Genomic DNA, 72,089 nt, shown 5'->3' on the forward strand with positions numbered 1-72,089 from the left:
GACTTCGATGCTGCCAACGTTGTCAACAATCTTGTCTAGATCTGGGCCAAACAGGATCTCCCCATTGTAAGGTAAGCCTCCCAGGCCTTTCTTAGAATCAGCATCCGCCCTCCAGAGCGCAACAACAGAGTATGGCGAGCAGACAAGGCCGCGGCCGAGACTCTGGAGGTTAGTAGACTGGCATCCAGAGCAGCCTCTCCAATATATGCAGCCGCATCTCGAATGTGACCAACCAACGACACCTGATCCCCAGGAGCCTCTGAGGGAAAATAGTCCTCAAGTGCATCGGCCCAACTCTCTATAGCTTTCGCTACCAATGAAATAGCCATGGACGGGCGGGCAACAGCTCCAAGAGAATCTATATATTTCAGGCAAGTTTCCACCTTAATATCTGTAGGACCCTTTAAGGAAGAAATGGAAGGCATAGGTAACGTAGCACTCTAAATTAAACGTGTAACATGGGAATCCACCGAACGGGGGTGATTCCCATTCTGTACAATGAGCCTCAGGAAATGGTTAACATGAGGCCAAACGCCTTTGAGGTTTGTACCTTTTACCAGTCGATTGCCAGGCTGCAGCCATGTGATCAACTAGCTGATCTGACAGAGGGAATTCTGCGGAAGTCACTTTTATTCGTTTAAACAGAGGGTGCTTGGATTGAGGGGCTGGCTCGTCATCTTCTATAACTAAGACTGATCTGTCAGCTAGCACCTAAAGCAGGAATATTAATTTTAGTCCGAGTCGCCACCTCCTCCAGAGGGGAGTCGGGGTTAGAGACATCAGCAACCTCTCCGTCATCAGATGACATCTCAGACTCTGAGAGCTGTGTGGACTGTTGACAACACAGTACGATTAGCTGGCTTTAGGGGTTTCTCACCCTGCAACATGGAGGCTCGTAATGGATGCCAGAACTTGAGAAAAGGCAGCCCAAGGGGGCTCCTGTACGAGTGCTGGGGGGTTTGAGGTGCCTGGTGGATTATAACACCTCACACATAATCCATCTCGAACCAAATCCTCCTCATTTAAACCTGTAGCACATAATCTGCAAGATATCAGAATGGGTGCAGAAGTGTGCTTGTTACCCTTGTCAGACATATGTGTACAGTAATATAACACACAATATGGCACTGGGTATAATGCAACCACGAGTATATAGGATACCAGTAGTAGGGCAATACACTGGTCCTGTCTGATGCTTGGGTAAGCTGCAGGAGCCCACAGCCTAAATATGGCACAGTGCACCACACAACCGTGTGACAAACCTCACAAATATTTCTATAGATGTGAGGTATAGGAACCACCCTAACTACACCTGTATTAGGGCAGAATCATTGAAAGGGTATAGATATATGCTGACAGTAGAAAAAACACAGACAGGCAGCGCTAGCATGTCACATAGAATGCAGAAATAAAACTGCAAATTGGCACTACAATCAACTACACAGACTCAGTGTCTGGTAGGCTATAGCGCTACATACACTAACTCCAAGGAGAGGTATGTAGGGGGACCGGACCTTGACTTATACTGAAAGAAACTGGCCGCCGGAGACCTCAGAGGGGGTGTGGTCGGAGCTCAGAGAAGTGAGACCTCAGAGGAAAGGCGCCCTGAGCTGAGGTGCCGCTTTAATGGGGAAGCTAACCTCCCCTTGCTGATTGTTTAACTCCCTGAAAGCTGGTTCCTGCACCACTTATCCCTGGTGGTCTAGTGGATCGCAGTGGCTGGAGCCTGCATCCACACTCAGCACCTCCGGTCTGTCCCCCTGAGACCGGAGGTATGGCTGCCAAAATGTGGGTCTCCGCAAGCGGTGGACCCGCCTTACCTGTACCCTTAACGTCAGGCTGCAGTCCGGTTCCTTCCACAGGGCCGGCTAGCAGGGACCCCGGATGCCTGCCGAGATCCCCAGCCTGAATTGACGTTGCGGCGCTCGAGGGGTAATGGAGCTGCAGCGCAGACATCCTATGGACAGTCTGCTGCTGCACGCTCTAAGTAGACAAAAAGTAAAGGAAAGAAATCAAAATAAAAAGCTTTAGGGCTGCCTAAGCAACCCCCACATAATGGTGACCGTCTCCGGCCGGGCACCAACAAAACTGAGGTGCCTTTGGCTCGGGGGCGGGGTATAGGGAGAGTGAACCAGTGCATCCTGGCAGCTGAAAACCTTTAACTGCGTGGTGTCCGGATTCCTGATCCACCACCTACACCCCCAAGGTCTCCCTGTGAAGCCTATGGACCTTGAAGAAATTTTCATTTTTAATGCATATATCCCCACTATGTACTATGGAAACTTGCACGGGCAGCGGTTGCGATAACTGCTCTCACTGCACGATATATCTCTGGCATTTTGTAGAAATCTTTGTGTGAAAGTTTCTGCTGCGGGAGAGTACACCTTTTAAGCCTCCATAGGCTAAAGGATGGGTACACACTATACATTACGCTATCCATAGACATGATGCACTGGACGACTGGTGATGTGTAGTTCCATGCTGCATTTAGCAACATGGCATCGTTCATTGCATCATCCTATCTGTTGGGAGCACACAATACATGGGACGACGCGATGAACGGGTTGGGTATGGGATGCCGGCGGTCAGAATCCCGATGCCGGCATCCCAACAGGGTTAGGATACCAACACCCTGAAGATGGTGTAAACTAACGAGGTTGAAGCTTTCTGGAGTTTGGTACATAGGGGTCAGATCGTAGTCCCCATTGATATGGTGACTGTGATCTGCAGCACCTATTACTCTTCTGCGGATTTCTGTGAAATCTCCTGCATTGTGCTGACTACATAGACATAGAGCAAAAAATGATGCAGAAACTGCAGTTTCTACTGTATGTTATTTTATGGAAATAAAAAGCTTGATAAATGGGCCCGAGGCAGACAGCTGTTTTGTATTAATGAAAAGGGCCAAATTGACAGTAACTGCAAAAAGTGTTGTTCAAGCAGCAGTGTAATTTGATAATGGCAACAAATTATTTTTAATAAGTTACAAGCAATATTTTTTTATTTTTTCAGCAGCAGCTTGTCCTTTTTCTTATTTTGCATTCAATATAGTGTTGTGTGGTAACTGGAATCTGATTGCAAATGAAAAGAGCAGCAAAATGTAAAAAGAAAATGTCCGGACTGCGGGCATCTCGGCCGGCTCATGTGGGAACCACCAGCACTGCTGCTCGCTGTAACAGCACATGTACTACGTGACATTGACAGAAGGCGGGTGTAAGGGAACACACCGAGCAGCCGCAGCGCTGTGCACTGAAGGCAGGCAGCGAAACAAACAAACTCTCGGTCAGACCATGGCTATACTGACCAAATGCAATGGCGTTGTCTAATTCGGTGCACTGTTATGTATGTGTACTGACTATCACATTGTTATGCTGTGACTGTGTGACAAATCACCTCACAGCATTGCAAAGCACCGACACAGCAGTATTCGCGAATACACGGTGTACTGTACTAGATGGCCCCCCTGGGCACCAAATGACGAAAGTCTGTTTTTCTTCTCCTGATATTTCGCCTCCCAAAACTTCTAATATGGCGCTTTCTAGCCACGCCCACACCTGTTGAGAGGCCGTAAGAAGCCAACTGCTAGAACATTCCACAGCATAAAGTCACTAGCACGCATGCGCAGAGTGTCAGCGGACGAGGCGGGCTTTAAGGTTTTCTCACTACGTATGCGCAATGGCGTGGGCGTGGCTTGTTGCACATGCGCAGTTAGTGTAGCCTTTCGGCGCCTTTGTCCTTCCGCCATTTTGCTTGTCCAAAGCGCTGATTGGGCTCCGTGCTCCGGTTCTGGAACCAATCAGAGCGGAGAGAAGAACCGAGACCGGGAGAGGTGGTGAGTAGGACCGGAGGAGAGAGCCAATAACACCACGGGGAGGGAGAAACATGACCTCAGCCGCACAGCCAATAACACCCATGTACCAGGCAGTAACATGAATAGCCAATCCGGGAGGACGGAGGCGATAGCACACGGGAAGGAGTCTGATAATCCAATAGCGGGGACGTAGAGCCGGCTCTGATATAACGCAAGCAGCCCGGTACTGCTTCTTGTAACCCGGCATACACTGGCAGCGGCGATGGGGGTTGTGTCTGGAAGCAGATGCAGTAGTCAGCGACTTACGGAGCTTTCGTTAATGGGAGAGGTGCTGCTGCCCGCGGCTATGGGGGCGCCCACTGTTTGCAGCACGGGCGTAAGTGTTTACTGTGCGCAGTACAGCGGTCCATGCTTGTACCAATATGCTGTGTCTCCTAACAAATGGTTCAAATGGGGATTAAACAGACAAATTAGATATATATTTTGCAGAACAGCAGCCCTTGAAGCAGTTTTAATGTTTGTCTAGGTGAGTACAAAGAGGCATTTGCGCCCCGAAACGTTGGCTGTCTATGTGAAATGGTCCATTAAAATTGCTTCAAGTCATCTAGTGCTGCAGATCTGTACTACATCTACATTGTGGGTTCATTTCTCAAGGCACTTGGAGCACAGAGTCATTCTTGTAAGCAGAGTGGCGGTCTTTTGAAAAAAAATAAAAAAAATGATACATATACACAGTCCAAGTTGGGTGGCACTGCAATAAACAGTAAATAATGTTACCGTGTGGCCTCCGTTAGGACTGCCAGCTGGAAGTACAAAAATGCGGATCAGGAGCGGTGGCACTCAGGTCAATAAGTCAGGCGAACAGGCGGGTAATGCACCAAAGTTTCGGAGCCCTTTATTGCTCCGTTTTCAAGGTCAATAACCTACAAATAAAACTTACTTTATACCCACACCACGCGGAGTCCATCAGTCCAGTGTCCGGGGATGGAGGCGCACACCTCTGACCTCAACCACCACTTGAAAATGGAGCAATAAAGGGCTCCAAAACTGCGTTACCTGCCTGTTAATCTGACTTATTGAACCGCTCCTGATACACACACACATATGTGTGTGTGTGTATGTGTATATATATATATATATATATATATAATATAAAAAATGTGTGTATTTGTTTGTTACACTACCAGTGATACATCCCTCAGAACAATTCTGAGGACTTTGGAACGATGATGTTCATACTGCGTCACTATCATTTAATTACAAAATTTTTTATCCTCATGATTTGGAGTGCGGCCTCGTTATTATTTATAAGGATCCAGGACATAAATATATACACACACAAGAAAGGGCGCTACTGACAATATAAGACCTCCTATTTTGATCTTAGATAATTGACTTTAATTATAATAATAAAAAACTCCTTACAAAAAGTCCTAAATTAGTGATATACTCGGGTATCCCACAAGACTTCATTTCTTCTTTACAGCAATATCTCCATGTAACTTCTTACAGTGGAAGAAAACCCTCCAGATCTGAGGATACTCTCGATTAGTGTTATCGGAGACTTTAGCGCTATCAGAGAACGTAGATCAATAGAATAATTCTTTCATCCATATAGTTCTCCTTTTGGGTTTCAGCTGCAAACAAACCCTTACACTTCTGTTATTCACATCAGTAGGAACCCAACAAAATGTGCCAAGTGAGTAACCCCAAAATGGCATATATATTTATTTTCCAGCAGCCGGCACTCTCCACACCGTCCTAAACGCTACGGTGCACACTCAGATAGTAGGCATATATCATGAAGTAGCGGCACTCACTGGACTTTTCATTAGCGCTTGATAAAGGACAATCGCTCCTCAAATTCCTGCAACATTTTGGTTTATTCCTAGTCTTCAGGCAGTTAATACGCTATTAACTGCCTGAAGACTGGGAATAAACCTCGGCCCCTGTTGTATATGTTAAACAAGGCCCATATTAGTGGGGTTTGGCAGCATAGCCCCGATACTTGTTGCCCTTCAGTCTTCTCCACTCATGTTTTTGAATGGCTTTATTTTGCTCTGGTTCTTGGTGTATCGAATGTAGAGGCCTACCTTTGCATCAAGCTGTGTTTTTTTATGTATAATTATGTAGAAACTGCAGTTTCCACATAATGTTATTACATCTGGGGGTTTGGCTTATTACCCTTCCCTATACTAATGGCACAATGCAGGAGATTTAACAGAAATCTCTGGCAAAGTGCTAATTAGCACTGGAGATCGTAGTCCCCATTATTATCAATGGGGACTACAAACTGACCCCTATGTACCAAATACCAAAAAGCGTAGCTCTTCAGAGTTTGGTCCCATTGGGTTACACCATCCTATGGTGGCGTAATCCGGTGTATTCCTCCGGAGGCATTCTCGCAGGAGACGGATCTTCTGCATAATTTTATGTTAAAAAAAATAAAAAATTGCTTGATACATAGGCCTTTTAATCTGTGAAATATTGTTTGGATATCTACATTGTCTTTTTACAGGTACCCAAAGCTAGCACAGCTGCAGATGGAACAATACACAACAAGCAGCAATGGCTCTCCAGAGCAAATTGTGGTGCAAGCTGGGCAGATCCAGCAGCAGCAGGTGAGATTCTGTGCTTATATGTGGGTTATGAAGGGTAGAAGGATTGTTATGTGGTTGGTAGTGCCGTACAGCTTTTTTTTTTTTTTTTTTTAGCATATTAATGCTATTTAACTTGCTTTAGTGATGAACCTGATGCCTTAGTCGTTTCTGGTGCCCTCACATTTTTTTTTTCCTATTAATCTCAAAGAAGAAACTTAGGTGTTTGAAATCTTTTTATCCTATAGTACATAACCTCCTCTCATGGTCAGGCTATCTCTCCTTGTCCCTTTCCTTTTTCTTAGCCGGGTGCGGTCACTGCTGTCCAGTTACAGACCGAGGCTCAGGTGGGAGCAGCCTCTGGGCAGCAAGTACAGACCCTCCAGGTAGTTGTGTCTGGTGGATGCATGTGTTATAAATGCAGCATTTAATGCAGTTTGTCATTGCTTCTGCAGTCATGTGATACAAGCATGGCTCAGTTCTATTATATGAATGCATTGTAATGTTTGTCTCTTGCATGAAATATGTACATGACACATTCAGCACGATATCAAAATATCTTCCTTTTCAATCAATGCATTATACTCTCAATATGGTTTGAGTTGAAGGAGTGATAAAGCCGTAAATGAAAGCATGTTTGTCATATCTTTTATTTTTCTACCACCCCACTTTGTTTGTATTTTTAACTTGATAATACTCTGCTTTGTATGAGTCTCTCATATTTCCAGTGGTAAAAGGTTCAGTGTAAACTGGACCTAATAGAACAGGTTCTGTTACATAGCTGTAGGAGACTTGAGATACCTGATACAGGTTTCTCCTGCACTGCATTGGGACTACCCTCTGCTGGTGGAAGACCTTGTGGTGTCACTGCAAGGATCTCACTAGATTTTCTATTTAAACAAGGAAGCTGCATATGTCATAGAACTTTGAATTGGTAGGATTGGCAGAATCCTGAGCAGTTCAAGGTACAGTGTCATCTGGTTCCTGGAACTCTAATCTTGAATCTCAGTTTGTCATTCATAGCTGGGGCAAACATTGCCTATTATCTCAGAACAACTCTGGTGCCATTTTCTACCTTTTTGTTTTAATTCGATAAGGAGAAATGAGAAGAAGACCGCTGTGCTTCTTTAAATTGCGGACAGTTTGTGAGTAGTTAACAATGGAGAACATAGCTTGTGCAGTAATGATGAGGGACTATTAGGCTGTAAACCTATTCTTGTTGAGCAGTGGTTCTAAGCCTCAACCCTCACGTGTTCTCAACAGATAATGTTTTAAAGATTTCTGTCTAGAAGCAGGTGGGATACTTACTGACCGAGCAATATAGATTAACTCGCCTGTACATTATTAATGACATCCACAAAACATGGCCAGTTATATCCGTTCTATACTGGGTTGATGCAATTGAATGCGCATCAACCGGGGATTTTTGTTAGTGTAAATGGGTCCAGGGACCTGGGGATCCAACTCTGGTAGCTTGCATGGTTGGGCGTTCCTGTGTCACCCTGCAGTGTAAATATTTGATCCGGGTCACGGTGACCCGGATCGTGCCGCGTGCTGCCCCTTTTGCCACGCTTCAATGGTGCTTAGAGATGACATCATCTCCAAGCGTCCACTGCAGTGCAACGCAGGAAAAGCTGGGTCACAGCAGACCCAGCTCCAATGTGACCGGCTTCAGCCGTGCTGCAACGCCGAAAGGGCCGGGTCACTGCACACCCGGCTCCAGAGTGAACGGTGCCGCGGTGTAAAACTGGTCTGATCCGCGTTGGAAACGTGTTCCAAATCCCGGGTCTGACCCGGGACTTTGGTGTAAAATGGTTCTAAGTGGTATTTCAGGACTGGAGTTGAGAGCCCCTGTTGTAGAGTATATCATTTTAAACTACAGTACAGTTTATTTCTCCAAAGTAGTAGAATACAAGATTGTGCATGCTGTTTTATCTCCTGCTTAACAACTACCTATTTCCTCTGCTCAGGTACAGGGTCAGCCGCTCATGGTGCAAGTCAGTGGGGGACAGCTAATTACTTCCACTGGTCAGCCAATCATGGTGCAGGCAATGGGTGGGCAAGGTCAAACTCTTATGCAAGTGCCTGTGTCTGGATCTCAAGGACTTCAGCAGGTAAGAATTCAGTGCTTGTGAGAGGAGACAATCCTATAATGAATCATAGATCAAATAGTTGTCATGTTTGTTTTTCTTTCTTTCATCTTAAACTTTTGACTTGGAATCATGACATGCTTGAGGGAATGTTAGTTTATAGTGCATATATAATATAAATGTTTATTTAACAGATACAGCTGGTGCAGCCAGGGCAAATCCAGATCCAAGGAGGACAAACTGTACAGGTGCAAGCACAACAGGGACAGCCTCAGCAAATAATCATTCAGCAACCACAGACAGCAGTTACTGCAGGGCAGAATCAGGTATGGAGCATGCATATAGAATCAGGTATGGAGCATGTAGAGACACTTGGCTCAGAAATATTCAACCACGGTCTATTGCTTGTTGCTTTAATTTTTTTTGAATCATTTTCCTCTCTCTCTCGCCAAACCCCCCCCTTCCCCTTTAGAGCCAACAGCAGATAACGGTTCAGGGTCAGCAGGTAGCACAGACAGCTGAAGGACAAACTATTGTTTACCAGCCAGTGAATGCAGATGGAACTATTTTGCAGCAAGGTAGGTTCACATTATTCCAATACTTTTCATCAGATTACTTCCATTATAACAATTTTTGCTTTACCAGTTGAATGGCCTGTGACTTATCGATCATTCTTTCCAAATTATGCTTTAGTGATAACATCTTCTTATTATTTGCAAAGTGGGATTTGTGTATTCTATGTGTCCATGGTGAGCACTAGCGGTTCCCTTGGAATTAATTGTGTGCCCTCCCTTTCTTTGTCCCTCTGTTTTCTGTTTGTTATTTCCTAAAGTGACAGTCCCTGTTACAGGAATGATAACCATACCTGCTGCCAGCTTGGCAGGGGCACAGATTGTGCAAGCTGGAGGAAACACCAATACAACAAATAGTAGCCAGGGAACCGTGACGGTAACGCTACCTGTAACAGGAAATGTTATGAACTCGGGAGGCATGGTGATGGTATGTATGAGACTTTGTGACAATTTTCCTTTAGCACTGGTGTTTTGAAACAGCTTATTAAAGATTTCATCCTTTTTCTTAGATGGTTCCTGGTGCAGGCTCTGTTCCTGCTCTGCAAAGAATTCCGTTACCTGGAGCTGAAATGCTGGAAGAGGAGCCACTGTATGTAAACGCCAAGCAGTATCACCGGATTTTAAAGAGGAGACAGGCACGGGCAAAATTGGAAGCAGAGGGCAAAATTCCCAAAGAGCGGAGAGTAAGTGACAGTGACTATTTGTATGTGACGCTGGAGATGTGGGTACAGATGGCTATAGATCTCCCTATGTATAAAATCTCTTAAGTGTGTAAAGCATGACAGGCGATCATAATGTAAGTACAGACATAGATAATGTGCGAGCCACTTCTTAATGTCTGACTGGAATGTGGTGACTATTTTGCTATGCTTTTTTTTTTTTTGGTACAAGATAAGTGTTTCAACTCTATGATGGTTTGGCAGCTCATCCACTGGGTTGTATAACTATTTACTTGGATACTAACTTAAAATTGCATACATCGCAGAAATGCGCGTACCTGGGAAATGCGAGATCCAGTTAAAAATGGCAGGCTTTGTGACTTTTCTACAAAATGGGACCTGGGAGAAGTGCATTTAATAAAGTGGGGAAACCTTCCTGGACCCCCAATAAGTGATAACTGAGATAGTAGGACCATATAAAACCTGTTTGTGGCCATAATGACAGAAGGAGGTTTTTAAAAGGTGTCAAATGGCTGATTTTTCACTTTTTATTAATTATCATTAATAATGGTTGAAAAATAGGGAGCAAGTGTTTTTCAACAAATTAAAGTCTTTCCAGCATTTTGGGGGCACAGAAAGATGTCTGTATAGCAAATTTTTTACAGTGTTTTATACAAGTTTGTAAAGTTAGAATAAACACACTTTTCTCTAATCTGCAAGTTAAAAAAAAAAAAAAAAAAAAACACTCTCCAATCAATACAACACCTCCATATACCTGTTCCAAATCATTCAACCGATTATTGAGCTGAATACTGACAAGTTTTTATTGGCCAAATTATTCTATTTGAACCCCTCCAAGCGCAGGATTAATCATTAGGAGTGGTTTACCAGAGGTTCTGAACTGTCCAGACATTTTTACCTTAAAATACTTCCTTACCCATTCACCTGCTCAGAGGGTGCACACAAAGGGCCCGATTCTATTCTGCGCGAAGTGAATAGCACTGGGAATCAGCTCCTGGAGCTATTCAATACACAGCGCTGCTAAGCCCGACTAAGGATTTCTTCTTGCATCCCCACGGGGATGCGAGCGGAAATCCGACAAAAGTCCAGGCACGAGGCTGTTTTCTGCTCTTCGCACCTGAAAAACAGCATCGCGCCGGGAAGTTAGGTTGGGGAATGCAGGGTGTTTAGTCGCGAGAATGGGTGTTCTCCGACTAAACACAGCGCAGAATAGAATAGCTCCAGGAGCTATCTCCTGGCGCTATTTACATCGCGGGCAATTGAATCGAGCCCAAAGAACACTCATTTCCCCTGGAAAACTACTGCAAGTTTGGAATTAGATTGCAAATGTAATTTGCAGTACAAATTTGCTGTGAGAACATCTCACAGGACCCAACTAATTGAAGTGACTGCATAACATACATTGATCATTCAGTTCATAGTGCATGTTTTACTGAACATTTTTCCTAAAAAGTTAGTTGCACATTTTGTCGTGGCTAATTTATAGAAAGGTTTATGTATTTACAGATTTTTAAAGGATAGATGTGTCCACATACATCTAGCCTCCTTGTGCGTTAAACAGCCCTTCTAGTTGCACCATGCCGTAGCGCAAACGATGCGAATATGATGCACAAGCAGCATCTGAATAAAAAAGAGATGCGGCATGCCTATATTCTGTGTGTGGCTGTATCTGCATGCTAAATGCTACGTAAGTGTCACAGCCGCTGACACTGTAACATAGCATTTTGCATGCAGATATAACCACAGTCACACACAGAATATAGGCATGCCACATATCAATTTATAGTGTTCACTCTAGCTCCGGCGCGAGGCAGGGCGCCGGAGCTAGAGAGGGCACGTCCGAGAAGGGGGCGTGGTCATCGAAAAGGGGGCGTGTCTATAAGGCTATTCTCCGGTGGTGACCGGGTCACCGCACATTTCTTCACCCGTGGGACACTGCGACCCACGGGTGAAGACAGTTCCCGCAGGCTGTTAGGGCAGGGCGCTTTTTGCCCTCCTTCTGGAGGGCAGGGCGCTTTTTGCCTTCAAGAAAGAGGGCAGGACGCCGCGCCCCACTAAAACAGCCTAGCGGGAACGCTAAATTAATCAGCAGAAGCTGCTTGTGCGTTTGCATGGTTTTACGAATAAAACGCATTTTAAGGGAGAAAGTCGCTCTCAAAGACGCTCGGCGATACCGAGACGCACAACGCTCATGCATTGTGTAACCCAACTTGTAACACAGAGTATGTATGTGGACACATTAAAAGAAATACTTCTCAGAAAAAAAAGATGATTTTATTTGTCCTGCCTTTGTGTGTGTGTGTATATATAGCACTTAGGTTTTTTTTTTCCTGTGTGTGTTGTCGTAGAAATATCTGCATGAGTCACGACACCGTCATGCTATGGCCAGAAAGAGAGGTGATGGCGGGCGCTTCTTTTCTCCAAAAGAAAAAGAAGGTCATCACTTACAGGTAAGTGCAGCGTTTGTGTAAATACTTCCAGGTGGTTGAATATTGCTTTTTATATACAGTACACTTTTTAAAAGACCTTAAATGCATCTTGTTCTACTTCTTGATTTAGTCTTCATTTAGAGAGAGTGCATGAAGTAGGGATAATTGTCTCGTAACTGTTAGCTCACTATTCTGGTTAAGCTGCATTCTGCTCCTATTGATTGCAAAACAGGTCTGCTTACCATGAGCACACAACTGTCGTATAACAGCCAAGGGTGCTATACCAAATGTTAACTGCTGCAAATTTGAAGGTGTTTTGCCAGGACATGACTAGGTCAGGTAGAGCACCATTATCTGCTTCCCGAGTGAGTTCAGCAAAGGGGTGATTATGTAACCAATGGAAAATTTGGAGAGCTATAATTTAGTCTCACTATGTTAACAGTATTTCTTCTTCAGGGTCCACAGGGAGACATTGGGGTGTAGGAGGGACCTGGAGGAGCGGACACCCCAACAGCAAAGCTTTTCAGTCCCAGGATGCTCCGTTCCTTCCCCCTATACTTCGCCCACAGCCTGAGGGCACTTCAGTTTCGTTGGTGTTCAACAGGAGCTGGATCACAATTATAACTGGGTTGCATTAAGCAGCCCAAGCTTTTATTTTATGATTTAACTTTTCTGTTTCTTCAGGATCCACAGGGAGATCTTGGGGTGTAGGTGGGCAATGAGGACCAGGCACCATGCAGTTATAGCTTTCAGCTCCCAGGATGCCTCGGTCCATCCCCCTATACCCCGCACCCGAGCCAGAGGCAGCTCTGTTTCATCGGTGCCCGGCCGGAGTCGGGTCACCATTATGCATGCAACACCAGCTGCGGCTGGGGATTTCGGCGGGCATCCCGGGGACCTTGCTAGCCTTCCCCGCGGATTGACCCAGACTGCATCCCGGACACAAGTGGATAGGTAAGGCGGATCACCGCTCATGGTGACCCACGGATTGACAGTCTTGTCTACGGTCTCGGGACAGACCAGAGGTGCTGAGAGGAACACAGGCTTTGTCCACAGTGATCCACTAGACCACCAGGGCACATATGGATCGGGAATCCAGCGTCCCGGTGGTTAATAATCAGCATGGGGAGGTCTGCTTTCCCCATTAAAGTGGCCCCTCAACTCAGGGCGCCATTCCTCTGAGGTCTCTCTTCCCTCAGCTGCTCTCCTCCAACCACGCCCCCTCAGAGGTCTCCGGATGCCATTTTTTCCAGGCTCAGCCACAGCTCTCAGGGAAACGCTGGGTACAGTCCCCCTACTTACCTCACCCTGGATTCAGGTTATGTAGCACTATAACCTACTAGAATCTGTGTAGGTGATTGTAATGCCATTCTGTAGTTATATTGTATCTCTGCATTGTATGTGACTTATTCTAGCGCTGCCTGTGTATATTTCTCTATAACTGTCAGCATATACCTTTCGCTTTTTTTCTTTTACTTTGCCCTAACATACAGGTGTATTCAGGGTTTCCCTGTGCCTCATATCTCTTGTATTTGTGAGGGTTGTCACATACAGTTGGTTACTTCAGTTTGCCATATTTGGGCTGTGCGCTCCTGCAGCTTGCTCAAGCATGAGACAGGATCATTATATTGCATTCCTACTTGTATTCTACATACCTAGTGGTTTCATAATACCCAGTGCCATATTGTGTGCTATACTACTCTGCAACTATGTCTAGCAAGGGCAAGAGTAGCAAGCAAGCATCTGCACCCATACTTCTATCATGCAAACTATGTGCTGCAGGCTTAAGTGAGGAGGATTTGTTACAAGATGGGTTTTGTGCTAGCCGTTATACTCCACCAGCTCAGTCAGACCCCCCCCAGCTCCTGTCCAAGAGCTCCCTGGGCTTCCTTTTCTCAGGTGCTGGCTACTATTGTGGACCGCCTAGCAGTCCCGGCTGGAATTCTCCCTCTGGGGTTAGCACAACAGGCTGTAATTCCCCCTCTGGGGTTGCCACAACAGTTTCAGGCTATACAGGTACCTCCTGTGCCCCCTCCATGGGTAGACTTGCTCTCTAGCTCAGTACAGAGTCTGGTGGCTACCTCTAAAGCCTTTCAAACTATGTTGCAGGGTGAGAAGCCCCTACCCAGTAAGCCTCCTAAGCATCCTGTTATCCTCAGTCCACGCAGCTCTCAGATTCTGAGGAGGCAGAAAGATGCTGATCTCTCTAACAGACTCCCTTTCTGGAGAGTAAGAGAGTCAGAAACTAATATTCCTGCTTTTGTGCGAGTTGTTGGATCCATCTTACTAATAGAAGATGACGACCCAGCCCCTAAATCAAAGCACCCACTGTTTAAACAACAAAGTGGCTTTAGCAGAATTCCCTCTATCGGATCAACTAGCTGAACACATGGCAGCAGCCTGGCAAGAGGCTTCAGGCACAAAATCGTCTGACTCCCTGTTATCCATTTCCTGCGGCTCATTGTTTAAAATGGGAGACTTCCCCCTGCGGTGGATTCCCATGTTATGTGATTAAGAGTGCTACATTGCCTATCCCCCTACAGTATCCTACAGTAACCCTACGGATAAAAAGTTTGAAACGTGCCTTAAATCGATGTACTCTATTTCAGGGGCTGTTTGTCGTCTGACCATGGCTATTGCATGTGTGGCTAAAGCTATAGAGAGCTGGGCTGACGCACTTGAAGGCTTTTTTATTTTTCTTGCCCCCACCTCCTTAGACGAATCTAGGGATTAGATGTCTTTCATCGCTCACATACGAGATGAAGCTTCCTATATTGGAGAAGCGACATGACATTGGATGCCAGTCTCTAGACCTCCTAGAGTCTCAGCCACGGTGGTGTCTCCCCGCCGTACCCTGTGGCTACGCTCATGGAAGGCCGATGTGGATTCTAAGGAGGGCTTACAAGTATTGCCCTACAACAGAGAGATCTTGTTTGGCCCAGACCTTGACGACAAGATTGTAATCACATTTACTGCATTTCTCCTTCATCCACTAGGGGACACGAGGCAAAGGCAGTGTGGTATGGACTGTGCTGAGAGGGAGCTTGGTACTTTAAATTCTAAGAAGTGAGACTCTCCTTCCCCTCTATACCCCTCCAAGCCTCAGTCGTCTTGTGTGCCCGAGGGGAGCTGGATGTGTATACACACACTCCTCAGGTTTCTTAAAATGGTAAGAGCGCTACGGCGCTGAAGATTTTCAATGAGGACACACAGGCAGCAGCTGCACTGCCTGTCTGCAACGATGGAGCTGCCCTAGGACCCGCTCGCAAGTGCGCACACTTTGCTTGGGGTCCCCGACTGCTGACATGCCGTCTCCATTATAGGGGGTTCCAGATACCGCTGCTTGCAGCGCGCATAGCGGCCACCATCAGTCATACCGCCGCCGGCAGCTCCATATTTCCTGGGTCCTCGAATAGCGGGGAAGCCAGGTTAACTTCTAATAGGCGTTGAATGCAGCAGAGGTTGCTCCGATGAGTGGGGCAGCCAAGAGACTCATTTTCAGAATGCCTCAGCTGTGGCTCAACATGTTGAGCACACAGCTATGTCAAAACTACAAGTCTCAAAAAGTGCGCTTATAGTTAATACGTGCCATAGCAGGGGGGCGGAGCTTAACTCAGGAGTCCTGCTCCTTCCTTTCAACGGCCCCAGCGCTTCTCTGGAAGTATGCTGGCGGCCATTACACGGAAGGGACCGTGTCTACTGTGATGAGAAACATTCTGCTGCAAAGAAACTGGTAGCCTAACCTTAACTGTTAGTAAACAGTGCGGTTTAGGCTGGTCAGGAGAACATTAAGACAGTTGTTACTACTTTAGTATCAGTGGTTACTTCCTTCTATGCCTAGCGTTTTCTGGCACCGCTAGGAGCGATATTAGGGCAAGGGTGGCTCTCTCCTGCCTCTCTGTTTCCCAGTTTTCTTCTTTGACCTTTTTCACTACACTTTCCTGTTTGTGTGGGGTCTGTATGTATCATGAGGCTCTAAGGTGTCTCAAACGTTAATTCATGCAATAATGCAGAAAATTGTACACAGGGGTAGTCCTCTAACTCTATTGTGTGACAAAAGTGGTGTGGTTGGCGTTGCTGCCTTGCAGCGCTGGGGTCGCGGGTTGGGTACCCGCTACGGCCCTGGCTGTGGGAGTTTGTGTGTTCTCCTACGGCCCCGGCGTGTCTTCTCTCGCGTTGACCGGGTCACCGCACATTTCCCCACCCGCGGGACACTGCGACCCACGGGTGAAGACGGCACCCGCAGGCTGTGAGGGCAGGGCGCTTTTTGCCCTCCAGAAGGACGGTAGGGCGCCGCGCCCCGCTAAAAACAGCCTAGCGGGAACGCTAATTGCTCTTTCCCGTACCACTAAGCAGTGTCAGATGGGATAGAGCCTTTATTTTCTGTAATCTGCTAATTATTGCAAATGCATATCTGTTCTTATCAGTTTAATATCTGATATGCCCCCTATCTGGGGGCCATATATTAAATGGATTTTTAGAACAGGGAGATGGACGAAGAGCTTGCTCTATCCACTCCACAATTATAGGACACGTGTCCTGTTTTACAGCCTTTCTTTCTAAGGAAACAAAGACAAGTTTTTACGTTCCCTGTTTCAGAGTAGCTGGATTCTCTTCTGATGTCAACTTGGGGACATCCGGATAATTTTCAATGTTATGGTGGTTATTATATTTTTATTCCTTTCCTGCAGATAGCAAAAGAGACCACGTCTTTGAAAGACATATTGGACAGGAGATTAAAGAATACTCTCAGGTCCTTTTATACAGCAGCAGGGGTGATACTGCGTCCTGCGATGGTATTCTGCTGAACTAACAAAGCAATTGAGCTTTGGGCAAGGCTTTGGCTGACTTGAGATAAGCTGCCGGTTGGAGCTTTTTCCGTTTGCAGTGTAAGATGAAGCTGTCTCTTTCCTTGGAGACGCGTCCGAAGACATTTAATTTATCGCCTTAGAAGGCGCTGTGGTTAAGCAACGGCAGGCGGATGCCAAATTGTAGTAAGCTGGGGATGGTCTTTCATGCAGGGAGAGTGTATTGTTTGTAGTGGATATAGATAAATGGATTTCTCAGGATACTGGGGGTAAATCCACTTCTCTTCTGTCTGAGGCTCCTCCCACTAGATGGACCATCGTCTTCCTGTGTTTCTAGAGGACGTGGCGGAGACGCAAAAACAGCTCATCGTGAGGTTTTGTCCACTACCAAGCCTAGTGCATGACTGATTCCTTCTCACCTGGGGGTCCCCAGAGTGGGAGCGGCTCTTTAGGACGTCAAAGAGGTATGACCTCCACCTCTGTTTTTCACCACGGGTTTACTACAACGACAGGAGTGTCGTATTTCAAGAAGCTATTGACCAGCTTCTATTCATGAGGGTGGTGGTCCACGTTTCAAGAATTAGACTGGAAAGGGTTTTTACTCCAGTTTCTTCGTGGTTCCGAAGCCAGTCGGCTTGGTCACTTTCTGAAATTGAGAGATCTCTAAACCTACCTGAGATTTTTAGGGTTCAAGAGGAAGTCCCTTCGATCAGTGATTGCAGCCGAAGCGGAAGGCGATTTCATGGTAACTCCTAGATATCAAGGATGCCTACCCTGACATCCCTATCTGGCCGCCATGCCAGGATTTTCTGATGTTTGACATTCGATACTCAGATTTCCAGTTCCAGGCATTACCCTTTGGCTTATCAGCCCCCAGGGTATTCACAAAGGTCATGGCTGTGATGTGGAGTATCCTTCGGAAACTGGATCACTATTATAGGACAATCTCTTGCTAAAGGTCCATTCCAGGGTCCAATTACTGCAGAATATTACAGCAACTCATAGCCTTCTCATTCCTGAATTTTCCCAAGTCTCATCTGCAACCGACGCAGAGGCTACAGTTTTCTGAGAATGATCAAGACATCTTATGTCAGAGTGTTCCTCCCTCAGGAAAAAGCTACGTCCATTCAGGAGATGGTGAGGATGATTTTTTAGACAGTCTGGTATCGGTGTACATTTGCAATCGCCTCCTGGGGAGAATGGTTGCAGCATTCAGGGCCATCTCTCACGGACACTTTCACTCCAGGACTTTTCAGCCAGTCCTCCACTCTGTGGACAAGATCCCATCTTTTCCTTCACCAACGGGTAAGGTTAAGTCCCAGTACTCAGATATCTCTTCTCTGGTGGTGGGAGTCGATACACCTACTGGAGGGTAAGAGATTCGGAGTGTGGGATTGGACTCTTCTCACCAGAGACGCAAGTCTGAGAGGATGGGAGGCTGTGATGCAGGAACATCACTTCCAAGACCGCTGGACAGCACAGGGAGTGAGTCTGCCGATAAACCTATTGGAATTGCGGGCAGTGTTCTACGCTATCCATACAACAGATAACTTGTTGTGGGGCTGAGCAGCCAGGGTCCAGTCAGACTACACAACGACCATGACGTACATAACCAGACAAGGCAGCACCAGAGGTCGGCCGGTTGTGAAAGCCGTAAGCTGGATTCTATCCTGGTTGGAAAGGTTTGTGATGGCAATCTTTATTCCAGGCGTAGCAGATTGGGAGGCAGTCTACCTCAGCCTGCAGGACATGCATTCAGGGGAATGGGCGCTACATCCGCAGGTTTTTCACCAATGGTGGGGTCAACCTCATGGCATCAAGACAAAATCATCACCTGCCTCTCATGCTGTCGGACAAAATACCCAGAGGCAATGACAGTGGACGCGCTGTCAATGTCGTGGCATTTCCAATTTGTCTGCCTGTTCTTTCCGTTTCCCCTTGTCCCTCGGATTCTATCAAACGGGAGAAGGCCAAGGTTCTATTGGTAGCTCCGGATTGGCTTCGCAGAGCTTGGTATTCCAACCTTCACCTTCTGCGGAACGAAGATCAGTGGCCACTGTCTGAGAGAAGATCTCTTACTACAGAGTCCTCTTTAGTCTATCCTAACTTAAAGTGGCTTCGTTTGACGGTGTGGCTGTTAAAAGGCCATCTTTAGACGTAACGGGATTCCTTACGGGGTAATCCCTACTATGCTTGGAAGGAAGTTATTTCTAAACATTTCCACCGTTTTTGGAAGACTTAGGTTTCAGGGGTTACTCCTACTGAATGCTACATTTCTGCAAGCAAGCTTCTCAGCCATGTCTACGGTTGGGTTCTCTGAAAGTTCACATTTTAGCTCTGTTTTCGTCCAGTAGAAGCTGGCCTCTATTCCGGAGGTACAGAATTTTCTACAAAGGGTTGTTCGGTTACAACCACCCTGTGTTCCTCCTACGACTCCATGTGATTTAGATCTAGTACCTTCTCATCTGTTCATAATTTTGGAGTTTCGTGGAAGGTAACACTTCTTGCACTTGTCTAAGCCAGGAGGGTGTAGGAACTGGGCGCTATATCCTGTCATCCTCCATACTTGCTATTTCAGGAGGATAGAGCAGTACTCCGTACTTACATGGCTTTCTACATCAACCTACCTATTGTTTTACCGGTTTTTCAACAGGATTCACCTTCATCTAGATTTTTGGATGTTAGAGCTCTTCGCATCTCTGGAGAGGACTGTAGCCATATGTGGAACAGACACTCTATCTGTTTTGTAGGATGCTGTTCGTCCTCGCTAGCCGGCCTCCATACAGTCGCTGGCCCGCTGGTTTTTGTCTGACCTTCAAACAGGGATATGGTATCCTCTAGGCTAGGGTGACAGCCTTTTTGGCCAAGTGGTAGTGTGTTGGATTTACATTGCTATGGTCCTAGGTTCGGATCCCACCACAACCTAATGCTATAGGACCTCTGCCTTTTAATTGCAGAGCATTCCTCTCGCTCAGTAGATTCCTCCTGGGCGGCTGCTCGCGGGGTTAAATGGAGTTACTTTGCCGAGCGGCTACTTGGTCTGGCTGGTATTCCATTTTTAATTTTTTTTTTTATATAGATTTGACATGTGACACCGGCCTCTGCAGCGCAGTATGGCCGGTCTGTTTTACAGGGTTCTCAGCGCTTTCCTGCCTGTTATGGGGATTCTGGGTAGTCCCCACTGTCTGTCTCCAGTTTCCCCTAGTGGATGAAGGAGAAAACAGGATTTTGGTACTTACCGACAAATCCCTTTCTCCGATTCCATAGGGGACACTCGACACCCACCCTGCGTTTTCTTCCTGCCAGGGTTAGGGTAATTTTATGTTATGACTGTTAGAGAATGGTTTGATGTCTCTGGTTGTGTTACTGTTTTTCAAACTTTTTTTCTTTGTTGTGGGTGTTTGCTTCGCCACCTCCTCTTCCATTTGTTTTTTCGCAGCTCCCCTCGGCCACAGTTTTCTAAGACTGAGGCTTGGAGGGAGGTATAGAGGGGGAGGAGCTAGTCACAATTCGAATTTAAAGTGCCAAGCTCCCTCTCAGTACAGTCTGTACCCCACTGTCTTTGCCTCCAGTGTCCCCTATGGAATCGGAAAAAGGGATTTATCGGTAAGTACCAAAATCCTGTTTTCTGCCTTCAGCGACAACTATTACAAAGCCTCGGACTACATCTTTTAGATCCTTTCGTCCTCACGGAAAGCCCAAATATCAGTCCTTTCTTAGGCAGTTGGCTTCCACTAGGGCCGCCAAGCCTAGGACCAAGCAGGCCTGGACCACCAGACGCCCTGTTTCAAAATCCGAGGACAAGCCCTCAGCCTGATGGGACGGGCCTCCCCCTGGGAGACCCCAGAGTAGGAGGCTGACTTCAGTTTGCCCAGTTCTGGTTTTAAACCAACACGGATGCTTGGGTAAGAGAAGTGGTCTCTCACGGGTATGTCCTCTCATGTCGAAGACGGCCACCCCACCAATTTTTCTACACAGGCCCTTTTTGAGACCCAAACAAGGCCCTGCAAATCCAGAAAGCCATACAGTCCTTGCTGCAAGCAGGGGTAATTGTGCCAGTCCCGCTATATCAGCCAAGGACCGGTTATTCTACTCTTTCTGGTTCAGAAGCCAAATGGGTCTCATCAGCCTATTCTCAACAACAAATTCCTAAGGGTACCCAGGTTCAGGATGGAAACCCTACGCTCTTATCATCCTAGCTATGGAGCCTGGGGACTTTATAGTATCTGGATAGTCGGGGCGCTTACCTACATGTACCTATAGTGCCCTCTCATCAGTGATATCTCCGGTTTGCAATACTACAGCAACACTTCCAATCTCAGGCTCTGCCCTTTGGACTATCCACAGCTCCACGGGTATTTAATAAAATGATGGCTATCATGGCGGCCCACTTGCGTGGTCAGGGTGTCCGACTGCTGCCATATCTGGACGGCCTCCTGCTCTTAGCAGGATCCCCAAAGGTGCTTCAACGCCATCTGCAGCTAACCATCGCTTTCCTTCAAAAGCATGGATGGTTAATCAACTGGAAAAAGTCCTCACTGAATCCTTCACCAAGAATGGTTCATCTGGAAGCCCTGCTAGATTCTGAGGATCAGAGAATCTTTCTGACCTCAGACAAGATCTCCACACTTCAACTACAAGTGCGCAGATTCCTCCACAGTAGCCAAGTGTCAGTCCACTCAGCAATGCAGGTTCTGGGATCCATGGTATCCACCTTCGACATGGTGGCGTATGTCCCGTTCAACTCCAGGCCTCTGCAAAGGCTAATCCTTTCCAGGTAGAACAGGTTGCCCCATTGGATCAGAGCTCAGATGATGGTGCTCTATCCAGTGTTTCGTCTTTCCCTATCTTGGTGGTACAGACATCTCATTAACCAAGGGGTGCCCCTTTTTGGATACTCCTAACATTGGACGCCAGTCTCCGGGGCTGGGGTGCAGTGACCAGTCGACACTCCTTCCAGGGCCACTGGACTTTGTTCGAATCAACCCTGCCAATCAACATATTGGAAGTTTGAGCTGTGAACAGGGCCCTCATACTGGCCCAGGACATACTTCAAGGAAAACTTGAAGTCGGGCAGCAATGACAGAAGTGTCTCACATTCTGATATGGGCCGAGGGTCACCTTCTGGCCATCTCTGCGGTGTTCATTCCGGGAGTTCTCAGTTGGGAAGCAGACTTCCTCAGCCATCACGACATGCATACCGGGGAATAGTCTCTTCACCCAGAGGTTTTTCAACTCCTAGTGAACAGATGGGGCCTACCAGAGGTGGGCCTCACAAATTGGCGGTGCACGGGTCCAGAACAAGGGATGCCGAGGCAACCTTCGTAGACGCATTGTCAGTGAAGTGGACCTTCCGCTTAGCGTACCTATTCCCTCCAGTCTCCCTTTTTCCTTGAGTTCTTCGTAAGTTCAAACAAGACTGTCCTGCTGGTGGCTCCAGCTTGGCCCAGATGTCAATGATACACAGAGTCTCTCCGTCAACACTTTGTTCCTACTACCTCAACGGCCGGACCTGTTGTCTCAGGGTCCTTGCCTTTACACGGACATGGGTCGTTTGTCTTTGACGGCGTGGCTCTTGAGACATCCCACCTAAGGTCCAAAGGATTATCTAGCTCTGTGGTCCAGATTATACTCAGAGCGCGTAAACCAGCCTCTGCTCGGATCTACCACAGTGTGTGGCATACAAATTTCCAATGGTGTCGTACCAGAAGCTACGACCCTCAAATGTTTAGGATTTCCAGAGTCCTGGCCTTCCTTCAAGCTGGATTGGACCTTGGACTCCGCCTGGCCTCACTTAAAGTGCATGTCTCTGCTCTATCCATTTGGTTACATCGTAGACTTGCTCCACTACCTGATGTCCACACCTTCCTCCAGGGTGTCCTCTGTATACAACCTCCCTTTGTCCCTTCAGTGGCTCCATGGGATTTGTCAGTAGTTCTCTGTGCCCTCCAGTCTCCGTTTGAACCCCTGGAATCTGTGGAACTCAAGTGGCTCACAGCAAAGACTTTTTCCTCTGTCTATAGCATCTGCCAGAAGGGCGTCCGATTTAGGGGTGCTTTCCTGTCGCTCCCCATTTCTGATATTCTATCAGGATAGGGCTGTACTTCGGACTCGCCCTGGTTTCCTTATTAAAGTTACTAGTTTCCACGTTAATGAGGAAATTGTAGTCCTGGCCTTTCAATCACCAGACCCATCGGCAGGTGAGGCCTCCTTGGATGTGGTCCTTGCCCTCAGGAACTACGTGGACCAGATCAGATTCCTTATTTGTGATCCATGGATTTCACAAGAGGGGATGGCCAGCCAACAAACAGACATTGGTTAGATGGCTTTGCATGACTATCTCACAGGCTTACACGCAGGTAGCCCTTCCTGTACCGGCTACTATTACTGCTCATTCTACTCGCTCTGTGGGTCCTTCATTGGGCAGCTTGCCATGGTGCCTCAGCTGAACAGCTTTGTAAGGCGGCCACGTGGTCCTCTTCCATACCTTTTCTGAGGTGGTATTCCTTTGATAAATTTGCCTCTCAGGGTTCTTCATTTGGGCGCCGGATTCTCCTCTCATCGCAGGAGTGTCCCCACCCTTGAATAACTGCTTTGGGACATCTCCAAGGTCTCCCTGTGGAGCCCTATGGACCCTGAAGAAGAAAATGATAATTATGGTACAACTTACCTTCTTTGAAGTCCATAGGGTCCACAGGACACCCGCCCTGATGCACCTTGCTTCACATGGGCTATATTTCTGGTCATCGGTTTCCTGTCTCCTTCTACGTGAGTGTGATTCTTTTGTGTACCAGTCGTCCACCACCTCTACCTCTCATTTTTTTACTATAACGGGGGAACAGCACCAGAGAATCCTCCAGACGTCTGTTCTGCCGCCCCATCACCCCTCCGCAGCGCAGTGACACCAAACTTGTACTCCGGGAGGGGCTCCAAGGGGGACTAGCTGGCGGCAGGCTCCCCGGTTACCACAGACTGCGACCCGGAATTCAAGGGACAGTTAAGGCAGAATCCTGTTCGCGGGGACCCGCATTTTTCTGCAGTCTTACCCTCCGGTCTCATTAGACAGATCAGAGATGCTTATGTAGACAGTGGTGCGCCCACGACTCCACTAGACCACTAGGGCATACAATACACTAGCACATAGGGCATATGTAGAGGCCAGGGGACCTGATGGTTAACGTCAGCAAGGGGAGAAGGTGCTCTCCCTGCAGCCCCTCTCCCAGTCCAGGGCGCCATTCCACTGCGGTCCTTGTGTTCCTTGGGCGGCTGCTCCCTCACATTACGCCCCCTCAGGGATGCTCTGCAGCCATTTTATGCAAGCAAGTCTTCGGGAACGCTGGGTCCAAGTCTCCCTGTATACCTATCCCACGGGCCAGGTCATACAGCGCTATATCCTACCAGCCACTGCTGTCTGTGTAGTTTGATTTTCTACTTCAGGGTCCATAGGGGGTCCACAGGGTTGGCCTTGGGGGTATAGCTGGATCTGGATCCACGGGCACCACGCAGTTAAAGCTTTGCTGCTCCCAGGATGCATTTGGGTCCGTCCTCCTCTATACCCCGCCCCCAGGCACCTCAGTTTTAGTTGGTGCCCGGCCGGAGTCGGGTCACCCTGTTGCAGTGGGGCTGTTTTTAGCAGCCCCTAAGCTTTATTTTTCAAGATAGAAGATTTCATTTTATTTTATTTTTTACTCTTCAGAGCGGCAGCATCAGACTGTCCAGCTGGACGTCCACGCTGCCGCTCCAACAACCCCGCTGGCGCTGCAACGGCAGTACTGATCTGGGGATCGCAGCGGGACCCCGGAGTCAGTACTAGCGTGGCTCCGGGACCTCCCACTGACTGCTGCCGGGCTCACGGGGATTCAGGTAAGCCGCGTGTAGCGCTGTCAGCGCTGCACGCGGGGGAAATGCAGTCTCTAGCCGCCGGTCTCTGGGGACAGACCGGCGGCGCTAGTAGCGGCGGCGGACTCCCCCCTCTGCAGGCATACCCCGCGCGTCCGCTGGACAACCAGGGAATAATGGCTGGAGGGGAACCAGCGTCCCTGGGGTTAATTACTAGCCAGGGGAGGCAGCCTTCCCTGGTTTAGCGGCTCCTCAGCTCAGCGCGCCTTCTCTCACGTGTGCTGGCGTCGCTGAGCTGTTCTTCATGCGGCCACTCCTCCTCAGAGCTCTCCGGCGGCCATCTTCAAGGCTGTAACGCAGATTCCCAGGCGGTGCATGGACCGGTCCCCCTGGGTACCTCTCCTCTGCAAAGGGACAGTGTACGCAGCGCTATAGCCCTCCCAGACACTGAATCTGGGAGGTTGATTGTAGCGGAAGGTGCGGTGAGTCAAATCCTTACTGCATTGTATGTGACTTTTGCTAGTGCTGCTGCCTGTGACTTATTTCTAACTTACTGTCAGCTTGTACCTATCCCTTTCCTTTTCCATACGGCCCGACAGGTGTGTGGGGGAAGGGCTTTTCTCTGTGGACCTCGCTTGTATAAATCAAGTATTTGCGAGGTCGGTCACATACAGTTGTGTGCTGCACACTTCCATATTGTGGGCTGTTTGTGTTGCATGCTGTGAGTGCGGAGGTGTTTTCACCATATTCCCTCTGGTGATACGTTTTCATTGAGCATTTCTGTATCATGTCTGATGAGGAGACTGAGCACTCCGGAGCTCCTGTGCTGTTTTCCTGCAGACGCTGTGCTGCTGGAGTTGATAGGGGGGATCTATCTCAGGATGGTCTGTGCGGGCGGTGCCAGCTGGTGCCTGGCCCCTCTGTGCCCCCTATTTCACAGGATCCTCCTTGGGCGATGTTTTCCCAGGTGTTGGCATCTATTGTGGACCGTGTAGCGCTGCCGGCTGCGGTGCCTGTTAGGGCGTTGCCCCAGCCTAACATCCCCCATTCCCCGGGTATTCCGCATTTATTGCAGTCTCCCCCTGGGTCTCAAACCGTGGGTCCTTATGCGGGGGTGCCTGTGTATGTCCAGTCCCCCCCTGTGACTCAGCAGTCGATGGTGCCTTTTCAGGGTTATCCTCATGCTGCGCCTCCACCTTGGGTGGATGTACTCTCCAGCTCTGTGCAGAGTCTGGCGGCCTCATCCTCTGTTTTTGTGTTGCAGAGTGATTTGCCCCCTAAGGCGCCCAAGCGTCAGGTTGTGAGGTCTCTAACAGTGCAGCTGTCGGACTCGGATGTGTCTTCGGATGATGGAGAAGTTCATGAAGACACTGACTCTGACGCCGCGGCCCAGGAGATGGAGACTAAATCTTCCATTAATGTGCCGGCATTGGTTAGGGCGGTGCGCGCTATCCTTCATATAGAGGATGATGCACCGGCCCCTAAATCTAAGTACCCTAACTTTAAAAAAGCTAAGGTTACGTCGAGTGTCTTTCCCTTGTCTGACCAGTTGACGGATCATATGACGGGGGCCTGGCAGTTGCCCAGTAAGAGATTCCAACCACTAAAGAGGTTGGCATCGAATTATCCTTTTCCTGAAGCGCATTGCAGGAAGTGGGAAACTCCACCGGCTGTGGATTCCCACGTCACTCGCTTGATTAAGAGCGCTACGCTCCCATTACCGTCTATTTCCTCTTTGAAGGATCCCACAGACAGGAAGGTCGAGATATGTTTGAAATCCATTTACTCCCTTTCAGGGGCGGTGGCGCGCCCGTCCATGGCCATTTCATGGGTGGCTAAGGCCATTGAGAGCTGGGCTAACGCTTTGGACGATACTTTTCCAGAGGATGTTTCGGAGATCCGGAGAGCGTTAATTGGTCAAATGAGGGATGCCGCTTCCTATGTAGGGGAAGCTTTGTTGGATGCTAGTCTGCTGACCTCTAGGGTGTCGGCTGCAGCTGTGTCTGCTCGTCGGTCCTTGTGGCTGAGGTCTTGGCGAGCAGATGCGGACTCTAAAAGGAGTCTGGAGGCATTGCCTTTTAATGGTGAGTTGCTATTTGGTCCGGACTTGGACAAAATAGTGGCTACCTTGGCTAAATCCCAGTCGGCCTTCCTTCCTTCGGGTTCAGTGCCGGCTAAGGTTCGGAGCTCCGCCTTTCGGTCCTTTCGGGTTCAGGTAAGGCCAAGGGCCAGTCCTTCCCGAGACATTCGGCGACCAAGGCTGCACCCAAGCCCAAGAAGCAGGCATGGAGTGCTCGGCGCCCTTCTTCCAAGCAGGAGGATAAACCTGCTCCCTGATGGGACGGGCCTCTCTCTGGGGGACCCCAGAGTGGGAGGCCGACTTCTCCTATTCGCCCAGTGTTGGCACAATACCACCACGGATGCCTGGGTTCGAGAAGTAGTCTCTCAGGGGTACGACCTGTCTTTTCGGTTCAGTCCGCCCCACCAGTTTTTCTGTATGAGTCCTTCTCTGGACAAGACCAAAGCTGTCCAGATTCAGGTAGCTATAGAATCCTTGCTACAAGCAGGGGTCATTGTTCCCGTTCCGCAGCCTCAGCGCGGGACGGGGTACTATTCTACTCTGTTTCTGGTGAAGAAACCCAATGGTTCTCATCGCCCTATCCTGAATTTGAAGTCTCTGAACAAATACCTCAGAGTTCCCAGGTTCAGGATGGAAACGTTACGTTCCATCATTCTGGTGATGGAACCCAGGGATTACATGGTCTCCCTCGATATCCAGGACACCTATCTCCATGTGCCCATAGCCACGGCTACCTGGGTGTTCACCAAGGTGATGGCAGTTATGGCTGCCCACCTTCGTGGTCAGGGTATACGGCTGTTGCCGTACCTGGACGATCATCTTCTGCTGGCAAGCTCCCCAGAGGTGCTTCTTCGACATCTCCACCTGACCATTGCTTTTTTTCAAGCACACGGGTGGTTGATAAATTGGAAGAAGTCCTCTCTGATCCCATCACAACGGATGGTCCATCTGGGAGCACTTCTGGATTCTGGTCAACAAAGGATTTTCTTGACTCCGGAAACTGTGTCCTCCCTACGACTGAGGATACACAGTTGCCTGAGCAGTGGCAAAGTGTCGGTCCATTCAGCAATGAGAGTCCTGGGGTCCATGGTGTCGGCATTCGACATGGTGGAATTTGCCCAGTTCCATTCCAGGCCCCTGCAGGGGCAGATTCTATCGGAGTGGAACGGGTTACCTCACCGGATCCGATCCCAGATGCTGGTTTTGTCCCCGGAAGTGCGCCGGTCTCTGGCGTGGTGGCTTCAGTCAGCTCATCTCGTCCAGGGTCGCCTCTTTTGGATGCCGGACTGGGTTCTGTTTACGACAGATGCCAGTCTTCGGGGTTGGGAGGCAGTGACCGGCTCGTTGTCACTTCAGGGTCGTTGGTCTGCGGAAGAAGCTCTTCTTCCCATCAACATTCTGGAACTGCGGGCAGTTTATCGGGCCCTGCAGTCGTCCGGTCCCGCTCTTCACGGAAGGGTGGTTCAGGTGCAGTCCGACAACGCCACCACGGTGGCGTATATCAACCACCAAGGTCGGCAGCGATGTTGGAGGTGTCTCGCATCCTTGCTTGGGCGGAGTGTCACATTCCAGCGATCTCGGCAGTCTTCATTCCCGGAGTCCTCAATTGGGAGGCGGACTTCCTCAGCCGTTACGACGTGCATCCCGGGGAATGGTCGCTTCACCCAGAGGTGTTTCAGCTACTCGTGGACAGGTGGGGGCTGCTGGAGCTGGACTTGATGGCCTCCCGTCACAATCACAAGTTGCCCGTTTACGGGTCAAGGACAAGAGACGCAGGCGCCAGTCTGGTAGACGCGCTGTCGGTGAAATGGACGTTTCACCTGGAGTATCTGTTTCCTCCGATATCCTTACTTCCTCGGGTTCTGCGGAAATTCAAGCAGGACGGCGGCACGCTCGTGCTGGTAGCTCCGGCGTGGCCCAGACGTCCTTGGTACTCCGATCTGAGGTGTCTCTCCATCGACGCTCCGTACCTTCTTCCTCAGCGTCTGGACCTGTTGTCTCAAGGGCCCTGCCTTTACCCGGATCTGGGTCGGCTGTCTTTGACGGCGTGGCTCTTGAGACGGCCGTCTTGAGGTCTAGGGGTTTCTCCGGTTCGGTCATTGGTACCATGCTTAGGGCACGCAAGCCTGTCTCCGCATGGATTTACCACAGGGTGTGGCGCACTTTCAGTGGTGTGAATCCAGAAACTATGATCCTCAGGTGTTCCGGGTTTCCAGAATCTTGGAGTTCCTTGAATCAGGTTTGGACCTCGGCTTACGCCTGGCCTCTCTGAAGGTTCATGTGTCTGCTTTGTCCGTGTGGTTTCAGCGACGGATTGCTACACTACCGGATGTTCACACCTTTTTCCAGGGTGTTCTCCGGATCCAGCCTCCCTTCGTGCCACCTGTGGCTCCTTGGGACTTGGCGGTGGTGCTACGGGTCTTGCAGGGTCCTCCTTTTGAGTCTCTTGAGGTGGTGGACCTCAAGTGGCTGACGTTCAAGACCGTTTTTTCTCCTAGCAATTGCTTCTGTCAGGAGGGTGTCAGAGTTGGGGGAGCTTTCCTGTCGCCCCCTTTTCTGATTTTTCATCAGGACAGAGCGGTGCTCCGCACTCGTCCTGAGTTTTTGCCCAAAGTGGTCTCAAAGTTCCACATTAATCAGGAACTTGTTGTGCCAGCTTTTCAGTCACCTGATCTTTCAGCTGGTGAGGCTTCCTTAGATGTAGTCCGGGCACTTAGAATCTATGTGGATCGGACTGCTTCGGTTAGGAAGTCGGATTCTTTGTTTGTCCTCTTCGGTTTTCATGAGGGGTTGGCCGGCCAACAAGCAAACGTTAGCCCGTTGGCTTCGTTCCGTTATTTGTGAGGCTTATGCACAGGAGGGTTTACCTGTGCCAGCCTCTGTTCAGGCTCATTCCACTCGTTCTGTGGGTCCCTCTTGGGCTGCTAGACGTGGCGCCTCCGCTGTTCGGCTGTGTAAGGCGGCCACTTGGTCTTCCATTCAAACGTTTTTGAGGTTCTATGCGTTTGACACCTTCGCCTCTCAGGATGCATCCTTTGGGCGCCGGGTACTCCTTTCAGCACAGGAGCGTCCCCGCCCTTAGTTGAACTGCTTTGGGACATCCTCAAGGTCAATCCTGTGGACCCCCTATGGACCCTGAAGTAGAAAACAAGAGATATGGTAAGAACTTACCTTTGTTATCTCTGTTTCTACGAAGTCCATAGGGTCCACAGGGCGCCCGCCCTGACGCACCTGGCTTCAAATGGGCTGTGTGGCTGGTCACCGGTTTTCCGTCTCCCATTTCTGTGAGTGTGGTTTCTTGTGTGTTCCAGTCTTCCTTCTCTCTGTTTAGTCTCCTCCTCCGGCCTTAGCTGCTTACCAACTGAGGTGCCTCTGTGGCCGGGGGCGGGGTATAGAGGAGGCGGACCCAAGTGCATCCTGGGAGCAGCAAAGCTTTAACTGCGTGGTGCCAGTGGATCCAGATCCAGCTATACCCCCAAGGTCAACCCTGTGGACCCTATGGACTTCGTAGAAACAGAGATAACAAAGGTAAGTTCTTACCATATCTCTTGTTTTAGTGCCCATTGCAGACATATAATTTATTTCTCTGCATTTGTATGTGACTTGTGCTTGGGCTAATTTCTACTTTCTACTGTCAGCTTATACCTTTCCCTTTATTCTACTATACCCTGACATACTAAGGTTCATTGTACCTCACATCTGCTATACAATTGTGAGGGATATCACATACTATATAGTGTGGTTGCATACTACACTGTGCCATATTATGCATACTTTAGGGTGTTCACTGCACTGTATCATACCATCTATTTTATTCATGTGGCTATGTCTGGCAGAGGAAAGAATAACAAGCAGCCTGATGCTGCTGCTCCTACTTTGGTGTCTTGTAAGTCCTGCTCAGCGAGCTTAGCCACAAAGGACCTCATTCAGGAGGGTCTTTGTTCAAATTGTTACACAGGGTCCGGCCCCTCAGCCCCGGTGTCTCTCCCTCAGGACCCACCCTGAGCCACATTTTCACAGATGCTGGCAAAACTTGTGGACTACATAGTCCCCGTGGTAGCACCCCCAGTGGGATGGCCACAGCAAGTACTGCCAATCCTTTGTCTTCTCCATGGGTAGACGTACTGTCTACCTCAGTACAGAGTCTGGCTAATACCTCCTACGGTTTTTCAGCAAATGCTGCAAAAAGAAAAGCCTTTACCTACTACACGTGCTGTTATCAGTCCACACAGTTATCTGATTCTGATCTATCATCTGTGGAGGCAGAAGAAGCAGACCACTCTCACTCTGACTCCGTCTCAGGAGAAGAGGAGCCACCCTCTAAATTAAATATACCTGCTATTGTGAGAGCTGTTTAAAACTATTTTACAAATAGAAGAGGATGAACCAGCTCCTAAGAAAAAAAACACACACTTTTTAAACGACAAAAGGTGTTTTACCAGTTTTCTCACTATCTGATCACGAATGAAGTTTGGAATATGCCCTCCATTCCATTATCCTAGCTATGGAGCCTGGGGATTTTATGTTATCTCTAGACATTAGGACGCCTACCTTCATGTACCTATAGCGCCTTCTCATCAATATCTCCGGTTTGCTATACTTCAGCAACATTACCAATTTCGGGCTCTGCCGTTCAGCCTTTCAACGGCCACCGAGGTCTTTACCAAGATCATGGCAGTTATGGGTGGCTCTCTTTGTTGTCAAGGGATCAGACTGCTCCCATACTTGGATGATCTCTTGCTGTTGGCCAGCTCCCCAGAGACTCTTCACCACCATCTACAGGTACCCATTGTCGTTCTTCAAATGCACGGTTGGCTGATCAACTGAGAAAAATCTTCCCCAACACCCTCTCAAGGATGGTACATTTGGGAGCCCTCCTGGACTCTCGAGTTCAGAGAATCTTCCTAATGGCGGACAAGATTTTGGCAATTCAGCACATACTACGCAGAGTGCTCCAAAATCGCAGAGTGTCTATTCACTCTGCAGTGCAGGCCTTGGGATCAATGGTGTCCACCTTCCACATGGTGCAGTTCGCCCAGTACCACTCCAGGCCCCTACAACACCTGATCCTCTCCAGGTGGAACAGGCTACCCCATCAGCTCAAATCCCAGACAATGAGCCTCCCCCCCTACCCCCAGAGGTCGGCCTGTCCCAAGTCTGGTAGGCTACATACTTCCCATTTACACAAAGGTCGTCCCTTTTGGATCCCGGACTGGGCTCTCTTCACCACGGACGCAAGCGCAGTAACCGGTCAGCACTCCTTTCAAGGCCGATTGTCCCCAGTCGAGGCAGTGTTACCAATCAACATCCAGGAACTTCGAGCCATCTACAGAGCTCTCACTCTATCAGAATATTCTGAGCCAAACAGGCCAGTACAATGCGACGCTGCCACGGCTGTGGCCTACCTCAATCAAGGGAGCACTCGAAGTCAGTCAGCAATGACAGAAGTGTCCCGCATTCTCACATGGGCCGAACGCAATCTCCCAGCCATCTCCGCAGTGTTCATCCTGGGGATTCTCAATTGGTAAGCGGATTTCCATAGCAGTCACAACATGCATGCAGGTGAATGGTTTCTACATTCAGAAGTCTTTAAGCTTCTAGTGGACAAATGGGGTCTTCCGGAAGTGGATCTCATGGCCTCAAGAGACAACAACAAACTTGCTTCAGCTTTACCCAGATGTCAATGGCACTCCGATCTTCAAAGGCTCTCCATAGACCTGTTGTTTCAGGGTCCATGTCCACATCCGGTTCTAGCCTGTCTGTCTTTAACGTCTTGGCTCTTGCGACATCCCTCCTAACGGCTTAAAGTTTTTCCAGCTCTGTGGTCCAGGCCATGTTCAGAGCACGTAAACCGGCCTCAGCCAGGATTTACCACAGAATATGGCATACATATTTCCAATGGTGTGCTCCAAGAAACTATATGACCCGCAAGTCTTTAAGGTTTTCAAATTCTTGCCTTTCTTCAGGCTGGACTGGATCTGGACCTCCACTTAACATCTCTGAAAGTGCAGGTCTCTGCTTTGTTTATCTGGTTTCAGCGCAGAATTGCTACTATACCGGATGTTCACACCTTCATGCAAGGTGTTCTATATATACATCCCTCCTGCGGCTCCATGGGATTTGTCAGTGGTGCTCCAAGCAGTTCAGGAACCTCCATTCGAAGCCCTGGAATCAGTGGATGTCAAGTGACTCACTGCAAAGGCTGTTTCTTCTGGCAACAGCGTCTGAGCTTTAGGGTTTCGGATTTAGGGGTGCTTTCAGGTCGCTCCCTGTTTTTAATATTTAATTAGGAGCTATTAGAGCTATTCTTCAACATGCTCAGGTTTCCTTCCCGCCCTGACGCTCCTAGCTTCTATGGGTTTCTTCTAATGGTCACTTGTGAGAGTGTTATTCCTCAGTGTACCAGTCTTCCTTCTCTCCTATTGTGCTCCTGCCTTGGGCTTATTAACAAAACTGAAGTGCCCTCAGGCTGTGGGTGGGGTATAGGGGTTAGGACTGGAGCATCCTGGGGTTGAAAAGCTTTGCCATTGGTGTCAGGTCCTCCCAGGTCCCACCTACACCCCAGTGACTCCCTCTGGACCCTATGAACTTCGAAGAAAGCGCGTTAACCAAGCTAAGTTTTACCATAACTCTCCTTTTAACTGACCAACAAAACTTTCAAAACAAATGGTACAATCTTTGAAATTGTTAAGCATTTAAAATCTAAAAATAATAGAGTTGTAGCTAATAGCCCTGATTTTCCAAATTGCCACTTCATGTTTCTCCAGAGCATTTAATAATTGTGTTCTTGTATTTGTTGTCCAGTAATAGACCCTTTACCTTACTTACTATATACAATTTATAAACTTGTGATAATTGTCTTATGCATCTGGTACATTTCATGAAATTGTATCAGAGTTTGCGGTACTTGGAAAGCATAATATACATCTGCGTATAAAGTATTAAACTACTAAATCCCTAGGTTGTTGTTGCCATTGTTATCTACATAACTTGTGTTTTTATGTTCCAGGAAGTGGAGTTTCATTAAACACAAGATGGAGCCGAAGTTACGGTAAGAACCTTTCTGAAGGCATCTTAACTGCTGTTTGCTGTTTAAGGGGTATGTTCTAACTTCCCTCTCTCTACAGGATTCATCTCAGGGAAGAGATGTTTACAAAGATGATGCAACCACTCTAGCGACATCCTGAACCTTGGCAGCGATTAAGCCAGAGCAGCCACCATATTACTTCCAGTCTGTCAGATTTATAACCTCCTTCCACACAGGTTTGACCAAAGGAGTTGTACCCTTAAAGTGCACTGGTCATCAAGAATTAACATGTTTCTTGTTTAATATTTTCCTCAAATTCTATATCATGCTATTTGTTCCACAAATGCATTCTTGTTAAATAGTGATCTGTCTTCTGTACCTCCTTTACCACTGGCACTGTATGTAAATAGGAGGCAGCAGACCCTCCTCTATTAGATGAAATGGAATAGACTGAAAATCTAACTAAAAAGTCGATTTCTGTTTTTAAACATTCAAAACTTCAAATTCAGATTTACCTAGTTTAGGACTATTACATGGTTGTACTGTATATACCGATGACGCACCCGCTTTATATTTTCACATTGCATTTTTCCCATGCACGCAGACCCGTTCCCTAATGCGAGATATTTAAGTTGTATTCATTACTATATTCTGTTCAAGCTCACGTTTCGTTTTCTGCAAGGAAACTATGTGAAAGTTTGTTCGCTCTTAATGCAACAACCACCACCTGCCAATTAAAGTTTGTAGGAGAATTTTACAAACTATAATGAAACTAGGTAGTTTGTAAAAATAAATATTAGTTTTAGGGACCTTATTTGTGTTGGCGATATGAATTTTAATGGCCACTTTTTGACAATTGAAGGTGATGTATGGTAAATTAGCAACTTGTTGTAAACTGACTTGCAATATTAGTCCTTTCCTTTTTCCTTTCTTGCCTTCAGCTTTCACTTAATTGGTTCTTTTCTGAAGTACATTTATTATACAATGTAGGAACCTTTTTTTTTTTTTATTTTTATGCTCACAGATATCGCTTTACACTTTGCATGTGGAAATGTTATATATCTGACTGTGGGTGTATGTCTGGAAAAGTAGGGCAGACATTCGAATTGTGAATTTGTTACTTAACAAAATTTGTACATATTTTTCTTTGTTTATTTTATATGATGTTTTTCAGATGGGTTTTATTTTGTTTTTTTTTCCAATTAGCTGTATTTTGTAAGTACTGTGTACCTCGCCCAGCTAATAAAAACGTTATAAACTGGTTGATTTAATTTGCTGTCTATTATGGTTTAAAACTGTGCATTTATATATAATCTGCCCTGACTAGTACAATACATAGCCACCCTGAATGGTACAATAATGTGTTGAAGGCCAACGCATTGAAATGGTATGTATGTATGTGTGAACGTTTCGGTTTTAATCACAAACAGTCTTCAGGCATGAAAATACAGTAAACAGTCTTACCTTATGTTCCCCTTCACCAATCACCCAAGTGGATGCACTTTCCTGTGCCTGCTGCCGGCACTGACTCCTGCATCATCAGGCACCCAACGGCGCTGACTGATGACCTCACAGGAGGCCCGACCAGCCCATAGCAACAGGAGGTAACTAACATAAACAATGTACAACTGCTGTCAGTGCCCACGGTGCACAGAGACATCGCATCTTGCAGCTCACCAGCTCTGGGGAAATCAGGCTACCTGGCCTGCAATTAACTCGTCATGCTGGACAGAAATGAAGAAGTCATGTAAAACAGCATGCAGGCAGAGAAACACAACAGGGTCCACTGAAAAGTTCTCTGCACATATACATAATGCAAGTACAGGAAATAAAGCAATATACACATCCAAGGGAAATAAAATAAAAATGCATACCATTTTTTTCTCCTCTATAGTGTATCTCTCTGTATGCACATGTTGAGCTATAGCATGCACTTACACATACTCCTTGAAGGTAAAGGATTGATTAATGAACATACTTAGAGGTATGACATTTTCATACCTCCCAACATGACCCTCTCCAGGAGGGACACAATGCTCTGGTCCTGGACTTCCCTGGTAAGAGGCGGGGCTGCAGCGCAGTTCAAAAGTCAAATAGGGGAGCCACACCAACTGTCATTTCACACGCTGCCAAACATCACTGGCTGGGACTCACTGGCAGTTGGTGTGACTCCCCTATTTGAATGTTGGACTGTACTGCAGCCTCACCTCTGGAGCCTCCACCAATCATAAATAAACAGGGAAGTCCAGGACCAGAGCATTGTGTCCCTCCTGGAGAGGGTCATGTTGGGAGGTATGAAAATGTCATACCTCTAAGTATGTTCATTAATCAATCCTTTACCTTCAAGGAGTATGTGTAAGTGCATGCTATAGCTCAACATGGGCATACAGAGAGATACACTATAGAGGAGAAAAAAATGGATGTTAAACCAGTATAGCCAGTATATAGTGATGGCCATCAAAAAACAGAAACTCTTCCTGTCAAACACACTTCTATAAGTTACGATGATCTACCATAAATAATCACCAGAGCAACCCGTGCTCACTCATACACTATATGGCAATTAACGTGAAAAAATGGTCTAAAGACAACAATTTAAAAGTAATGCCACATTGAGACCATTGGGTGACACTGTGTTCAAGGTGTAGATCCATCTAGCTCAGTGTTGGCTAACCTTGACACTCCAGCTGTTATGGAACTACATAACCCAGCATGCACTGCTACAGTTTTGCTATTAGGGCATGCTAAAACTGTGGCAGGGCATGCTGGGGGATATATAGTTCCACAACAGCTGGAGTGTCAAGGTTAGCCAACACTGATCTAGCTTAAAGATGGAGAGCCTTGGCTCTGTCACCACCTCTTGGCGATGGGTGGACACCGTCAATCATTTTATATTTGAGGGTTGCCAACCCATGTCTGGATTCCTTGAAGCGTCTAGCCACCAGTTGGTCTTGCTCTTTTCCATCTAGGGCTGCCCTGATGGCTAATCGGTGCAGGGCCATTCGTTCCTTAAATTGTCTGGTGGTTTTTCCCATGTACAATAGGCCGCACGGGCATCGGATGATGCATATGACAAACCTCGTAGTGCTGGTAAGCTCTTGTTTGATGTTGTAGCGCTTTCCCAAATGAGGGTGGGCAAAAGTGTTCCCCACCTCCATGTACCTACAAGTCGTGCAATTCACACATTTGTAGCATCCTGGTTTACGACTTAAAATGTTCACAAGTAGAAGCTCCCAAACCTAAAATGTCAGTTTTGTCCACCCAATCGTTAATATTTTTAGGACGTTTATAGCAAGGCACGAGTGTTGTGTCTGTGAGTGCGCCGGTAACGTCGGGTCTTCTGCGATAATGTGCTAAAGTCCTTAGCAATTTTGTGGCTCAGGTGATTGTACTGGGTCACCCATGTGATGCAGTTGTCTCTTTTGTACTTTGGTTTACTAGTAAGTAAATCTTGCCTAGGGATTTCCAGTACCTTGTTCTTGATACCATTGAGCTCAATGGCACTATATCCCCTAGTAACAAACTGTCAAATCATAGTATCCATTTCTCTCTGTCACCTCAGGGCTGTCTGTAATCCTGTGCACCCTAAGCAACTGGGAAAATGGTAATCCTCACTTTAAGGGCGTAGCTCTTAAGAGGATATTCCTATCTGTAGGTTTCTTGTATATAGTGGTATGCAAGAAGGTACCTTCTTTAGTAATGAGCACATCTAGATATTTAACTTGTTTCGTCAAACATCTTCAGGGAACATCATTCTGTGAAATTTTCGAGACCGGTTTCAGCAGCGCTGACACTTTCTCCAGCCCGGTGGAGACTCCGCAGACATCCAAAGCGGGTGCTTCTATTACCGCAGGACAAGCACAGTGTGAGCAGCCTCTATATCAGCCGAAGGTAGCATCTCACATCCAAAGCGGGGGAGCAGCACGGCACTTTGGAGTGGCTGAGTCCCGCATCTGCAGCAGTGAGTTGTGATATACCACCTGCTGTTAGTGAATTTATCGGGGAACCTGTATGAACAATAAATAAGGAATTTCTACTTCAGGTTCCATAGGGTATCCACAGGATACCTTGGGGTATAGGCGATGGCGGCAGACATCCAGGCACCAGAGTTAAAAATCTTCCATCCTCCCAGGATGCACTGGGGTCCCTCTCCTATACCCCGCCCCCGAGCCTCAGGCACTCAGTTTTCGTCGGTGCCTGGCCGAAGTCGGATGCACTGTACAGAGTGGGGGTCTCTAAGGCCCCTGAAGTTTTTCAACGCAGCTGTGGCTGCACACCCAACGAGTGAACAACATGGACAGTCAATTCTGACGTCCACTTTGTCGCGCCTACACCCCGCTGGTACCAGAATGCCGGTACTGATCCGGGGATCCTGGTGGGTAACTGGGGTTACAGCTAGCGGTGACCCCGGTTACCCGGACTCAAGGGGATTGCAGGTAAGCGGCGAGGTCCCGCGGTGGGTCCTCGCCGAATAACACAGCCCTTAGTCCCCAGGCAGGGGGCTCCCTGGGGACTGGCTGCAGTGTGGACCAGGCTACTGATCCCTGCGCTTCCACTACCCCCTGGGACAGCGGGCTGGACAGAAACGGTAATGTCCAGCGTCCCAGGGGTTAAATGCATGCAGGGGAGCGCGCTTTCCCTGCTCAGCAGCCGGTGCCTCCCCCGCTGCGCATGGCCTCTCCACTGTGGTTAGGCATCTGCATGCGCTCCTCCCCCGGACCAGCCTCATTTCTGCTCCTCAGTGGCCATTTTCTGAACAACTTGGCAAGCGCTGCTGGACGCTGATAACAGCGGCATCGTGGTCTGGGTCCCCACGCATACCTCTCCGGTGCAAGGTCAGTGTATGCAGCGCTGTTTCCTACCAGACTCAGGTCTGTGTAGTTGATAAAGCGCAGATAGTGCAGGGTTTTTTGTATTCTGCATTGTATGTGACTTAATGCTAGCTGGTGCCTGTTACTTTCACTTTCACAACTGTCAGTCATTTTCTTTTTAACTATCCCTTTCTTCTCTGCTAAAGCCCTTGCGGTGTGGATTTGCAAGGGGGTTATTACCTCACTATACAGTTTATTGTGAGTGCGGTTGTCACATACAGCTCCGGGTCACACAGGATGTCTGACAGTGAGCTTGAGTTCTCCACTCAGCCTAAGTGTACTATATGCTTCGTACCACTGGCAGAGGGTGATGGTAACTCTGATGGGTTATGTACGGCGTATCTTAAGACAGGCACAGCCAATTTCTGTCACTGCACCTGTGCAGGAGCTACCGTGGGCTTGTTTTGCTAGGCAATTACAACCCTAGAGGGCCAGCTGGCGACACCCCCTGCGTTTCCCCAGATGGGGGTCTCACAGCAGTCTATGGTGTCGTCCCCTATTCAGGGGTTCCCCAGACAGTTGGTAGTACCTCAGAGTTTCCCGATATCGCCGCCTCAGGTCATCCAAGAACCTGCGTGGGTTAGCTCATTGTCTACTTCTGTGCAACATCTGATGTTTTACAAGGGGAGTCGTCATTGCGGCCGCAGAAGCGTCAGCTGCAACCTTAGCATGATCAGGGTGATCAGGATGATGTGACGGTGAGATGTTGGACCTGTCGGACCCAGACACGTCCCGTAATAAAGAGAGTCTAAGGTCTATATACCAAGCCTCATACGTGCGGTGTGCACGGCCTTGATTATTGAGGATGACGTACCTCCTGTAGCCAACTCAAAATATGCCTTTTTCAGGGATATTAAAGGTGATGCTACGGTGTTTCCCCTATCTGGTCAGCTAGTGGATCATTGAGAGGAGGCGTGGAAAACGCCCGGTAAACGTTACCAGCCCCCTAGATGTATGGCGGTGGCATACCCTTTTTGCAGAAAATTTATTTTTCTAAATGGGAGACCCCGCCACGAGTGGATTCACACGTCTAGTAAGAAGTGCTACATTGCCAATACCCTCCATGTCCTCCTTAAAGGATCCCATAGATAGCAAGGTGAAATATGTCAAATCTATGCTTTCCCTTGCAGGAGGTGTGTCCAGACCGGCTATGGCCGTGTGCTGGGTGGCTAGAGCCATGGAACAGTGGGCTGATACCCTGGAGGCATCCCTGGACCCAAACTTGTCACCTGAGCAGGTGAAGTTGGTGGGTAATTTAAGGGACTCAGCTACCTACATTAATGAGGTAGCGTTAGAATATGGGCTTCTGGCTAGGATCTCCTCGGCAGGCTCGTCGTATCCTGTGGCTGCGGTCTTGGAAGGCGGATGCTGATTCCAAAACGGGTTTGGAGGGTTTATCCTTCAATGGAGAAGTCCTATTTGGCCCTGACCTGGACAAAATTGTGGCTACTAAGTCTGCGTGCTTGCCATCAGCTACAGTCCCATCAGGGTCGGGTTCTTCGTCCTTTCGGCCCTACAGAACGCAGAATAAGTCCAGGGTACGGTCCTTCCCAAGAAGGACTGCCGCTAAGAAACCTGCAAAGCCTAAGAAGCAGGCTTGGAGTACCAGACGTCATCCTCCCAAGTCTGATGACAAACCTTCGGCCTGATGGGACGGGCCTCTCTTTGGGGGACCCCAAAGTGGGAGACTGACTTCTGAAATTCACCCGGAGCTGGTGTTTGATCACTTCAGACACATGGGTCAGAGAAGTGGTCTCTCAGGGGTACGCCCTCTCCTTCCGCAGGAGGCCTCCCAGCCGGTTATTCACCATGGGCCTTCCGTCCAATCAGGACAAGGCCCGGGAACTCAAGAAGGTATTGCACTCGATGCTCCAGAATGGAGTTATAGTGCTAGTTCCTTTGTCTCAGAAGGGATTGGGGTATTACTCCAGTTTTTTTCTGGTGCAGAAACCCAATGGGTCCTACCGGCCAGTACTCAACCTCAAATCCCTCAACAAATTTCTGAGGGTTCCTCGGTTCAGGATGGAGACCCTGCGTTCCATTATTTTAGCAATGGTACCTGGGGATTTCATGGTGTCGCTGGATAATCAGGATGCTTACCTGCATATCCCTTTTGTCCAGCACACCAGTGCTTCCTCAGATTTGCAGTGGTCAAGGACCACTTCCAGTTTCAGGATCTGCCCTTCGGTCTGGCTACAGTACCTCGGCTGTTCACCAAAGTTATGGCCGTCTTGGCAGCCCACCTGCGGTTGCAGGAAGTCCGCCTGTTACCTTATCTGGTCGATCTCCTGTTACTGGCGGAGTCCTCAGAGAAACTTCAGCGCCATCTGCAACTAACAGTCTCTGTATTGCAGTCTCTCGGCTGGCTGATAAATTGGTCCTCTCTGGTACCATCACAGAGGATGCTCCATCTAGGAGCTCTGTTGGATTCCCAACATCAGAGGATCTTGGTGACGGGAGAAAAGATCTCTGCGTTACAGGCAAAGGTCCGTCTTTGCCTGCAGAGTCGCCTGGTGTCTATTCACTCAGCAATGAGGTTACTGGGATCCATGGTATCCATGTCCGACATGGTGGAGTTTGCCCAGTTTCACTCAAGACCTTTGCAGAAGCTGATCCTCTCCGGATGGAATGGGTCGCCCCAAAGGATAAAGACACAGACTATGGTGCTTTCCCCAGAGGTGCGATTATCTCTGGCCTGGTGGCTACAGACTCCTCACCTGAACAAGGGGCGCCCCTTTTGGAATGCAGACTGGGCCCTTCTGACGACAGATGCCAGTCTCCGAGGTTGGGGAGCGGTGATGGGTCCACACTTCTTTCAGGGTAGGTGGACATCGGTAGAAGCTACTCTTCCAATAAACATATTGGAGCTGCGGGCAGTATTCAAGGCTCTCCAGCAAGCAAGACAGGTCCTGCAGGGAAAACCTGTGCAGGTACAGTCGGACAACGCCACCACGATGGCATACATAAACCGCCTAGGAGGGACTCGCAGTCAGGCGGCTCTGACAGAGGTGTCCCGCATTCTAGTATGGGCGGAAAAGCATCTCACCGCAATATCAGCAATGTTCATACCAGGAGTTCTCAACTGGGAAGCAGACTTTCTCAGTCGTCAAGACGTGCATCCAGGAGAGTGGTCTCTTCACCAGGAGGTGTGTCAACTACTGGTGAACAAGTGGGGCCTTCCAGAGATGGCCTCTCTGGCCTCACGACACAACAACAAACTGCCAATGTTCGGGTCAAGAACAAGAGACGCACAGGCTTGTCTAGTGGACGCTCTGGCGGTCAAGTGGACCTTCCAGTATGTATACCTCTTCCCTCCGTTCTCCCTTCTTCCTCGAGTGATACGCAAATTCAAGCAAGAAGGCGGCACGCTACTGCTGATTGCTCCAGCGTGGCCCAGGCAGCACTGGTACACGGATCTTCAGAGTCTGTCAGTGGACACTCCGCTGTTGTTGCCTCAACGTCAGGACCTGCTATCTCAGGGTCCTTGCCTTCATCCGGACCTGAGTCGGCTGTCTTTGATGGCGTGGCTATTGAGACTGCCATCTAAAGGTCCAGAGGTTTCTCCAGCTCGGTGGTCAACACCATGCTGAGAGCTCGGAAGCCTTCATCTGTCAACATCTACCATAGAGTGTGGCGGGCTTTCTTCCAGTGGTGTCGCACTAGAGGTTATGCTCCTCAGGTGTTCCTACAGGCGGGTTTAGACCAGGGTCTTCGCCTAGCTTCCCCGAAGGTACAGGTGTTTGCACTTTCAGTGTGGTTTCATCGTAGGATTGCTATGCTTCCCAATGTCCGCACCTTTATGCAAAGGGTGCTTCTTATTCAGCCTCCCTTTGTTCCACCTGTGGCACCATGGGATCTGGCTGTGGTCTTGAAGACTCTTCAAGGACCGCCATTAGAACCACTGGGCTCAGTGGATTTGAAATGGCTAACCATTAAGACTGTATTCCTTCTGGCTATTGCTTCGGGCAGAAGGGTTTCGGAATTGGGAGCACTCTCATGTAGACCTCCATTTCTAATTTTTCATAGAAACAGGGCTGTGCTGCGCACTCGTCCTGGGTTTCTTCCATAGGTGGTATCTAGTTTCCATATCAACGAGGAAATTATTGTACCATCGTTTACTTCACCGGACCTTTCGGTTGGTGAGGCCACCTTGGATGTGGTGCGGGCCTTGAAAATCTATGTGGACCGCACTTCTGCTTTTAGGAAGTCGGACTTTTTGTTTGTCCTTTATGGCTTCCATAAGAGAGGTTGGCCAGCCACTAAACACTAGGTCTGTGGGTCCTTTGTGGGCGGCTCGATGTGGCGCCTCAGCTGTTCAGCTTTGCAAGGCAGCCACGTGGTCATCTGTCCATACTTTCGTACAGTATTATGCTTTTGATACCTACCCCTCTCAGGATGCTTCCTTCGGGCGTCGGATTCTCCACTCAGCACAGGAGCGTCCCCACCCTTAAAGGATACTGCTTTGGGACATCCCCAAGGTATCCTGTGGATACCCTATGGAACCTGAAGTAGAATATATGAGATATGGTAAGAACTTACCCTTGTTATCTCTATTTCTACGAAGTCCATAGGGTTCCACAGGACTCCCGCCCTGTCGCACCTGTACTGCAGATGGGCTTTGCTCTGGTCACCATTTTTTCCGTCTCCCTCTGGTGAGAATGTGATTTCTTGTGTGTTCCAGACTTTCTTTTCTCTCTTTTTATCCTCCTCCGGCCTATGGCTTGTGACAAAACTGAGTGCCTGAGGCTCGGGGGCGGGGTATAGGAGAGGGACCCCAGTGCATCCTGAGAGGATGGAAGATTTTTAACTCTGTGGTGCCTGGATGTCTGCCGCCATCGCCTATACCCCAAGGTATCCTGTGGAACCCTATGGACTTTGTAGAAATAGAGATAACAAGGGTAAGTTCTTACCATATCTCATATTATTCTCCTCCTACACATTATATTTTAGTAGAGATAATTTCTGCTAAGCCGGATGCAGCTGTAGCTACATACTTTATGCTCCATAAAATAACTACTTTCACCGAAACGTGTTTAGTGGATAACAAGTGCCACATCATCACATTTGTTTATTTCATTTTTCTCCTAATTGTCCTGGAAGACTTATTTCTATTTCTCATTTATGTGGACAAATGTTGACAGGAATTATCGGAAAACATTATTGCGGCTGCAACCAAGGATACACTAAAGAACTGACGGTTGTAACTTTCATATAATACATAATCACTGACACTCAGTCAGATGATTTAGTGCTTGGGTTCACAGCTTCTGAATAATATTCTGTGCAATGTGCATTGGACCTACATTATGCATGATTATGTCTAAATCTTTGTGATTTTTTTTTATTTAATTTTTATCATATACGCTATTTTGTATTGATCGGTTTATTAAATTAACAGGACATTTGCATTTTTATATTCATTTTTACTGATTAATTTATTTATTAATTTAATGTAGTGATGTGTACATTGGATTAGTTCCACACGCACAAATAAAGGATTAAGAGATTCGTACCAGCGCTGTGTTTTTTGGGTATTAAACAAAAAGACATACCTTATATACCTAAGTCCACCTCGTGAATGCCGGTGTGGAGGAGGGGACCACTCACCTGCCCTGCTGCCGCGCTGTTGGCTGATGTCATCAAAAGAGGACATTCTGTCACGTGAGATCAAAGTGTACAATCGCCATGGTTACCCCGAGTAACACTGCGGAAATACAATGTAGCATTAGGCTTAAACTGTTACATAGGTTTAAATATACTGATCATCAAGGAATATAACAAGAAAAGGCTAACGCAATACATAAACACAATTATTACTGCAAAAAATATTCAGGAGAAAGATTGATTATTATTTATATAGTACTCCAGCTGTTAATGTGTTGAAACTATGATCACATAGAATCACAATATTTAGCACTTTAATATACAACCTCAAATGGTTGAAGGGGTTGCTGGAACAATTGACTCAATGAATCCTTCAACTCAGAGTGGAGCAGGTATACATATATATATTTTTTTTTTCTATGATTTTGGTGGGTTTGCTATTTCAATAAACAATCTACATTGGTTACAGAACAATCACTCCTAAACCAGAGCTTCACACAGACGTCTGCAGGCCTGCATAAATCCAGTGTTAAAGCAGGTCAATATCTACTGTTCGTTCTTTTTGTTACAGACTTGTCATGTCTGCATGGTTTAGGCTAAATTGTTTTTTTGGGGGGGATTTACCTTGTGTGTTTGCATAGTTTTTAATTGCATAATAATACTATCTAAAACTGGAAAATGAAATACTATCATTAAGACCCCTAGGGTAAATTACATCCAAACGATGGATCCATCAAGCTTCACATTGAAGAAGCTTCTGGCCACGATTACCACCTCTAATAGAGGTGGGGGAATACAATCAATCATCCTATATCGTAGACTCTGAAGTGGGTGATTGAGTTCGCTGAAGTGTCTTGCGACAGGTTGGTCGCTGTTTTTAGATATTAAAGCTGCACGTATAGCCGCTCGATGGTGAGCCATGCGCTCTTTGAATTTTCGTTCTGTCTTTCCAATGTAGTTTAGCCCACAAGGGCATATGATTTGGTAGACCACAAAGGAAGAATTACAATTAAAATAGTGCCTTATTTTATCAATTTTACCTGAATGGGGATGTCTACAAGAGTCACTAGTCAGTAAGAACTGACAGGTGACACATGTACATTTAAAACATCTTAACCGATTATTGCTTAGAAAAGACATAATTTATTTCTTCTTATTACAGGAATTAGATTTGACAAGAATTTGTACTCCATGGTCCTTAGGGATCCACAGGGATACCTTGGGGTATAGGCATGGGCTTGTCCATGGGCACCACACAGTTAAAGCTGTCATCCAAGGATGCATCGGGCCCCCTCCTATACCCTGCCCCCATGCCAAGGCACCTCAGTTTCAGTAGGTGCTCGGCCGGAGCTGGGTTACCGCACAGGGGGGCTGTGTTTCACATCCCCTTTAAGAGCAGTATCATGGACAGTCCAGCGGACATCCATGCTACAGCTCCGACATCCCCGCCGGTGCCGACCACCGGTAACAATCCGGGGAACTCGGTGGGCTCTTGGGGGTTCCAGCTAGCGGAACCCCCGGGGGCCTTGGACTGTGACTGGACCTACGGGGGACAGCATAAGGTAAGCAGCGGACATCTGCGGTAGGCGCCCGCTGAAACACATTCCGGTGTCCCCAGGGCTGGTGGCTCCCTGGGGACGGCAGTATAGTGGAGCCAGGCACAGCCTGCGCTCACTCTAGACCACACGCTCCAGCATCCCGGGGGGTTAATTACTTGCCAGGGGAGAGCGCCTTCCCTGCAGCACACAGGAGGCCTCTCCCCTGCTGCTCTCAGTACCTTTCCACTGCGGTCTGGTGGGCTGAGGCAGCGATCTAGGCCTGTCTTCTCTGGTGGCCATTTTAGTTCAGCATTATACACTGGTGTCAGAGTGCGGAGCCCGGGTCCCCTTACATACCTCTCCAAGTAAGGTCAGTGTATGTAGCGCCATTCCTACCAGACTGTTGGTCTGTGTAGTTGATGATAGCGCCATCTCTGCAGGGTGTGTGACTTTATGCTAGCGTTGTCTGCCTGTTGTTCTACTGTCAGCCATTTTACTATCTCTATATCTCCTTTTCTCTCAGCCCTCACGGTTCCAGTGCTATCAGGGTGGGAATTTGCATCACAGTTTGAAGTATTTTTTACTGTGAGGTGGGTCACATAACAATATGTCTATTCAGGATTCTGTGTCACTTGGTGCCCCTCTCCTGTTTTCCTGCTCCAAGTGTAAAGCAGGTGTGGGGGGAGGGGGTGTGTACTTCAGGATGGTTTATGCACATTCACAGGAACCTCCCTGGGCTTGTTTTGCACAGTATGGGGAGGATGACATGTCATCCGATGAGGGTGAATTTGCAGATGTCTGACACTGACACCCCACGATCAGAGGTGTGGGTGAAGTCCAAGATATATATTCCAGGCCTTATACGGGCAGTCTGTATGGCCATGGTAATTACGGCAACTGCGCCTACATAAGCTTCTTTTAAGGAGGTTAAGGGGGCTGCTGCTGTTTTTCCCCTATCTGGTCAGCTAGTGGATCATTTAGAGATGGCGCAAAGGGAAACCGTTCCAACCGCAAAGGCGTCTGGCCTATGCATACCCCTTTATGTAGAATTATTTTACTAAATGGGAGTCGCCTCAGGTGGATTCTCATGTGATGCGCTTAGCGAGGTGCGCGACATTACCAATGCAGTCCATGTCCTCTATGACTGATGCAATGGACCGTAAGGCGGAAGAGTGCCTTAAATCTATCTAATCCCTTGCTGGAGGGACCTCTAGACCGGCTATGGCAGTCTGCTGGGTGGCTCGGGCCATGGAAAGATGGACAGACGCCTTGGAAGCTTCCTTATCTTCGGAGATTACCAGTGAACAGGCTGTGTTAGTTGGCAATTTCCGAGATTCTGCTGCGTACATTAATGAAGCAGCTTTGGATGTGAGTCTACTGCCTTTTAGGATTTCGACAGTGGCAGAGTCGGCTCACCGATCCTTTTGGTTACGTTCGTGGAGGGCGGATGCTGTATCCAAGAAGGGCTTGGAATGCTTACCTTATAATGGTCAGGTCCTCTTTGGCCCTGATCTGGACAAGATCATAGACACACTGGTGGCAGCAAGATCTGCATGTTTACTTTCAGCACTGGTCTAAGACCCCGTCCGTTCGGCCCTCTCGCCCACAGAGTAAGCCTAAGGTGCTGTCCTTTCCGAGGCCATCGGGATCCAATAAGAGGCTTGGAGCACCAGACGTCCGGCTGCTAAGCAGGACAAACTCTCAGCCTGACTGGACGGGCCTCCCCTTGGGGGACTCCAAGGTGGGATGCTGACTTCTGTAATTTGCCCAGTGCTGGTGCCAGACTACCACAGACACTTGGATAAGGGAAGTGGTCTCTCAGGGGTATGCCCTCTCATTCCACAGCAGGCCTCCTCATCAGTCTTCACTGCTGGCCTTCCTTCAGTTCCAGAGAAGGCTCGGGCAATTCAGGAAGTTGTGCACTCTATGCTCCACATGGGGGTCATAGTGCCGGTCCCTTACCCCTAAGGGGAATGGGTTATTACTGCATCCTCTTTCTGGTTCAAAAACTGAACGGTTCCTACCGCCCTATTTTCAAGTCCCTGAACAAGTTTCTAAGGGTCCCTCAGTTCCGGAGAGAGACTCTGCGTTCCATTATATTAGCTATCTAACCTGGGGATTTTATGGTGTCTCTGGATATTCAGGATGCCTATCTGTATATCCCTATTGCCAGGGCTCATCAATGTTTCCTCAGATTTGCTGTACTAGACCACCATTACCAGTTTCAAGCTCTGCCGTTTGGCCTCTCTATGGCACTGCGGGTGTTTACCAAGGTAATGGTGGTCATGGCATCCCACCTGCAGCTACAGGGGGTTCGCCTGCTACCCTACCTGAACGACCTTCTACTGTTAGCAGGGTCTCCAGAAGTACTCTGCAGCCATCTGCAACTGACATTTTCAGTGTTGCAGACACACGGCTGGCTGATAAATTGGATGAAGTCCTCCCTAACTCCATCCCAGAGGATGACCCGTCTGGGTGCACTGTTGGACTCTCAACAGAAGAGGATCTTTTTGACGGTAGAGAAGATCTCTGTGTTACAGACAAGGATATGCACTTGTCTCCAGGGTTGCCGAGTGTCCATTCACTCAGTGATCCGATTACTGGGGTCCATGGTGTCGACGTTGACATGGTGGTGTATACCCAGTTTCATTCCAGACCTCTGCAGAGGTTGATTCTCTCCAGGTGGGATGGATTACCCCATCGGATAAAGACACAGATGATGGTGCTTTCTCAGAGGTGCGACTGTCTAACTTGGTGGTCACAGACGTCTCCTCTCTACAGGGGACGCCGGTTTTGGGATCCCGGTCTGGGTCCTCCTCACGACGGATGTCTGTCTTCGGGGCTGGAGCGCTGTGACAGGTCCACACATCTTTCAGGGATGGTGGAGGTCAGTGGAGTCTGCCTTCCCGACTTGGAACTTCAGACGGTGTTCATAGCGCTGCCACAATCAAGACTCATTCTGCACAGAAAGCCCGTGCAAATTCAGTCAGACAACGCCACCACGGTGGCTTTCATCAACAGTCAAGGGGGAACTCGAAGTCAGGCGGCCCTACTTTGGAGTGTCTCCATCGACAAGAGATATCCCGCATTCTGACTTGGGCAGAAGGCAATCTCCCAGCCATCTCGGCAGTGTTCATCCCAGGAAGTCCTCAACTGGGAAGCGGACTTCCTCAACTGGCACGATGTGCATCCAGAGGAATTGTCCCTTCACCAAGAGGTATTTCAGATCCTAGTGGACAAGTGGGGCCTTCCAGAAATAGACTGCATGGCCTCCAGACACAACCGCAAGCTGCTAGTGTATGGGTCCAGAACAAGAGATGCAGAGGCTCTCCTGGTAGACGCTCTGTCGGTACCGTGGACCTTCCAGTTTGCGTACCTGTTTTCTACATTCACTCTTCTTCCTCAAGTGCTTCGAAAATTCAGGCAAGAAGGGGGTATGATCCTGCTGGTGGCTCCAGCATGGCCAAGACATCACTGGTACTCAGATCTTCGAAGTCTCTCCATCGACACTTCGTTGCTGTTGCCTCAACGTCCGGACCTGTTGTCTCAGGGTCCTTGCCTTTACCTTGTCCTGGGTTGTCTGTCTTTGACGGTGTGGCTCTTGAGACATCCCTCCTAAGGGCTAAGGGGTTCTCCAGCTCTGTGGTGAACACCATGCTCAGAGCTCGTAAACCCGCTTCTGACAGGATTTACCATACTTTCGATATTTCGGAAATCCGGGGCTCTGGCTTTCCTGCAGACGGGCCTAGAAAGTGTCTCCGCTTCGCCATGTTTTGCACGGTCAGTGTGGTTTCAGTGTGGGATTGCTCCGCTTCCGGATATTCGCATTCAGCCTCCCTTTGCCCTTCCAGTGGGATTTGGCTATGGTCCTCAGGGCTCTCCAAGGACCTCCATTTGAATCCCTGAGCTCAGTAGACTTCAAATGGCTTACAGCGAAGACTGTATTGCTTCTAGCTATTGCTTCAGCTAGAAGGGTGTCAGATTTTTGGGCTCTCTTGTTGCCCTTCCTTTTCTGATTTTTCACAGGAACAGGGCGGTTCTTAGGACTTGTCTTGGTTTCCTTCCTAGGGTGGTATCTAGTATCCACATTCATGAGGAAATTATAATACCGGCCTTTAACTCACCAGACCGTTCAGCAGGTGGGACCTCATTGGATGTGGTACGTGCTCTCTATATTTACGTGTGCTTTACCAGTTCCCTTCGGAAGTCGGACTCCTTGTTTGTCCTCTCCGGTTTCCATAAGAAGGGACGTCCTGCCAACAAGCAGATGTTGGCAAGGTGGATTCGCATGGTGATCTCTGAGGCTTACACTTATGAGGGCATTCTAGTACCGCCCTCTGTTGCTGCTCATTCTACTCGGTCTGTGGGTCCTTCGTGTCAGGCATTACGCATTTGACACTTTTGCTTCTCAGGATGCTTCCTTCGGGCGGCGGGTTCTCCTCTCTGCACCGGAGCGTCCCCTCCCTTGAAGGCTAATCCTTTGGGACAACCCCAAGGTATCCCTGTAGAACCCTAAGGACCTTAGAGTAGAAAACAAGATATATGGTAAGAACTTACCTTTGTTATCTCTGTTTCTACGATGTCCTTAAGGTCCACAGGGCACCCGCCCTGACGCCCTGTGCTTCTGTAGGGTGTTGTTTTGGTTACCAGTTTCTGTACCCTTTTCTGTGAGAATGTGATTCCTGTGTGTTCCAGAGTTTCTTCTTCCTTTTTCTCCTCCTCCGGCCTATGGCTTGCTACTAAAACCTGAGGTGCCTTGGTCTGTGGACGGGGTATAGGAGGGGGCCCGGTGCATCCTGGGATGACAGCTTTAACTGTGTAGTGCCCATGCCTATACCCCAAGGTATCCCTGTGGACCCTAAGGACTTCATAGAAACAGAGATAACAAAGGTAAGTTCTTACCATAGCTCTTGTTATGTCTGAGGTTGCGACCTCTGGAATAACAAGGCATTAATTGTTGATCTTGAAGCGATAGTGTTTCGTCCCCCTGTAAAATTGCCCATAGACTCTTGGCAGATCTATTAAAGGTGATGCAACATTTAATCTGTTGACCCATGGACACTTAGTTATAGAATCATTATTCACCTTACTACTTTTTAATAGGTCTTCTCTATTCAAAGCAAGTGCTCTATTTTTACAGATAAGTAGATAATTCTTAAAGTAATCACTCTCCAAAAACTTTTCTGTAAGAAAATCAATTTGAGATACTGCTGTATTGAAGACACTATTAATACGAAAAATTCAAACCATTTGAGAATACGGAAGTCCGTTAATTAACGACTTGGGATGGCAACTTTGAGCTTTTAGTAGCATGCTTCTATCAGTGGGTTTAGTGAAAACCGTAGTGCTAAGATTATTATTATAGAGATGTTCACATCCAAAAAATGAATGGTTTGTTGACTAGATATAAATGTAAATTTTATAGGGCAATCCGTCATGTTATGATTTGCAAGCAGCTGGGTTAATACTGACATATCCTCTCGCCAGATTACAAATAAATCATCTATGTAACGAGTAAATAAAACAATGTTACCAGAGATTAAAGGAATAGAAAAAAAAGCGGATTCAATAGAAAACAAGGATATTAGCATAGGCTGGTGCCATTGAACGGCCCATGGCACAGTCTCTAACTTGAAGAAAAAGTCATCCTGATAAAGAAAAAAATTATTTTTCAATAATAAATCAAATAACACAATTATTTCAATCTTGGCAGGATCAAAATCACTCTTGCTTTCCAAGAACTCTTTCACTGCTCTTATACTGTCACGACCCTGACTAGTTTTTCACCTTTTTGCCTTTATTACCCTTACCAACTGTCTCGTGGAGCTTTATGTGTAATTTGCCTGGGAGATCTGCTCTGATCATGCTGGCTGCAGCAATTCTCTGTATGCATTTGGACTATGCACTCCTTTCCACAGTGATTATTCACATGGGTCCTTTCCTGTCTGTGAACACTGCTAGTCTTGATTGGAATCGCAGGTGTAGTTCTGACTCTCAGTACTGCAGATATGTTTGCTCCCTCTGCATGTTGTGCCCTCCACCACTCAGAGTGCTACTGCCAGACCACCTGACTGTATCCACCAATTCCTGCAAGACCCAGGGTATAAACATCCTCCTCTGGTAGCATTCAGTGCCTGAACATCTCGTTACTTCCCGTGGTGTACAGATTGTGCTATTTCTGTCTCTCTGTACTAGTGTATCCCAGGCTCCTGCTGGCAGTAAACCCTGGTGCATCTGGAAAACCTGCTGTTTCTCAGATCAGTCATCCTGCTAACAGCAATACCTGGCATATCCAGAAATCCTGCTAACAGCAATACCTGGCATACCCAGAAATCCTGCTATAGCTATACCTGGCGCATCCGGAAATTCCGTTGATTCCCAGACCAGCTCAGCAAGCCTTCCTGCCAGTCCCAGTCCGGTTCCTCCAAGTTATCCACTGGTCCTCAGTTCAATTCTGCAAGCCTACCTACTGGTACCCTGTCCAGCTCAGCAAGCCTTCCTGCCGGTCCCAGTCCGGTTCCTCCAAGTTTTCTACTGGTTCCACTCCAACGTTACAAGTTTCCTGTTCTTGTCATTTATCATCAAAGGCAGTTCTCGCTGCCATACAAGCCTTATGCAAACAGCTATTTACATCATCCATGGTTCCAGTAAAGCCGGTTTCTGCTTAATCCAGTTCAAAACCTGAGTCAGGTAACTCGCAAGCACCAATCGTGACCTATACCAAGGGAATGAGGAATAGATGTATACAGGTTAATAACATCGATAGTCACTAACCAGCTGTTAATCGGTATATTCTCAAGGTTATGCAATTTATTTAACAAAGTAGTTGTATCTAATAAGAAGTTGTTTTCTATCTGAATCAGCGGTTGTAATAATGAGTCTATAAAAAGTGGCCACCGGTTGAAAAAGCAAACCTTTCGCAGATACGATTGGTCTGCCTGGCGGAGGATTTAGGCCTTTATGAATTTTTGGTATTGTGTAGAACACAAGTACCAAAGGAAATTCAGGGAGTAGAATGTCTCGAAGTTGATCACTAATAAATCCAGTCACAAGCCACATTGAGTATTTCCATTAAAGATTTTTTACACATATTGGATGGACCTCCTTTTAATTTTTTATATATTGCAGGATCTGAATGTTGTCATATTTCTTTATGATAATCTTGTGTGTCTTGCTGGACAATAGCCCTCCTTTGTCCGCTGGTCGAATTGTAAGACTACCATTTTGAGATAGTGATTTTAGGGCTTGACGTTCCTGTGTTGATAAATCAGGATGAGGAGATTTAAAAGATTGCTTTCCCATGTTCACTTGTTGATCTAATAATTGCACAAAAGTTCTAATACTAGGATTATTAGAGTGTTTGCCAAAATTCTTAAGCTGAATAGGGATATTAATCGGTTGTGAATTTACATTTTTTATTAAAAAGTTCTTTCAGCCTTAATTTTCTTGCAAGTTCTGCTTTTTCTGTATTCCAGACAAAATCATTAAATGGGACTGTAGGAATAAAAGATAGGCACTTACTGAATAGACTACTCTCCATCTGATAAATCATAAGAGGATAGATTGTAAATTAGGTCTTTCTTGATAGTGGCGGCCGTCCGGGTCGCCTTTTTCCTCTTATACTGTTGCCCCCATCTGGTAAACTTTCTTTTTGGTTTTCTTTGATTCCAGTTTTGTTCGCCCTGGTCTGTGACCCCAAAGGGGCTGATGGTATATTGGATTTTTCGACCTCACTGTTAGAACTATAATAATCTTGTGAAGAATCAGTCTCCAAGCGTGATTGATGTTGAAAATGACTACGTCCTGTTTTTTCTGAAAAATGGGTGTCTAGGTTCCTGTTGGGTATTACCTGTTAACCAGCGGTACACTGTGTTTCTCGTAATTCGCTTCTACTTTAATTAATTTTTCTTTTATAAAAGAAATGAAATCTTTTATAGGAAGAAATTTAATGTTTAAGTCTATCTAGCCAAGCATTGTCTTTATCAGCCGTCAGGATAGGTATGGGGAAAAGAGAAGACAAGACAAGACAAGAGAAGACAAGACTCTTGTCTTTAATAACGCCAAAAAATATACTGGTAGGTTAATTGACTCCCCACAAAATTGACCATAGTATGTATGTGTGTACATGTGGTAGGGAATATAGATTGTAAGCTCCACTGGGTCAGGGACTGATGTGAATGGTAAGATATTCTCTGTAAAGTGCTGCAGACTATTTTTGCGCTATATAAATAACTGGTAATAAATAATAACTTGTAATTCCTTGGTTGACTGTTCAATTACAAGGACCATAAGGTCAAAGGAACATTTATTCAATATTCCTATCCAGCGTTTACAAAATTGTGGATTGAACTGTCCTATTGTCGGGCAATTACGTACCCTAAAGCCACGTGGGATCTTCTTTGATTTATAGTAGTCACTTAAAGAGAGGCCATGGAGATAGAAATCTACCTCCTTCTTCATTCTTAAAAGAGCTCTGTAAATGATGTCAGGTGCTGTAGATTCTGCCTCATCATTAATGCCCTTAGAATACAGAATAGATTCCACTTCAGACTCTGAAAAGGTATGCATGGCACCAATTGGAAAGTGTAGATGGCTAAATGCATCTTCATTATCCTCTGTTACATCAGACATTATTTATAGAAATGTAACAAAAGAGGACAAAAAAGTCAGACACATTGTGTTGCAGTAAAAGCTGGACTACAGTCACTTGAAAAAAATAAGGTGATCTTAATCTTGATAACATCAGTATAGTAATACAACCTTGTTCCCAAAAAAATGAGGACAGATAAATATGAAGCAAGTCTCAGGTAACCGCAAGTGCAGAATCCAGTTGTAAGTGCAGAAAAATGTGCTTTAAGAACAAAGTTCAAAATAGAACAGCACTAGCACATCCAGAGAGATGAACAATCTAATTTTCAGGGGTGCCCCGGTGTGAGTACTCACTCTACTCATACATGGTATATCCAAGGTCTTGTACTTCCCACTCATATGCAGCTTTGGCCGGTGCCCTCACAAGTAAAATGGAATATAGGAATCGAGGTGCGGCACTCGCGGCTTAATCATGCAGAAATAAAGATAGTGGAAAAGCTTCTGAGTTTTCAACACTTTTCAACCGGTGGCCACTTTTTTAGACTCATTATTACAACCGCTGATTCAGGAAGAAAACACCTTCTTATTAGATACAACTACTTTGTTAAATTGCATAACCTTGAGAATATACCGATAAACAGCTGGTTAGTGACTATCGATGTTATTAACTTGTATACATCTATTCCTCATTCCCTTGGTATAAGAGCAGTAAAAGAGTTCTTGGAAAGCAAGAGTGATTTTGATCCTGCCAAGATTGAAATAATTGTGTTATTATTTGATTTATTATTGAATAATAATTTTTTTTCTTTATCAGGATGATTTTTTTTTTTTCAAGTTAGACACTGTGCCATGGGCCGTTCAATGGCACCAGCCTATGCTAATATCCTTATGTTTTCTATTGAATCCGCTTTATTTTTTTCTGATCCTTTAATCTCTGGTAACATTGTTTTATTTACTCGTTACATAGATGATTTATTTGTAATCTGGCGAGAGGATATGTCAGTATTAACCCAGCTGCTTGAAAATCATAACATGACGGATTGCCCTATAAAATTTACATTTATACCTAGTCAACAAACCATTCATTTTTTGGATGTGAACATCTCTATACTTGGCAATAATCTTAGCACTATGGTTTTCACTAAACCAACTGATAGAAGCATGCTACTAAAAGCCCAAAGTTGCCATCCCAAGTCGTTAATTAACGGACTTCCATATTCTCAAATGGTTTGAATTTTCTCATTAATAGTAACTTCAATACAGCAATATCTTATGTTGATTTTCTTATAGAAAAGTTTTTGGAGAGGGATTACTCTAAGAATAATCTACTTATCTGTAAAAATAGAGCACTTGCTTTGAATAGAGAAGACCTATTAAAAAGTAGTAAGGTGAATAATGATTCTTTAACTAAGTTTCCATGGGTCAACAGATCCAATGATGCATCACCTTTAATTAATAGTTCTGCCAAGAGTCTATGGGCAATTTTACAGAGGGATGAAACACTATCGCTTCAAGATCAACAATTAATGCCTTGTTACTCCAGAGGTCGCAACCTCAGAGATATTCTTGTCAAAACTAATTCCTGTAATAAGAAGAATCAATAATCGGTTAGGATGTTTTAAATGTACATGTGTCACCTGTCAGTTCTTACTGACTGGTGACTCTTTTAGACATCCCCATTCAGGTAAAATTTTATAAAATAAGGCACTATTTTAATTGTAATTCTTCCTTTGTAGTCTACGAAATCATATGCCCTTGTGGGCTAAACTACATTGGAAAGACGGAACGAAAATTCAAAGAGCGCATGGCTCACCATCGAGCGGCTATACATGCAGCTTTAATATCTAAAAACAGCGACCAACCTGTCACAAGACACTTCATTGAACTCAATCACCCACTTCATAGTCTACGATATAGGATGATTGATTGTATTCCACCCTCTATTATAGGTGGTAATCGTGGCCAGAAGCTTCTCCAATGTGAAGCTTGATGGATCCATCATTTGGATGTAATTTACCCTAGGGGTCTTAATAATATTTCATTTTCCAGTTTTAGATAGTATATTAAAGTGCTAAATATTGTGATTCTATGTGATAAGATAGTTTCAACACATTAACAGTTGGAGTACTATATACTGTAAATAAGGATCGATCTTTCTCCTGAATATTGTTTTGGAGTAATAATTGTGTTTATGTATTGTGTTAGCCTTTTCTTGTTATATTCCTTGATGATGAGCATATTTAAACCTATGTAACAGTTTAAGCCTTTCTAATGATACATTGTATTTCCGAAGAGTTACTAGGGGCAACCATTGTGATTGTACACTTTGATCTGAATGTCCTCTTTTGATGACGTCAGCCAACAGTGCGGCAGCAGGCGGGTGAGCGGTCCCCTCCTGCACACCGGCATTCACGAGGTGGACTTGGGTATATAATGTATGTCTCTTTGTTTATATGTTTTCCTGATGACAATATTGATTAATATATTGAAACGTTGAAAACTCAGAAGCTTTTCTGCATGATTAAGCCGTGAGTGCCGCACCTAGATTCCTATATAATATATATAAATAGAATTTATTTTCAAAAACAAAGAGAAAAAGGAAAGGGGTTTCTTATTCAGTGCATCTATCCCCTAATTTCATACTATTATCTGTTTTTAATCTATTGATTAATTTAATAAAGGTTATGTTTTAACAAAACAATCACTTAAAATATTTTACTTATAGCAGCAAAATATTAATATTGTTGTGCCCTTTGTACCTATGAAGTTCCTAAATAAAGAAAGCGAGATATGTTACTAGATGGGTATAAACTTTAGTTATATTCAAACGGCAATAGACTGCTGTGTAAATCACAAAAAAATGCTGACCAGCATATTAGCGGCAGTGGGTGACTGTGCTAACTGTTTAAACCATTGTACATACTGAAAGTAATCAGCAACACGCTGTCATACTACATACCTATGAATATATGCTACTGTATCTATAATCCCCAAAAATCCTCAATGATTGTGACGTAAGAATGAGCTGTACACTGACGAGAATCGGCTATTATTTATATTGTCAGGATTGTTAGGGGCATAATCAAGTTGGTGCGAAAAGTCTCGTACTTTTCGCAAGCCGAACTTTTCGCTGACATTGCAAACAGGCGAAAAGTGCTGTCAGATTTGGGGAAATCAGCCTATCAACCCCCAAAAGATGCACTGACATTGGGGATCACTATAGATACCCCCGAATAGGCCTGCTGAAGCTATTTGGTTTACTTAAATGATCTCAATAGCTGCTAATTAGCGTCTTTGCAAAAGTGGTGAAGAATAGCATTTAGCAGGGGTTTTTTTGCAGAAAATAAGTAATTCCAGTAAATTTGGGGTACACAAAAATGGGTGCAAGCATATTGTAAAGTTGCTAAAGTGAAGTTTAAAAAAAAAACGTAAAAAAAAACACCTTCCGCAAGCACCTGCAATATTAAAAGCACCTGGGGCATACTTGGGAACCCCCCTGGAGTCTTATTTCGCTAGTTTTTAAGTTTGTCACCCAACTTTGTACTTTTTTTTTTTTACCCCTTTTTCAAAGTCATTTTTTGGGGTGTTTAGTATTTTTAAACTTTTTTTTTTGACAGTTTACCTTTTAGGGAGCTGTTCCAAGGGTGCAGGGTGGTTCCCGCAAGTTTGCACCCCAAAACCCCAATTCTGCACTTTCTTTCGACAGCTTTCATAGGCGAATCTTTTTCGCTTATTCCAATGCATTGACTTTCCCCACCGGCGAAAAGTCTTTGGAATTGAATACGGGGATAAGTTTTCACCTGGCAAAATTACGTCACCGGTGATACTTTCCACAGAAACTGGCTTTTCGCACCTAATTGAATACGGCCCTTAAAGTTCAATTGGATACATTGTATCACGTATAAATAGATAGGATGGGAAAATAAGATACTTTGTATCCATTATACAGTAGATACTGAATACAATGAGTAAAGTCAGGAATTGATTCTCTACAGTGATTTTGAGGTAACCCCTACTAGGAAGTAATATCAAAATAATGTAATACCTCATTAAATACCCCCAAATAATACTACAGTTTGGACAATCACTAAATAGTAACCGACAAATATTCAGAGAGTAAATAACATACTCCTTACTCACTAGATATAGAGACAAAAAACAATTGATACGCTCTAAAATCTCTTATAGGAACTTAAATAAATAATAGGACACGTTAGGGCACTCCTCCCAAGTGGAAGATTTTAAACACAATTTCTGTGTACACAACTGTTATTTTAATATTTTGCTGCTATAAGTAATATATTTTAAGTGATTAATTTAATAAAGGTTATGTTTTAATAAAACCAATACATTAAACAAATAATAGTATGAAATCAGTTGATGGGTGCACTGAATAGGAAACCCCTTTACTTTTTCTTTTTGTTTTTGAAATCTATATATAAAGGGGCATCGGTATCACTCCTGTCCAGCGACAGGATTCGTTAGGAGAATAATAAGTATTTATACACATAAACGTATACCCCTATATACACCACTCATATAAATATTGAAAAGGAGTGGGTGACTAGTGCAGGAATTGAATTATAATATTTTGAAAGTGCATTATATATAGCAAGCTGGAGAGACTGTTGCACTCCTCCCATGTCCTTGGAACTGTGTATTCAGACGAAGATAGAAACTATAGAGGACGCGGTTAATATACCGACGGAGGGGATCCAGTGGACAGAATGCCGGCGACGGAATCCCGAAACCTGTCAGTATCCCGATGCCGGAATTCCGAAGGCAAATACTGTCGGGAGGGTTAGGGCTAGGCACTAAGGGGGAGGATTAGGTTTAGGGTGTGGAAAGGAGGAGATTAGGTTTAGGCATCGGGGAGGGAGGGTTAGCATGCCAACAGACCAAGTGTCGGTATTGTAACCCTGTTAGGATGCCGGTTTCGAGATTTTGACTGCCGGGATCCCGTACCCATCCCAAACTAGGATTGCAAAAGTTTAGTGTACTATGTGGACAGAAAACACTTTAGTATGTCAACACTTTTGAAATGTCTACATGGTCACAATGTCGACAAATAATTTGTAATGTATTGCTAGCGCATCTGATGTCGACATGTGCATACTGATGACAATGTGAATAATCACATAAAGGGAGCCCAAACATTTTGATGATAGCAATAAGGATATATAATAGTTTCTGTAAAGCCTACAGACAATGTATTACTGTACAGTTGTGTCCATAAAACTTGCAAATTTTTAAGTGGTCAGTTTAGGTCCATGAACCATTTAAGTGTAGTATAGTAGCTGGTCAAACAAGTTTACAAAATCTGTATGATTCACCGCCGGACACAAGCTGCCTGACATGGGTGAAAATCCCGATCGTCCCTAAGGTAAGTATTCTGTAACCTAATTCCCACCCCTAACCCTCCTTAGGGGTACCTAACCCTAACCTTCCCCCCAGTGCCTAGACCTAACCACCCCTTCCCTGATGCCTAAACCTAAGCCCCCCGGGGGGGTGCCTAACCCTCCCTCTCCATAGCCTAACCCTAACCTCCCGGGGGGGTGCCTAACCCTAAGTCCCCCCCGGGAGCCCTAAACCTAACCCTCTCTCCCCCCACGGCTGTCCGCGCTCGGCGGAATTAGGTCCGCCGGCTTCCCGACTGCATACCTTTGTAACACCTAACCATATAACACTATGGATACAGATGTACACAATGTAGAAAAACTGTAGCACCATAAACCGTTAAGACACTTTATGTAGTTATGTATCAGTTCTGATAAGATGTAAGAATGGGTATCGCTAGCCACAACCAAGTTGACAAAAGTCTCTGTAGGGACCTTTTATGAAGTTTGAACAATAACTTCATCTACCCTAAACTTTCTGCTGCAGTTCGATCCCGAATTGGCGTAATAAAAATGCACTTTGACTGTAGTACAACTGACAGCTAAGTGAAATCATTTTTATTGGGGTCCGGTGGTCTGCCTTCCAAGTTGCCCGGCTGCTGCTGCTCTCCCTCCTGGACCCTGGTAGTGTACCGCTCGCCGAGCTCCTTCCTCTGCCGGCCCTTTTGGAATCAGGTGATTTCTAATACTAAGACTATAGTGGGTGCAGATACCCCCTCTGATTCCTCCTTCTGGCTTCTCAATTTATTCCCTGGCCCTATTTCAATCTATAAAAAGTCCCTGTTAACGTTTCTTAATGTGATCCAAAGCTGTTGGCTTTCAACTTCTCCCACGCTTAAGGAGTGGTTCACCCATGTAGACTTGTATATGTCCATGGAAGATCTCCGAATGGGCCCGGAAAGATATCAGGAGTTTATTTCTACCTGGCACCCATGGTTGGAATTTAAGTCTTCTAGTACATATTTAAGTTTTGTGGATTGAGCTTTGATTATTTACTTATTTTTTTTTTGTCTCTGTCAAGGGGCTGTTCCTTCAGGAACATGTATATATTTCTAATTAAGAGCCACCAGCTCTCCTCCCCCCCCAACCACCCTCCTCTTTCTCACTTTTTCTCTCCACCTCTTTTCTGTGTTAGATCAATATTCATTTATGTATTCATTTATTCATCTATTTTTTGTATTATTTTTATTTAATTGTGTTTTCTTTTCTTTTCTTGATTATTGCTGTTAAGGTGTGGCTTTATTTCTATATCTAGCACTTGTTATGTGTGATGTATATTTCAAATTATGATACCGAATGTATGTGGCTTTTCTTACAAACTGTTTCTTTTTTGGAAGCATAAATAACAACAAAAAATCTACCAATAAACATATATTGAAAAAAAAAAATAATTTTTATTATTCCAGCAATGTAGGTTTTGTCTAGCCTTATTTCCTTATTAATCTGCATAGAACAGCTTAATATATTAGGAGGTAGTTAGGTATATATTGGCAAGGCTGCCATCAGAAATTTGTGGGGCCCGGGACTGTCAAAATATGCAGCTCCCCCCTGCAACCTTCACAAACCCCCACCTCCCACAACCCCCCTTTCCCCGCTACCTTATATATGTGCATGTTTTAGTTAATACAGGCAGCAGGGAGACCCATAGTCAATGCATCCAAGAGGTCCACACACACTTTAACTTACCTTACCTAGTTCGCTTCATCCTTCTGTCATCGTTTCAATCTCAATGCTTCGGGCAGCTCCTCACAATCCTCAGGCTCTGTCCTCAAATCACTCGCCCGCCGCATCTCCCCTGTCATTCAGCGGCTCGACGTGACGTCATGACGTCCAGCGTGCCGGCTTCGTTGATGTAAGAAAAAGTTTATTAACGGCAGGGGGCACACTGCCGATTGTTCAGTGCAGTAAGGTGGGAGGCGGAGCGCGAGAATGGCTGCTGTGTCTAATGGGCCGGGGGTATAGTAATTGGCGCAGCTGGGCCTGTCACTGCCACTTTCGGCCAGGGGTTTAGTAGCGGGCCGGCCCCTCGAGTGTCCGGGCCCGGGAATCCAATACCATCAGTCCCCCTCTGATGGCGGCCCTGTATTATGGTCATAATAGAATACATTTTAAAAAATTCTTTATTGCCCACTATAATGACAAAATCCCCTTTGTTACCCATGATATGGAGGTAAAAGGGTTAAAGGCTAGCAGGATTTGACCATTCTGTAGCAAGTCTATCCACAAAATGGGATAGACATTTATATCAGTTTTTGCTTGATCAAAACCAACAAGCCATATGCTCTCACTGTGATGGCAGTATATAGGCACGTAGCCCAAACAAACAAGCACTCCACAAATATTATAAGACAAATGTCAAGTGCAATTTATTATAGAATAAACACTTTCAGCCAACATTCCATCATCAAAAATTGTATATACTTATCAGCCTGGATAGAAACCCAGGGGGAGAATTCAATTAGCCATGGTATTTTACTACCGGTTAATCTCCTGGGCTAATTGAATTAGCCCTGAAGCCTGAACTCATCATCAGAGGGCGTGGTCTTATTGCAGGATCTGTGGCTACGTCCTCCCTTAGAAAAAAAAAAAAGTATTAGCAGTGGGGCTGAGGAGGGGGGCATGATCAGGATGATCACTCCCTCACCACTGCACAAGGCTCAGCGCTTGGCTTGGTGACAGGTGGTGGTGGGGGAGCTGATTTGGACCTGGGGCCCCTCCAACAAGCTCAGGCCTTAGAAATTCCCACCCCTTTATCCGCCCCTGCTTATTGGGCATTTCTTTTTAGGAGCTCAGCAGGCATTAACACATACTGTAGGATCTGTGAACTTATCGCTGATCATATGTGTATTTGCCCAAAAACAGATATTGTTTGAGGCTCATCCATTTCTTACTTGGAGATAGGTTTGAGCTTCTGGCCCCTTATTTGATATTGGTGTCTTGTGGTCTTTTCCAGTTTTTTTTCATGTTGATTCCTGAAAACTCATAGTAGGATACAAAGGATACATGCGGCCGGCGGTTCTAATCCCGGCAGCGGCATCCCGGCAGAGGAAGAAATCCCAATCGTCCTAAGGTACGTATAAACTAACCTAATTCCCCTCCCTTAGGGGTGCCTAACCCTAACCTCCCCCCTAAGTGCCTAACCCTAACCCCCCCTTCCCCTTGCCTAAACCTAACCTTCCGGGGGTGCCTAACCCTAAGCCCCCCTGGGAACCCTAAACCCACCCCCGCGGCTGTCCACGCCCGTCGCCCCGGCTTACCTTCGATCGGTAAGCCGGGTATCGGCTCCCCGCGTAGGGAAAATGAGAGGCGTCGGGTTTTCCACGCCTGTCATTTAACCCTTGCCGGGATTATACAGTCGGGAAGCCGGTGGTTGGGATTCCGTCCATCGGCTTCCCGACTGTTTCCCGATACAAACTTTCACTGTGGGATTCACCCTCACAAGTGATTGTGTTCAGAAATATATTGAAGCCTCTTAGCATATGCAAAAAATCTTATTCCAGGCTGTATCTCCTTGCCAGAGAATGATAGATCACCTCCTGATATTTTGGGCCACTGCACTTCAGCCACAGCCTTTGCCCAAGGCAGCAGTACAGAGCTGATATTGTATGTTCGACACAGTGCTAACTTAGCTTACTCAGCCTATCACTAGTAGGGTTTAAAGGACATAGTAATAACATTCAGGAACTCGATTTACTTCCATGACTCACTCTTACCTGCGCCTTTGCTTGCTAAGGGGCTGATTCAATTGGGCGTGAGGTAAAAAAACCTTGCGCCCAATTTTGTATTACCGCGGGTATCCAATTAAAAAAAGTGGTTGCAGGGTTTTCAGCTCTGAAACCCTGCGGCGCGTAAAAAAGATAAAAATTATACTCTGTCCGGGGGTTTCAGGTGGTCTCCACGGCTCCCAGTGACCTCCCCTACATCTTGAATCTTGTCACAGGGGAGGGGGTTGCTGGGAAATGTAAAATGAACGATATTAGGAAAAATTGCACCTGCTCTGGAGGCGCGAGGAAAACAAAAAGCAGTGATTTCTATAGAAATTGATGCGTCCCATTTTCAGTCCCCTAATTGAATACCAAAACCCTGCGTCTGCGGGAAAAACCCAGCGCCGTGGGGTTTTATTAAATTCCCCGCCCACAATTGCATTCCCCACTCAGGGTTTAGTTCCTTCTTTCCCCACTCTCTTACTGGATCACCGGGAGTACTGGTGGGTGATGGTTGTGGTGGGTCTTTGGCATAGTTGCGTGGTGCTGCGTTGACCTAGATGGGCCGAGACTTCGTGGTTGAATTCTCGTGATATTGTCTCTCTGTGAAGCAGATGGCCACCTGTTGTTGTGTTCCCACAGCTGTCAAATAGTTATTATGTGCAGTTGCATACGAATGTTAGGTGCTGTTTTCTGATGCATTGTGGCCTTCCTCATGGATATGTCTAGGCATTGACATCTTATCCCCATTTGGCTGATGAAGTCATGTTTAGGGTGGATCTTTTTGGTCTCCATGGTGATTGGTAATGTTTCTTTAGAGTTAACTATTTTTACTTGCTTTATTTTCAAGTTAGGTTCTGCTGGATTTGCGTTAAAGGTGAAAAGGTTTCTGTAATATTCATGAATTATTTATCTTATTTGATGTGGTGCCTTATAAATTTATATTGTGACTTATGAGGGTTACAGTGGTAGCTATACACTGTATGGGCTTCCTATATGCATTGGTAGGTAGGTGGTTTCTAATATAACCTTTAAATTGTTCAAGTATACCTCAATATCTGTTCTGGAAGGTGTGATTTTGGTGATAGGTGGATATTTGTGGGGATTTTTTTGGCCAAGGTGAGTGTATGTTAACTACATACATCTATTTGTATGATCTCACCTTTCTATGGGGGCGATTCAATTCAGCAGGAGGGAGCTTCTGGAGCTATTCAATTCAGCGCGCTGTTTAGTTCACCTAATGATCTCTTCTTGCTCCCTTGTTCAGGTGTGAGGAGAAATCCAACTAAAATGGTGCCCGCGAGGCTGTTTCTTCTTCAGGGTCCATAGGGGGTCCACAGGGTTGACTTTGGGGTATAGGTTGGGAACCAAGGGCCTGATTCAGACCCGCTCGTAAGCGTCTGCACGCTCGCTCTGAGTGATGGTCGCACAACTGCGCATGCATAAGGTTCGCAATGCGCGTGCGTAAACCAGTCATTGGGGTCGGAAATCGTGCACTCGTAAAACACAGAGGGGCTGCTATTTTGAGTGACAGAATGTGCCGTTTGTGGGTGATAACAGGGGAAGGTGCTTAAAAACGGGGGGAGTGGTTGTGCGAACGCAGGCGTGCTCAACGGTCAAAACGGCGTTTAATGGGAGTGCATAATTAGCAAAGGAGCGTCATCGATTACGTCACTTGGTTGTCTTTTAGCCTGAACTGCTCGCAGTGATTACGGGAGTAATTCCTACCTCAAGCGCTGCGAGCAGTTCAGATGCCGTTCGATGTTCCCGATTAATCTAATAAAAACAGGAGATGACGTGATTTGCAAACGACAAAGGGGCGTCTTGAAAAAATAGCGAGCGCATTTAGCGGACGCTCGCACAGACATAGAGGCATCCTCACACCGCAAAGAGCGAGTGCTCAATTTAAATATCTGGCCCCTTTTTGAGAGCGAGCGGCCGCAAATAGCATCCGGGTCTGAATAAGGCCCCAAATCTGGGCACCACGCAGTTAAAGCTTTCAGCTCCCAGGATGCACTGGGTCCACTCTCCCTATAACTCTGCCCCCAAGCCAGAGGAACCTTATTTTAAGTTGGTGCCCGGCGGAGTTGGGTCACCGTTAACGCAGGAGGGGCTGATTAGCAGCCCCTAAGCTTATTTAAAATTTTTATGAGTTTTCTTTTTTTATTTACTTTTAAACTCTTCAGAGTGGCAGTGTCGGACTGTTCATTGGACGTCCAAGCTGCCGCTCCTCCACCCCGCCGGCGCTGCGATGCCAGTACAGATCTGGGGTTCTCGGCGGGACCCCAGAGTCTGTGCTAGCCGGGCACTGCGGGCTCCCAGAACTGCTGCCGGAATGACGGGGACAGGTAAGGTCGCGGGTTACCGTTTACGGTGATCCGCATATTTATGCAATCCATTGCCTCCAGTCTCTGGGGACAGACCGGAGGTGCTGGGAGTGGCAGCAGGGCCCCCCATACCTTGCGTGTCCACCAGACCACCAGGGACTTAAAGTTCAGCAGCGGGAGCTGGCGTCCCAGGGGTTAATAGCCGGCATGGGGAAGCAGCCTTACCTGTTACAGCGGTTCCTCCTCTCAGCTCAGCACGCCTTTCCAGCCTAAGGTCTGGCTTTGCTGAGCTGCTTCCTCTGAGGTCTCCGGTGGCCATTTTACTACTGTGTACCTCGCCTATTGGGTGAGTGTACACAGTACTATAGCCTTCCCAGATTCTGAATCTGGGCAGTTTATTGTAGTGCCATTTGCAGTATATTATATGTAATGTTTATGCATATATATATTTCTGCATTGTATGGGACTTATGCTAGCGTTGACTTTTTCTCTCACCTGTCAGTGTATATCTATCCCTTTTCTTGACAATCTGCCATGATACAGGTGTACTTAGGGTGGTTCTGAGACCTCACATATATATACTTGTCAATATTTGCGAGGTTGGTCACATACTGTTGCGTGCTGCATGTTGCCATATTTTAGGTGGAACTGTGTGTTGCATACGCTGATAGTGGGTGCCTGCAGCTAATCCTAGCGCCAGTCAGGACCAGTATAGCGCTGCTTAATATTTCCACAATGATTGTTAGTCAGATATGTCTGACTAGGAAATGGAGCACAATACTGCACCCATTTTTTGCTATCCTGTAAGTCATGTGCTGAAGGTGTGAATAAGGAGGATTTGACTCAGGAAGGGTTATGTATAAGGTGTCATAATGTGCTGGGCCCCTTAAAGGACCCCTCTTGGGCGGGTTGTTTCTCAAGATCCTGGCCTCCATTGTGGATCGCCTGGTGGCCCTCATAGTTGTAACCCACTTGGAGTTACCTCAACATGCTACCTTTCCCTCTCGCAGTTCTTACCCAGCCACCCAGGACTGCCCTCCTGCTCCGCCTCCTACCTATGTCACGTCCTGTACAATAAAGTGTTTCTTGTTAGCCAGTGCAACTAGAAATCATAACATCACGCCGTGTCACTGGATAAGAGAGGCGTTGCAGCATGTGAGGACTGGGGAGCTAGGAGTAACTAAGGTAAGTGTCTGGGTTTGGGTGGGGGGGTCCCTGCCTATTTTGGTAGTCCAGGGATCTATTTCTGATGGCAGCCCTGACCACAAAGGCCACCCTGGGTGGATGTCGTTTCTAGGAAACCCAAGAAGGTGTAATAAACACCCTGTGGTGTCTCCTTAGTCTGCACTGCTGTCTAACACAGATCGTCAGCCTAATGGATAATGTATCTGACTCCTATGCCTTTCACATGAGGGGGAGCCTAAATCAAGTATTAATATCCTTGCTTAGGTACTGAGCGGTCAAGTCAATCCTGGTTATAGAGGATGTCGAACCTGCACCTAAATCACATCACCCTCAGTTTAAGCTCTAAAGTTGCTTTGGCTGTTTTCCCCCTCTCTGACCAGCGGGTGGATCACATGGCGGAGGTCTGGCAATTGCCAGATAAGAGGTATCACAAAAGCTTTTGGCCTCATGTTATCCATTCCCTGAGGGTCATTGCAAGTAATAGGAATCACCTCCTGTGGTGGATTCTTATGTTACTCGTTTGATTAAGAGCGCTACTATGCCTCCCATCCCTGCCCTGATGGATTCTACGAATAAGTAGGTGGTAGCTTTGCCTGAAATCAATATACTCACTTTCAGGAGCTGTTGCCCGTCCAATCATGGCTATCGCATGGGTGGCTAATGCTATTGAGAGCTGGGCTGATGCATTTGTAGACCTTTTTCCCCTCAAAAGTTTCTGGGGATCAGATGTCGTAGACTATATCTGCCCGCCATACCCTATGGCTGCACTCCTGGAAGGCAGAGGTGGACTCCAAGATAGGCCTTAAATGGATTACCCTATAATGGGGAGATCATGTTTGGCCCTGACCTTGACAAAATTGTGGCAACGTTGACAGTATCACAAACGACTTTTATGCCTTCAGCTACTTCCACTACAAGGCCTTGGACTACATCTGTTAAGTCCTTTTGTCCTCAAGGAAAGCCTAAAGGCCAACCCTATCCTAGGCTGTCGGCCTCCACGAGGGCCACCATACCCGGAACCAAGCAGACCTGGAACTGCAGATGCCCTGCTTCTAAACCTGAGGATAAATCGTCACCCTGACAGGACAGGCCTTCATCTGGGGGATCACAGAGTGAGATACCAACTTTTTCAGTTCACCCAGTGCTGGTGTCAATTCACCACGGATGCTTGGGTAAGAGATGGGGTCTCTCACGGGTATGCCCTCTCACTGCTCAGGCGGCCTCCCCACATGTTTTGCTACACAGACACAGACAAGGCCTTACAAATCCAGAAAGCTGTACAGTCCTTGTGGTAAGCAGGGGTAATTTTGCCAGCCCCACTATCTCAGCGAGGGACTGGTTATTCTACTTTCTTTCTGGTTCAGAGGCCAAATGCTTCTCATTAGCCTATCCTCTATCTCAAAACCCTGAACCAATTCCTATAGGTCCCTAAGTTCAGGAGGGAACCCCTATTGTCCAGCATTTGAGCTATGCAATCTGGGGACTTTATGGTATCGCTGGATATTCAGGACGCGTACCTTCAAATACCTGTAGAGCTCTCTCATCTGCGTTATCTCAGGTTTGCTGTGCCACAGCAACACTTCCAATTTTCAGGCTCTGCCCTTTGGACTGTCCACAGCCCCACTGGGGTTTACCAGATTTATGGCTTTTATGACAGCCCACCTGTTCAGGGTATCCGACTGCTCCTGTATCTGGATGGCCTCCTGCTTTTAGTAAAATTACCAAGGTACTTCAAAGCCATTTCCAGTTAACCATTGCTTTCCTTCACAAGCACGAATGGTTAATCAACTGGGAAAAAGTCCTCCCTGAATCCCTCACAGGGTATGATTCATCTGGGAGCCCTGCTGGATTCTTAGAATCAGAGAATCCTTCTGATGTCAGACAAGATCTCCACTCTTCAACTACGAGTGCGCGGATGTCTCCACAGTTGTCAAGTGTCATTACACTCAGTAATGTGGGTTCTGGAATCCAGGGTGTCTACCTTCGGAAGGGTGGAATATGCTCAGTTCAATTCCAGGCCTTTGCAAAAACTGATCCTCTCCAGGTGGAACAGGTTTCTCCATCGGATCAATGTTCAGACGATGATGCTCTCTCCAGGGGTGTGTCTGTCTCTTCCTGGGTTCTATGGCCATCTCATCTAACCAAGGGTCACCCCTTTTTGGATCCCTGACTGGGTAATCCTTACAATGGACATCAGTCTCTGGGGCGCAGTAACCGGTCCGCACTCCTTTCGGGGCAGTTGGACATCTGTCGATTCAACCCTGCCAATTAACTTTGAGCTGTCTTAGATCCCCCACTCTGGCCTAACACATACTTCATGGTAAACCTGTAAAGGTTCAGTCCAACAATGTCACAACAGTGGCTTACATCTAGGAGACACTCTAAGTTGGGCAGCAATGACAGGAATGTCACACATTCTGACATAGACCAAGGGTCTCCTCCCAGCCATCTCTGCAGTGTTCATTACGGGAGTTCTCCATTGGGAAGCGGACTTCCTCAGCCGTCACGACATGCATCCCGGGTACTGGTCTCTTCTCCAAGAGAGGTTTCAACTCCTAGTGAGCAGAGGGGGCCTCCCAGAGGTGGTCCTCATGGCCTCTTGACTCTGTCTCACACTGCTGGTGTTAGGGTCCAGAACTAGAGATACCGAAGCAACCTTTGGTGACGCATTGTCAGTGAAGTGGACCTTCCAATTTGTGTACCTGATTCCTTCGGTCTCCCTTCTTCCTCGAATTCTTCGGAAGTCCAATCGAGATGGAGGTACTGTCCTGCTGGTGGCTCCAGATTGACCCAGACGTCACTGGTACTTAGATTTTCAGAGTCTCTCCATCGACACTCCATTCCTGTTGTCTCAGGGTCTTTGCCTTTCCCTGGACCTGGATCGTTTGTCTTTGACTACGTCCCTACTGTGGTCTTAAGGATTCTCTGGCTCTGTCATCATCGGGATGTTTAGAGTGCTTAGGCCAGCTTTTGCTGGGATCTACCACAGAATGTGGCATACATAATTCTTATGGTATCGTACCTGTAGTTACGATCCTCAGGTGTTTAGGATTTCCAGAAGTTCTGGCATTCGTCTGTACCCGGCCGGAGTCGGGTCACCATTATGCAGTGGGCTGCTTAGGCAGCCCAAATAGCTTTTATTTTATGATTTGTTTCTTTTATATTTTCCTGCTGAGTGCGCAGCAGCAGACTGTCCACAGGACATCTGCGCTGCTGCTCCGTCACCACTCTGGGCGCCGCAACGCAAGCTTCGGCAGGGGACTTTGGCAGGCATCCTGGGGTCCTTGCTAGCCAGCCCTGCAGACGGACCCAGACTGCAGGCCGGACGCAAGAGGATAGGTAAGGTGGGTCATTGCTTGCAGTAACCCATGGATTGGCAGTCACACCTCCGGTCTCAGGGGACAGACTGGAGGCGCTGAGAGTGAACACAGGCTTTGTCCAAAGTGATCTACTAGACCACCAGGGTACAGATGGAGGGAATCCAGCATCCCAGTGGTTAAAAATCAGCATGGGGAGGTCAGCTTTCCCCATTAAAGTGGCCCCTCAGCTCAGGGCGCCATTCCTGATGTCTCGCTTCCCTGAACTGAGCTTCTCCGACCACACCCCCTCAGATGTCTCCAGTGGCCATTTTCTCCACAGCTCTCTCAGAGAAACGCAGGACTAGTACCCCTACATACCTCTCCCTGGAGTCAGCTTATGTAGCTGACCAGATGTTGAGTCACTGACCACAGAATCTATGTACAGTAGTTGATTGTAGTGCCCATCTGCAGTTATATGGTATTTCTGCATTGTATATGACTTACGCTAGTGCTGCCTGTCTGTTTATTTCTCTATACTGTCAGTATATATCTTTCCCTTTTATTCTGACTTTGCCCTAACATACAGGTGTATTCAGGGTTTTTCCAGTGCCTAACATTTTTACAATAAATGTATTGGTGAGGGTTGTCACATACAGTTGGTTACTGCACAGTGCCATATCTGTGATGTGCGTTCCTGCAGCTTGCCCAAGCCTAAGACAGGATCAGTATATTGCATTCCAACTTGTATCCTACATAGCCAGTGGTTGCATTATACCCAGTGCCATATTGTGTGCTATACTACTCTACAGCTATGTCTAGCAAAGGCAAGAGTAGAAAGCAAGCATACTGCTATCATGCAAATTATGTGCTGCAGGCTTAAGTGAGGAGGATTTTATACAAGATGGGTTATGTGTTAAGTGTTATACTCCACCAGGCCCTTCAGACGCCCCAGTTCCTGCACTAGAGCCCCCCTGGGCTTCCTTTTATCAGGTGCTGACTGCTATTGCGGATCGCCTAGCTGTACCGGCTGTAATTCACCCTATGGGGTTACCACAGCAGGCTGTAACTCCCCCTCTGGGGTGGCCACAACAGGTTCAGGCGACACAGGTACCTCCTGTGCCCCCTCCATGGGTTAACCTACTCTCTAGCTCAGTACAGAGTCTGGTGGCTACCTATACAGACTTTCAACTATGTTGCATGGTGAGAAGCCCCTACCCAGTAAGTATCCTGTGTTATCATCACAGTCCACTCAGCTCTCAGATTCTGAAGTGTCATCTGAGGAGGCAGAAGATGCTGATCTCTCTAACACTGACTCCCCTCTGGGGGAGGATGAGAGTCGGTCTGAAATTAATATTCCTGTCTTGATACGAGCTGTTAGATCCATCTTACTCATAGAAGATGACGTGTAAGCCCCTAAATCTAAGCACCCACTATTTAAACAACAGAAAGTGGCTTCAGCAGAGTTCCCTCTATCGGATCAACTAGCTGAACACATGGCTGCAGCCTGGCAGATGCCTGGTAAGAGGTTTCAGCCCCGAAAATGTCTGACTTCCTGTTATCCATTTCCTGTGCCTTATTGACTCCCCCTGCTGTAGATTCATGTTACAAATTAATTAAAAGCACCAAGTTACCTATCCCTACAG

At 46.8% G+C, this 72,089-nt stretch overlaps 1 protein-coding gene and 1 pseudogene across 6 annotated transcripts; both read left to right on the forward strand.

Annotated features, from left to right (window-relative positions):
- The first annotated feature begins 3,665 nt into the window (after positions 1-3,665).
- On the forward strand, positions 3,666-35,190 carry NFYA (nuclear transcription factor Y subunit alpha). 6 transcript variants are annotated; one of them, XM_088457290.1, is made up of 11 exons: positions 3,666-3,832; positions 6,330-6,432; positions 6,714-6,797; positions 8,379-8,522; positions 8,693-8,824; positions 8,971-9,076; positions 9,331-9,497; positions 9,580-9,753; positions 12,099-12,200; positions 33,916-33,957; positions 34,034-35,190. In XM_088457290.1, the coding sequence occupies exons 1-10, from the start codon at positions 3,669-3,671 to the stop codon at positions 33,931-33,933; spliced, it is 1,194 nt and encodes a 397-aa protein (XP_088313416.1). In that variant the 5' UTR covers positions 3,666-3,668; the 3' UTR covers positions 33,934-33,957; positions 34,034-35,190. The 6 variants fall into 6 exon arrangements, with proteins under 6 accessions (XP_088313416.1, XP_088313417.1, XP_088313418.1 ...); XM_088457291.1 differs by having other exon boundaries at positions 6,714-6,794; XM_088457292.1 differs by having other exon boundaries at positions 3,669-3,832; positions 9,349-9,497.
- On the forward strand, positions 16,559-16,732 carry LOC148477047 (U2 spliceosomal RNA; annotated as a pseudogene).
- Positions 35,191-72,089: the final 36,899 nt, after the last annotated feature.

Source organism: Taudactylus pleione, unplaced genomic scaffold (genome assembly GCF_031769625.1).
Source record: "Taudactylus pleione unplaced genomic scaffold, aTauple2 ptg000755l, whole genome shotgun sequence".
Lineage (NCBI taxonomy): Eukaryota > Metazoa > Chordata > Amphibia > Anura > Myobatrachidae > Taudactylus > Taudactylus pleione.

What these genes read in the sequence shown, in the direction of transcription:
- NFYA (XM_088457290.1), top strand. Translation starts at nt 3,669, where the DNA reads ATGCGCAATGGCGTGGGCGTGGCTTGTTGCACATGCGCAGTTAGTGTA. An exon ending in GATCTCAAGGACTTCAGCAG is followed by an intron (nt 8,523 to 8,692) that starts GTAAGAATTCAG and finishes TTTATTTAACAG; the next exon opens with ATACAGCTGGTGCAGCCAGG. An exon ending in ACTCGGGAGGCATGGTGATG is followed by an intron (nt 9,498 to 9,579) that starts GTATGTATGAGA and finishes CCTTTTTCTTAG; the next exon opens with ATGGTTCCTGGTGCAGGCTC.